Source organism: Vitis riparia, chromosome 13 (genome assembly GCF_004353265.1).
Source record: "Vitis riparia cultivar Riparia Gloire de Montpellier isolate 1030 chromosome 13, EGFV_Vit.rip_1.0, whole genome shotgun sequence".
Lineage (NCBI taxonomy): Eukaryota > Viridiplantae > Streptophyta > Magnoliopsida > Vitales > Vitaceae > Vitis > Vitis riparia.
Window position 1 is genome coordinate 18,445,573 of NC_048443.1, and position 72,089 is coordinate 18,517,661.

At 33.8% G+C, this 72,089-nt stretch overlaps 2 protein-coding genes and 1 pseudogene across 2 annotated transcripts; 2 read left to right on the plus strand and 1 right to left on the minus strand.

The window, feature by feature from the left end:
• The first annotated feature begins 6,837 nt into the window (after nucleotides 1–6,837).
• LOC117927485 (nifU-like protein 4, mitochondrial) lies at nucleotides 6,838–27,129 on the plus strand. Its single transcript, XM_034846999.1, has 6 exons — nucleotides 6,838–7,082; nucleotides 8,032–8,193; nucleotides 8,971–9,146; nucleotides 15,451–15,554; nucleotides 15,676–15,787; nucleotides 26,596–27,129. The coding sequence occupies exons 1-6, from the start codon at nucleotides 6,890–6,892 to the stop codon at nucleotides 26,662–26,664; spliced, it is 816 nt and encodes a 271-aa protein (XP_034702890.1). The 5' UTR covers nucleotides 6,838–6,889; the 3' UTR covers nucleotides 26,665–27,129.
• A 6,035-nt stretch (nucleotides 27,130–33,164) lies between these two features.
• On the plus strand, nucleotides 33,165–33,925 carry LOC117928384 (annotated as a pseudogene).
• Nucleotides 33,926–50,156: 16,231 nt separating this feature from the next.
• Nucleotides 50,157–57,192, minus strand: LOC117927968 (hippocampus abundant transcript-like protein 1). Its single transcript, XM_034847706.1, has 14 exons — nucleotides 56,842–57,192; nucleotides 54,319–54,430; nucleotides 53,737–53,849; nucleotides 53,535–53,657; nucleotides 53,264–53,436; nucleotides 53,032–53,107; nucleotides 52,381–52,467; nucleotides 52,038–52,118; nucleotides 51,900–51,932; nucleotides 51,491–51,544; nucleotides 51,309–51,350; nucleotides 50,723–50,801; nucleotides 50,565–50,635; nucleotides 50,157–50,479 (listed from the first exon to the last, which is right to left on the minus strand). Exons 1-14 carry the CDS (start codon nucleotides 57,001–57,003, stop codon nucleotides 50,378–50,380), a joined length of 1,308 nt encoding a protein of 435 aa, XP_034703597.1. The 5' UTR covers nucleotides 57,004–57,192; the 3' UTR covers nucleotides 50,157–50,377.
• Between the last annotated feature and the right edge of the window lie 14,897 nt (nucleotides 57,193–72,089).

The window sequence follows — 72,089 nt, forward strand, 5'->3', positions numbered from 1 at the left end:
CTAGTTCATACCTCTAACCAGCCACTTCATTAATAGTATCCCTCTTTCATACGTGTCAACAAGAGCATGGGATCTCATCATTATGGTTGCAGAGACTGGGCAGGCTTTTCTCAGGATGAAGGAAGAGGTTATCAAGAGTACAGTAGAGCGTTCACTTGGTGGCAAATCAATTGGTATTGGTATTGTAGTTGAGGACCAGAAAGATGAACTTAGTGTCCCTCCTAAACAAGTGGAGTATTCTTTGCTGCAAGACAAGGAAATTCAGAATGGCCTCTTGAAGAAAAACCCCACTATACAACAAGTGGAGATTCTTGATGAAATGGGTGGAAAGTTGCAGAGGGATTCAGGGGATGCCAGTGGGTTCATGCAGCTTTTCGCTGCCACTAATAGGGGCACAGAAGCTGTTCCTCCAGCTCCAATTCCTGATAGCTCTGCTCAAAATGCTACACCTAGAGGTTCTGTTTCAGCGAGTGAGAGAAAAATGTTAAACCAACCTGATAATCAGGAAAGGAATTTGCTTCAAGTCCCAACCATGCCTCAAGGTCCCAGTGGTGATGAATACAGAGGTTTTCCTCCACCTAGTCAGGTGCAAGGCAGGGGTTTTGTGCCCCTTCCTCATCCAGTGCCAATTTTGGATGGGGGGGAAGGCATCAGCCACCACCAATGCAATATGGTCCCACTGTCCAGTAAAGACCCGCAGCGTCTTCTAGCGGACAAGCAATGCCGCCTCCTGGTCTTGTACATAATGCACCAGTGCCAGGTCAACCTTCCACCCAATTGCAGCCTCGGGCCCTAGGACTCTTACCACATCCAGCACAACAGTCACATGGTTCTTCTCATCGAGAAATCCCTCCAGATGGTATCCTAGGTCCAGTTTCTGCAGCATCCTTTGGTAGAGGACTGAGTCATTTTGCTCATCCTCAAAGAAGCTTTGAACCGCCATCTGTTGTTTCTCAAGGACATTATAATCAAGGTCATGGTCTCTCTTCCCATGCTGGGCCCTCAAGAATCTCTCAAGGTGAACTTATTGGAAGACCTCCACTGGGCCCACTGCCAGCAGTGGCGCCGAAGTGCTCGCTGGCGTACTGGAGCTGGTATACGGGTTCGCGGCGATGGAGAAGAGCTATGAGTTGTTGGAGGGTGAGACAAGGATGGGGTGTTCACTGATCAATTCTCCACCTTCGTTCTAGGTGGTTTTGTCCATGTTCAGGCGGATGCCGACAGGAGACGCTTGAATCTGCTGCTACTGCTGGCTAGAGTCCATGGCACAGAAATGGGACATGGTTTAAAGATAGTTTCTGCAAGCGACTTTAACAAAGAAAGAAAAAAAAAGCCATGGTCTACATTTCCCTCCATCGGAATTATGAGGAGATATTTGAGAAGCCTAGACGGCTATATGAGAAAGAACTTTTGGGTGCAAATCTGAAGGCTGTCTTCGGGTGTGGATGAAGTTTCTTTGAGAAGGTGGTGAAAACAGCAACACAAAAGGAACCTTCAAGTCATCATGAGACTGCATGTTTTCTTTTCGTCCACTCAAGATGAGATATTTTATTTTACTGAAGATGGGCTATTGGTACAGTAGACGCAGTAACACTCTGGGAATCGCACCTGCATGGTCTTCCCTCATTATCTCTCCCATTGGTGAATCTTGGCATGGCCACTTTCTTGATAAGTCGTAATTAAGACACGTGCCCTACTCCTTCCTCATGCAAGCTTCCATGAAACCGATTTTCAAAAGTCCATTTTTAATTCTTCATTTCTATTCCTCTCTTGCTTTTAAATAAATCCATTTTTGGCAAATCAACTTTTGTTGTTTTTATCAAGGCAGCATACCCTTCATCCTGTTTATTTATTTATTCATCGTGTCATCTTCCCCTTTTTCTCCAATCCTCTTTGATTTTAGAAAAGATTTTCCCAAACTTCATTTTGTAAATAATACCCTAAATTCCGGTTTTTGTAAATAACCGCAAGTCTCCAAAGTTTTTCATCATTAGACTCATAGATATCAAAAATCCCATTTTTAATAAAATTTGCCGTCGTTTTCTTCCCGGCAAGCCTTTTTTTACATTTTATTTGATTTTCAAAATGTTTTAAAATAAGTGTGAATTTATTTTCTGTAATTCCGAATAATGGAATTTATGGAATTAATTCATACAAAAATAAACGGGCTTTGGGTGGGGGCCCCACATATGAGAATCCATGATTGATTGATTGTTTGATTAATTTACTTATCTTGCGTGTTTGATCTATTATGTTCCTTGATATGCGCTTAATTATATCTTGTTCATTGCTCGCTAACCCTGTTTCATGATAGCGCATTTGAGATTGCTGCCCAAGTACGCATTCACTCGTTCGGATAATTCATCTTATATATTCTGACTCTCATACGTGCACGATTGCTTCGAGTACTTATTGATTTCCTCATCATTGCCACATCAGCTTCATTTTATTAGTAGAGACCCGACTTTAGGGACTTAGAGGGGTGCTACGGTCTTTACCGTACCTTCCCGATAAGTAACCTGACCCCCGAACCCGATCCGGTTTTTCGCAGATCACCTTTTCCAAAATAAGGAGTCGCACTTAGGGTTTTTCTTTCTTATTTTGTTTACCCTTTAAAAAATAAAACAAAAATAAGTGGCGACTCCAAGTCATTTTCAAGCAACAAATAAAAATCAATTTTTCAAATAAATCGAGCTCGCCATCGAGTGGGAAACGCATTGAGCCGAAATGCGGGGTCCACAATGTTATATCCAAATTTTTACCCTGCGAATTGTTGTTAGGGATTATCAAATCTTTCCTTTAGGTAATTCGAACAATATATTACATAATAAAAAGTTATAAACAATGACACAAAGATTTTTATGTGAAAAACCCTTACATTAATTGTGGAGATGAAAAAACTACAAGGTCTAAAACCTACTAATCTAAATCCAATATACAAAATCAAGTTACATAGATTTACCTTACCATTTTACCCTAAAGACTTACTCTCTGGTAACTACAACTTGATTCACATTCGTGATGCCACAGTAGTCAATTGCTCTAATGGATCACTTTAGCCTTATTGAAGGGTTGAAAGTTTTGAACCTAAGATTCAATCTTTAAATCCTTGAAGTGAGAGATCAAGAATGGTGTGACACTTTAGGCTTTCTTCTTAATGAAAATCTCTCAAAAAGTTTTTGATATCTTTTCCAATCTTTGATTCTCAAGGGGTTATAATGAGGTATTTATAGGTAAAACACCTGAAGAGTTTCAATTTTGGAAGAGTTTAAAATTAAACTTGTGTGAAAAAATCTCAGCAATACAAGTATGACCACTTAAGCGAACTTACATCGCTTGAGCGGTCTAAGTTGCTTGAGCAGATTTATCGTTTGAATGATACTAATTGCTTGAGCTTTCCTTTTCTCTTTAAAAAATCAATAAAAATCATTTTAACTTGAGAAAAGATATTGATTCTCTTATACCTCGTAAGAGCCTAATATGCCACAAGCCAAACATTTTAGACATACTTGTGACTTCCTTATTGGATGAACTTTGATCTTCAATAGAGAGAAAGTCATTATCTAAAAAGACTTTTATGGTCAAAATTAAAAAGAATAAAATTGCCAACATATAAACAAGACTCTATGTCTAAACAAGTTTATTGTGGAAAGTCTTAGGCTTTTGAATTTGAATCCGATATATATATATATATATATATATATATATATATATATATAGCTTTAATTCTCTTTAATCACTCTCATTTTTACATTATTTGGTGATGATGAAGTTGAGAAATGGTTTGGAAAAAAAAATGACAATAAATGGTGTTATTGGAATTTTCGACATAGTAGGGTCAATGTCAATTTGATATAAATTTGGTCTATGACTTAAGCTCTATTTGGTTCATACTAGGTTTACAACATTGATTTGATGTCAATTTCTTAATTGATGTCGAATTTAGTGTTAGGAATGCAATATCAGTTTAGAAAACCCAACTATGAACCTCATTTATCAAATCAATGTTGGTTTCCTCAATCCTCTATTCATTGTTGATTCTAGTATCAAATTGATAATAGAACTCATCAATTTTCCTTTGAACTAATATTATTTTGGTTGTCATGCTTGTTATTATATTGATTTCATTGTCACTTTGAGATATCAATTCTAATATTGAATCCAACATCAGTTTGCACTGGTTATCAGATGTCGGACCAAAACCTTTTATCAGTTTTCCATATCTAGCCATTATCGGTTTGACACCACTTTTAGATTTGATATTGAAATCAATATTAGTTTTAAGTTGATATCATTTTGGATGGTAAATCCACAATTCATTTGCCTTAAAGCTCAATTATCAATTTACTATTCAATTGGACATCATAAAATTCGATACGACAACTTGTTGTATTGGTTTGAACTTTCCTTTGCTATTTGCCTATTGGTCTTTAACTATTTATTTTGATTCTCGAAATAAATTTTTGAACTAAGTTTTGTGGAAAGTCCTTTTGAAATTAGGGAGTTCCTCTTATGTCTTAATCTTGAATCTCATGCAATCCACCTATACGTTTCACGCATTTTGTTAAAGACTAGTGATGGTTTACTTATTCTTTATTGTATTGAGCATTATTCTATCTTTTTATTTGGCAATTAATCGATTAATTAATAAAATGTCAAAGGTTTTTTTTTTTTTTTTTTAAACTTATTTAGTAAAGATTGAATAAATTTCAAGCTCAATGGGTGTAACTTATTTAGAAGATGCCTAACACTTTCTTAGCGTGTAACTCGATTCCTAAACCCATTCTTAGTTCAAAAATTTGCTTTTCCATTTTTGGAGTCACTTATAAGTTTTTTTTTCTTATTTTATTTTCTCTTTAAAACTTAAATAAAATAAATGATAACTTGAACAATAAAAATCAATTTGCATAAATAAAAACCATTGGGTCCACTATTGTTATTAAGCAAAAAGTTAGAAACAAAGATTATAATCAAATTGAATAATTGTGGTGTAGAACAAAAAGTTGGAAGAAAAAGCTAGAAACACATATTATAGTTTTAAGTAAAGGGAAATTATATTTACATCTACCAAATTTATTTTTATATCCATCCAATTTACACATCCATTTAAAAATATTAACCTTATTAATCACCTACAAATTTTTAATACACTCAAAACACCCTTCCCATTCATCTCTTTCATACTCATATTTTTATTCTTCATTTTTTCTCTCAACTTTATTCTTCCCAACAACAAACTTTAAGAAAAAAAAAAATATCTTTTAGGTTTTATTCTTTATATAAATTTTGTTAAAAACTCATTATAAAATAATTGAAAAATAATTTTAAAAATTATAAATGATTTAGAAGTGAGTAATCATGAAAAAGTACAAGATATATAAAGGTCAGATATTATGCAAATATCCAAACTTGAAATATTGAACATCATGCAAAAGTCCTAATTTGGTATGTCAAACATTGAAAAAGGAACTAAACTTGGAAGGTCTGACACCATATAAATGTTCGGACTCAGTGTGTCAAACCGAGAGAGATAAATGTGTATTTCTCATGGTTTTAAAAATAGGACCGGAACGGCCGGTCTGACCGGCGATGGGTCACTATTCTGGTCTGGTCCGGCGTATTGGACCGGGAAGTGATCAAGCCGACGGTCAGACCAGCGACTGGGTGGTTCAATTGGCGAACCAGACGAACCGTCGGTTCAATTTTTTTTTTTCTTTCCTCTTAGCATTTGCGCGGCCTATTCCCGTTATCTTCGGCCACTAGAGCGTCGTCCCGGTGGCAGCCCCCCCTCCCTGAGCGATGAAAAGCCCTCCCCCCAAAACGCTCCAAAGCCCGTCGCCGGCCACTCTGTCGTCCCGCCAGGAGCAGCACCCCACAAAAGTAAAAAATTTAAAACAGAGAGAAACCTTTGGTGGAAGTGTGGGAGTGTGGTTCTTCGACTTTGCCATTTCCCTACAGCATTGAAAGTGGAGGAATTCAATGAGATGGGAGCAAAAAAGCTGTACCGAGGTGGAAGAAGAACGAAGCTGTCATAGCTATCAGGGTTAGGGTTAGGGTTTTGACTCAAAACACAGTGCCCTCTTGCTTTCCTTCCAGTTTTGTTTTTTAAAATTTAATTTTTATGTTTCATATTTAATATCTTAATATTTAATTTCTTAATTTTTTTGTTGATTATAATTGTAATGATAGGTTTAATATTTAAAATTTTTATTTTTACTTTTATTTATTACACACTAAAATTTTAATTTATTGAAATTATTGAAAATATTGAGTTAATTGATATTTATAAATAAAAAATTTTGTGAAAAAATCTAATAGATATATTTTAAAATTTAGATAGAGTTTATTATTTTTAATTATTAATTTCTAAATTTTAATAATAGATAAAAATATATATTTATGACGTGTTCGACCGTCGGTCTGACCAGTGAATCGGTAACTTTTTCGGTTCGATTTTGAAAATATTGGTATTTCTCTTAAAGAGTAAGTTAGTTATTTCATTAAGAGACATTAATTTTAACAAAATTTATTATTCAAATGAATGCAAAGAGAAATTGGGTGATGGGTGTGAATGTAATTTCCATTAATAAAAAAGATAAAATCACATTAAAATACTGAAAATATTATAGATGAGTGTTCTTTTTTAAAAAAAAAGAAAAAAAAAGAAAAAAAAGAAAAAGAAGACTAGAAAAAAAGTAAAAAAACCTAAATAAAACAACAAAAGAACTACCAAAACAACTACTTGTTGATTATTTGAGGAATCATCTAAATTTAATATTATTTCTCCCCTCAACCCGACCCGAAGGGTGCCGCTGTGGGGTAAAAGAACCCTCTTTGTAAGAAAAAGAGAGATACGTCTCGAAGCCTGAGTAACCCCAGAGAAACGGAGATGAAGGGCCTGGGAAGATTGATTGGGCGACGCCTTCTCTGCAAACGATTGGAGCCTTGGAGAAAGCCTCTCATGCCTCGTCGCCTCATTTTCTCCTCTTTCACAACGACCTCCTATTTGGAAAACCCCACCTCTTCTTCCCGTTTCACTTCCTTCAAATCTTCATCGCTTCCTAAATGGAGCCATTTCGGAGGTTTCTCTCTTTCTCTCTTATTCTTTTCTGTTTATTTCTGTTTGGCTGCCCAGACAACGGAGGCAAATGGTGGACAAGAAAAAGAAATTTTGGGATGTTTTTTAATTTTTCAAATGTTGATTTTGGTTTCCAGGGCATGAGTTGGTTATGCGAGCTAGACCAAGTAGGCGTATTAGGTTTACGCAAATATTGGAAATTCTAAGATTCATAATTTAGTTTTTCTTTTATTTTTCCTTTATTTCCGTGGCAGTCAAACGCACAATTAGAGTTTGTGGCTTTGATCAAGTATGAAATGGTGGAATCATAACCTTTGAAAATGTGGAATCTTATTTATCTCTGTGTATTTTTTCTGTTAGTTTCTTACATTTGTTTCCTAAACAAAACAGATTAGTATTTTTGGGGTTGCTTCTAGGAAAAATTTTAGTTGCTTTAGAGGAAATGGTGGTATCCCAGCTTGCATTTCTGAAGCTGTGGTATATATGTACAGAGAAAGAGAGAGTCACACTCACAGACACACTCCTGGTTAATTAACAGGAGAAATTTGTGTTATTTCAACGTTCTAAACTTCCTCTAGAGTTTATCTTAATGGAACAATATATGACATTTTTTGTGTAAGACAGTTGGGCACCTTTTTTTGCTCTCCAACTCACAATCTGCCTGCTTATGAGTCTATGATTCTTTGTTTTGTCAATGAGGTAGAGGAGTATAGTGGCCTTCTTGAATGCCCTTGAGAGACATTGTTTTATGAGCCTTTTTAGGCTTCGTCTTTTTTGGTATTGTATTGTGTCTTTCTTCTCCTTTTGCTCTTGTTGCTTTGAGGTATTTCTCATCTGATCTTTTTCATTGATAAAATTCTTTATTTCTTTCTTAAAAAAAAATTGAAACCCTTGATGGACTGGATGGAAGTGTAGATATTTGAATAGTTTTGTTATGATGCTGCTGTGCTCAGGGCAGAGGAGGACTATGTTCATCCAAACTCAATCCACACCTAATCCTGCATCTCTCATGTTCTATCCTGGAAAGCCAGTTATGGAGGTAGGGAGTGCAGACTTTCCGAATTCTCGTTCAGCTATGAGTTCTCCACTAGCAAAAAGTCTTTATGGAATTGATGGTAAGTTTGTACTTTTTTAGTGCTTGTGAGTGTTTATATATTTGGGTTAATATGTTGGCCAATTTGTTTTATGAGTATTTAATATGAATAACCTTAGCTTGAACTGTTTTCCAAGAAATATGAAAGGAATTTGAAGGTTTAAGATTGGAGTTGGTGGAAAAAATCTTCTTGCAAATTCTCTATTCATTGTACGACAAACATGGGTGTGGGTATGAGATCCTTGTTGAATGCTCCTATTTGCCTTTGGGTGGCACAGTTTGATTTTTAAATTGATATCCTTTTATTCTTTCAAGTTTCTTAGTAATAATTACATTAGAGAAAAAGAAGACTTCGCTGAAAAATGAACTTTTGTAAGAATATTTAGGGATAAGAGGAAAAAAGGAGTAAAGAGAAAAAAATGAGAGCTTTTAAAAGAATATCTTCCCTTCCAATTTATTTTTAATTGATCTTTCTTTTATTATGCTGTATCCCAATACTTGAGCTCCCTTTTTGGATCAATATTTGGCTGAGTCCCTATATCCTAACATTTGAGCTGTGAAGGATCAACACCTAAACACATACCCACATTTGACATTCATATCGGAACCCATGCAATATAATGCTCTATAAGAGAAAATTCATGCATAAAGATCTCCTCATTTCTTGTGTATCTTCCCTAAAGTCAATAAACCTCTGACCAGATGCAACTAAGTTCTCTTCAAGCTCAATTTTTTCAATATTTGTTTTGATTGTTGTTAGCAAGACTAACATTGTAGGCTCTCCTCTTCTGTCTTTCAGGAATTACTCGAGTTTTCTTCGGATCAGATTTTATAACTGTAACAAAGTCAGATGATGCTTCTTGGGATTTTATAAAACCTGAAATTTTTGCTGCAATCATGGACTTCTATTCATCTGGGAAGCCACTGTTCCTTGACTCCAATACTGCAGCAGCAATGGACACAGCTATTCATGAAGTATCTCCTTGAACTTTAATATTACGCATGTTTTCTTTATTTGTTTTTGACAGGAGTGCACTCTGAGTTCATTGAATGTTATTAATCAACAAAATACTAAGCACTGCAATTTTTTATTCTGCTGTTTTACTTATTTTCTCGTCCAAGTTTACCTTTTGAATATGGTATAGATTTCAAGGGCATGAGCATGTGCATTAATGTATTTGATTTCCAAACAACAGATGTGCGTGCAGCTAAAAAATTAGGGTCAAAACCTTAGAAAGTTTAGAGGGTTTTTATGTATCTGTTAGGAAGACATGTCACAGTGAGATATTTACATATAGTCCATGATTCTTCCCTTGAGGTTGCATCTTGTCTGAGATGTGCACTTCATTGTTTAACAAAAATAAGGCTCCATAGCTGATCTTGTAATTGAGATTTAGACTTTTCCATCTTCCTTAGGCTCTGTTTTATTTTACTTTGGATTTTAGAAATTTTAAGGGAAAGTAGAAAGGAAAGGGAATAGTGTGGAAAGTTGGGAGGAAAGAAAAAGTCAAGGAAATAAAAAATAGATTCAAATTTAATATAATTTTCTCATGTGTTTTTCCAAATTTATTTCTCATTTTTTTCTCCTATATAGAGTGAAAAACTTGAAAATGCAAGGTTCTCAATAATTTTCATCATGCTTAATTTTCCATGGTAAATAACGTAAGAGATTTTGGACTCCTTCCTACATTTTTTTTTCTTAGTACTTTCTGTGATCCAAAAATAGTGTTAATTTATTTTTTAACTTTAAATTCATAACTAGTATTATATAAAGCAAGAAACTCTAAGCCTGCTCAAAGGTTTTTTTCTTCCTTTTTTTTTTGCCCTAATAGTATGTTATAAAGATATCCTTTATTTTTTGATGGAAAAATTGCTTGGAAAAAAAATGCTATTTTCATAAATCCATAATTATCTAATCAATTGAATTTTATAATCGTACATTTAGTCAACTTAATAATTTCCTTAACAAACACTGAAACCATGCCAAACTGTGTGCCTCTGGCACTGCAACATATGGGCATTGCACATCATGATGTTTAACAGTCTAGACTACCACTTTATCCCACCTTCCACCTTCAGCATCTGATGACCACCTTCATAGTGACAATGTAATAGTTTTATGCTTTTTTTCCCCTTCAAAAAGGGAATATTACTTCTAATCTTAGCCTGGTTGCTGGAGCATTCATACTTTGGATAAATGCTAGGTAGATTAAAGTAATCACTTGCTTTCTAGGAAAGTTTTAACTTTTAGGTTGTGGTGCCCTGATTGGAAGTCTTTGTTTTCAACTGATGCATGACATTATTGTTTGGGCTGTTAGCTAGTAATCTAATATAACTCTTCAAACATAGAGGAGTAGCAATTTGTATTATTCTATTAGTCATTGCTCATTAAAGGGTTATCCTAACTACTTGGGTTTGACCATGTGATTTTCCTTTTCGTCATTTTACTCTATCAAGGATTATACCATTGGCTAAATCATAGGCTTTCCAGCCTTCTTTTGCAGCCATGAACTTCTTTTTCTTGGGGATGCTCATAGCACTTCTAAACTTAACCAAGTTACTCCTTAGTGGTAGTCATTATTCTCGGGTGCACATGAACAAGTTACCCCAACCCTCTCTCATCTTATTCAGTGCTATGCTTTGCTTCTCTAGATTACAATTTCTTTTCTCATTCTATCTTTCATTGCATTAGTGTTATCCACGTCTTCATTCTTATCTTAGCTACTTCTAGCTAAGGTGTTGGCTAACCAGCTCAAGAAGATGGTGGGCTAGATGTTTTTAGTGTTCCAACAAGCTTTTGTGGAGGGTAGGCAAATTTTGGAGCAACCTGTATTGCAAATGAGGCCTTAGATTCAAGGCCAAAGAGTAACATCAGTGGGGTCATTTGCAAGCTAGACATCAAAAGGCATAAGATCATGTGAGCTGGGATTTCTTATGAGCATTTCTAGAGATAATGAGCTTTGGTTAGAAATGGGTCAGATTGATCAAATGGTGCATTTTAATGACAAAATTCTCTATCCTAGTCAATGGGCTCCATTCGGTTTTTTCCAAAGCTTTAGGGGTTTGAGATAGAGAGGCCTTGTTTCCCCTTATCTCTTATTTTGGCCATGAAGGACCTTAGTAAGATTTTGAAAAGTGCTAAGGAAGGGGGCTTCTTCTTAGGTTTCAAAGTGTGAAGTAGAGGTGGGGTGGGGATGGAAATGTCTCATTTGTTGTTTGATGATAATACCCTAATATTCTAGGATGCTAACATGAAGCAATTGGAGTATCTAAGTTGGGCTTTGATGTGTTTCTAAGTGATTTTAGGATTAAGGATAAGTATGGAGAAAAGTGAGTGTTTTCCAGTAGAGGAAACCACATATTTGGAGGACCTTGCCTCTGTGTTTGATTATAGGGTTGGGAGCCTTCCTTCCACATATTTGGGCTTGCCTGTGGGTGCACCTTACAAATCAACAAGGGTATATGACACGATAGAGGAGAGATTTAGGAGAAAGTTAGCCTTGTGGAAGAGGATATCTTTCTTTCAAAAGGAGGGAGACTTATAGTGATAAAGTATACTATCATGTATGCTGATATACTTCATGTCTCTTTTCACCATTCTGAGGGGGGTGAGCTTAAGACTAGTGCATACCCAAAGGAACTTCCCTTGAGATGGAAGGGCTCATGAGAGAAAACCTCACTTGGTTAATTGGACCACTATGTGCCTAGACAAAAAGGATAAGGGGCTTAGCATTAGAAAGCACCATACTCTTAATAGGGCTCTTCTAGGCAAATGGAGCTAGAGATTTGTGTTTAAGAGAGAATTCCTTTAGAACTAGGTTATAGTTGGAAAGTATGGGTCATAAGAAAGGGGATGGTGCTCGAGGGTGACAAAGAATAGCTATGGGGTGGGGTTGTGGAGGGCCATAAAAAATGGTTGTGAAGTATTTAGAAGTAGAACTTGTGTCATTGTGGGTAATGGTGGATGAATAAAATTCTAGAAAGATGCTTAGTGTGGTGATATCTCTTTGGAAGAGGCTTTGCCAATGCTCTTTGCCATAGCCACTGGCGGAGACTCTTGAATAGCAAATTTGTGGTAGGAGGACAGGGAGGGAAGGTGAAGGAGCCCCCATTTCCACAGACAGCTCTATGATGGGGAATTAGGAGTGGAAGTCTTTTTTGGAAAATTGCATCCTTTCTCAATTAGAAGAGACGGGAAAGATGGTTTAAGTTGGAAGGAAATAAAGACTGGAAAGTTTTGCATCAAATCTTTCTATGCATCCTTAGCCTACGGAGGTAGTAAGCTTCCCTACAAGCATCATTTAGAATCCTTGGGTGCCAATGAAGACCAAAATATCACTAAACAATTTAATTTGCAAATCCATAAAAAAAGTGTTCTAAAATAGCAAGTTCTCTACCCATTTAATTTCTCTTTAGTTTTTTGCTTTGTCTACTTTGTTTTCTTTTACTTGAAGAGTAGCTCTTTGTTTTTCAGAAAAATTGTCTTTTTTTTTTTCCACATTTAATACCACCCATTAAAAATGTAACTTTAGTCTAGTAGCTTACACATCTCTAGTTGCTGCCAATGCCATTTGACTAGTCAACCTAGGCGTCTCCAAGTTACCCCCTGCTCACACCTGTTCTAGCCCTTTTCCAATTGCATCTTAAGATGACAAATGACACCTACAACAATTAAGTAAAACTAGAGAAAGTTGACTAAATTTTCAGTCACACAAGATAAAGCAGCAACTAACTAAGTTGCCAGCTTGCATAACTAATGGTATTGCAAAGAATTTCCACTATTGTTAACCACTTTTAATATACTTTTCTGTCAATTTAACATGCTTCTTACTCAACTAATCATTTTCCTTAATTGACTAACTAATCAATTCACTAATTGAGTCATTAATCCTCATTTAAAAAGACTAAACAACTTATATTAGCTTTTAATAATCTTCAAGTCATTGCTATAGCCATTGAAAAGATGAACTTTGGGCAGAAATGGATAGAATGTATTAAGTAGTGCATATCTTCTACAAAGTTTTCTATGATTGTCAATGGCCCAACTTCGGGTTTCTTTCAGAGTCCAGGGGTTTTAAGGTTTGGGGACCTTCTATCCCCTTAAGTATTTGTTGTAGTAATGGAGGCCCTTAGTTAGCACATGGCCAAGGCATACAAAGCTGCAGCTAGTGAAGTGGCTGGTTGTGTGCACAAAGAAAAGCAAGGGGGATTAGGCTTTAGATGCCTATCTTCGTTACGTAAGGCTCTATTATGCAAGTGGAGTTGGCGATATGCAAATGAAAAGGGAACTTTCTTGATACAGGTTATAGAAGAAAAATATGGGAAAGGAGGAGGGTGGTGGTCTTGCAAAGTGAGAAACAGGTATGGGATTGGGTTATGAAAAGCTATTAGAAAGAATGGGGACACTTCTTATGGTATAGCATCCTTCTCTTTCAAAAATGAAAGGAGGGTGAAGTTTTGGAAGGAAAAGTGGTGTGGGGATAAGCTTCTGTGTGTATCCTTTTCATCTTTGGATGCCTTGACCGTTTCAAAGGATGCTTGGGTGGCAACATTGGAATCTTTGTTTTTCTAGATCCTTGAATGATTAGGAGGTGGATATTGTTGAAGATTTCTTTGCTAGGTTGCAATGAACGTTGGTGAACAATGAGAGGAAGGACAAGGTGGTGTGGTTGGACCTAGGGAAGGATAAGTTTTCTGTCAAGACTTTATATGCCATCTTGGAATCAAGGGTGTTAATTCTTTTCCTAACCGGTATTATTTGAAATCCATGGGTTTTGTCTAAAGCAAACTTCTTCGTGTGGAAAGCTAGTTAGGGGAATATGTTGACCCTTGGCAAGCTTCAAAGGAGAGGGTGGTCTTTGGCTAATAGATGTTTTCTGTGTAAAGTTGAAGAATCCAGTGATTGTACTCTTCTTCACTGCTCCAAGACCAGGGTCTTTTGGCAGCTCCTCTTTGCTTTGTTTGGTGTTTATTAGGTCCAATCCTCCATAGTCAGAGACTCTCTTGTCTTGGCATGTATCCTTTGTGGGAAAAGAGATGTAAAAAGGCTTGGAGAGTGGCTCCCATGTGCATTTTTTTGACTGTATAGAGAGAATGAAGCCAAAGATGTTTTGATAATATGAAGCAAATGGATCATTCTCTGAATTTTTTTTTTCTTTTCAATCTTCTCTCATGGTGAAATTGTTTATAAAGGGAGGTTTTATGTCTTTAATCGACTTTGTAGATTGGTTGGGGTCTTGCTAAGGGAGTGGAGTTGTTTTTTGTGTCCTCTCTTTTTTTGGTTATGCCTTTTGGCGTCCATTGTACACAACCTGTATGCTTTTGTGTGCACTTTTTTTTTTGGTGCTTTTTACAAATTCTTTTCATTTGCCTAGAAAAAATAATATAGTTTTAGTAATATGAAAATTTAGTTTTAGTAATTATGAAAATGGATACATTAGATCAATTCACATAAAAGAATGTAATGATTGAGGATCTTTATTCCAGCACCATGGAAGCTTTTTGATTGTTGTATAATAAGATGTGATATCAAAGGAGATGAAAGAAGAGAAAAGATAGATCTTTCATGTTTGGCAATCATACCAAAGTTCCTATGCAATCACACCTAGAGTTCCCTAAGCAATCTCACTTGGGGAAGACAATTACCTCTTAAGAACTTAGATAGCTACTCATTTTTCAAAAAATTTTGTTAATAAAATTGAAAGACTACATTGGTTTATATAGATTCATGGAGTTCTTTTTCCTAACAAAAACTAAGACTTTATTTCCTAGCAAAAATATGACTCCTTTCCTAATCAAATTAGAAACTAAAACAAATAAAAATTTGAAGGAATAAACTACTAAACCAATTTCAATAATACTAAAAAAGACTCCTACTAAAATATGAAATGTTAAATCTCTAAACTATTTTTGCTGAATATTTTTCCTTTTTCTTTCATAAGTAGTTGGAAGGTGCTTAACATGTTGTTCACCTTTATATGGTATATCAAATATTGAAGTATTTAGGAGACTTGACTAACAACATGAGTCTTGTTTAGCCATTTTGCATGGTGCAAATCAGTTATGATTTTCAGCAGAATCTCATAGATCTAACATGCTGTTACATAAAAGCATATAGTCAAAATAGGGTCCAGAGGGTCCGAAGAGAGTTCAAGAAGACTGGACCCAACAACTGACACCTGGAACTCCAAAATGTTTAATTCCAAATATTTTCTGATTGTCTGCAGTTATTCCTGCATAAATCTCATGTATATAACCATTTCTTGTGTTGCCATGACAGGATGATTCTGAAACTGTAGCAATGATCAAAGAACTGTTGGAGACTCGTATTCGACCAGCAGTTCAAGATGATGGTGGGGACATCGAGTATCGGGGATTTGATCCGTGAGATTCCCTTCATCTAGTTAGAAGTAAAGTTGAATGTTGAGGTCACGACTGAAAGTATAAATTTCTTTTCCCTTATATGACATTGTTTTTATTGGATCATATGGGTTTACTTCCTCAGGGAGACAGGAATAGTTAAACTAAAAATGCAAGGAGCATGTAGTGGCTGCCCTAGCTCATCTGTTACACTGAAATCTGGCATTGAAAATATGCTGATGCACTATGTACCTGAGGTAACAATCATTAGTTTCTGCACTTATAGATTCATTGTGGTCTAACATGTATGCATCAATGTGCACCCATCAAATTGTGTGTATTGTGTATTTCAACCATCCATATGGATTTAGATGTTTATAAATGCCATGTTGTGCGTTGTGAAGCCTTATTGTTGAAAGTGGCATCATTTTTAATTTTTAGGTCATCCAAGAGGTCACAAGTCTCCAGTTCCCTGTACTGGTGGATGGAATGCTTAGGTAAAACTTCCATAATAGTGTCCTTCATTGTCTGAAATTTGTCCATTTATACCTGTAAGTCTGTAGAATGCATTATCCATGCCTTCATGCATTCGTAAGTTTTTGCACTTGAGGAATTTACTCCTAAAAAACAATTCCTCATGCACAAATGTGTTTATTGTATTTATAGGATAAGTTATTGTTAGTTCCATCAAGGCAAGTTAATGTTGACTAGTTTTAACATTAACATTCAATTCTAAAGTTGTGTCTAAGGTTACCTAAAGAATGTCCTAGGGGAAGGGCAGTATCATTCTTAATTTTTGGATCATCCAAGAGTAGGGTCACAGGTTCTCCAGTTCCCAATACTGGTGGATGGAGCACTTGGTAAAACTTCCATTGCAGTGCCCTCCATTACGTCCAAAATTTGTCCCTTGATACCTATGAGTCCATAGAATGCATTATCCACCCTTCATTTTTTTTTGATAGGCTAATGAGAAAATGTATTAAAAGCTCAACCAATTTAGAAAATCGGTGTTGGACTCCCATTCAATCTCAATTTGTTCTCGCCTTCCCTTTTAATTGAGAAGGATTGCAATTTCTGTAAGAGAATCTCCACTTCCTCAAGCTCGTAATCATTAAATTGCCTTGAAAAGCAGGGACTCCAACCACCCTTTCCCAGCCTACTCTGATGCCTCTGCTATCCATCCATCTTTGTTAGAAGCAAAAGAGAATAAGTTTGGGAAGGCTTCTTCCAAGGGTAAATCTTCACACCATTAGGCTTTCCAGAATTTAACCCTTCTCCCATTCCCAACTGAAAAGTGAGTCCTGCATTTTATACATTCCCACTCATTTCTGATGGCTTTCCACACCCCCACTCTATATCCTCCTCTTCCAAGAGTAAATCCACACCTTCATGCATTCACAATTTTTTAAACTAGCTGAATTTACTCCTAAAACATAATTCCTCATGCAATACTGTGTTTATTGTAGGTTACCTATGAATGTCCCAGGGGGAGAGTGAATAGGATTATCAAATTCTTTAACCAATTGTGATTTTATTTAATTTAAAGTACAAGCCAACTAACCAACTAATAATGATGTATATAATGAATTCTTTTGGAAAATTTTATGAACACCTCACAAGCAAGTATTCAACCAATATATAACCAAGGTGACTAAGATATGTATCATAAATAATAATTTTCAAATTATGAATATAGAGAAATTAAATTCACAAGGTGAATGATGAAGAGGCAAGAATTTATAGCTGTTTACCCTAAAGCCTACATCTCTTGGATAATATAGTTGTGTTTATCCTTCAATCAAACAAGTTTTACTTGGTTTACCTATATGTTATGACACACTTGTTTCAGGGGTTACGAAGAAACTAATCTAAAGATTTTCTTACAAGCTCAACTAAAGTAGGGCTTTTCAACTTGAATTTTTGAATCATTTCTAGTGAAACAATATTTTCCTTTCCAATGGTGTCAACCGATATTGTGCTTACTTTCATGCATAATGTACAAGGTTGTAGAAGTTGTCATTGAAGCCAATGATCATTAGTCAAGTTGTACAGTCACTTATATTCATCCACAACGCATTGTAATTCTTCTTGGTCCAGCCGTGCATTTATTGTGTCGGTTTCAATCTCTCCTCAACTATAGGCCATAATCATTGTGAGTTGAACTACAGGTCATTGGCATTGTGAGTTCACATATTTCATCTCTAGGCTGTTGATCCTTGTGGCACAAGATTAGTCCTCTTGGCTGCTTCCCAATTGATATGTTGCCATGCCCAAAGCTACTTTGATAATGCTTCAAGCATTGGATGTATTGGCCAAACTCAAGGTAGAGGTGGTGTATGTTTTGTCAGCATATGCATCCTTATGTTAGGCATGGCAATATTGACATTCTTTGGAAGGTGCCCTGCTTTCCTCACTATTCTTATAGTTTTATTTTCCTTTTTAAGTTGTGGCAAGGAGGTCCTGACTTCTTTGACAGACTTTCTTGTATAGGATACTGTATCAAATATCTTTGCTGAACCCCTTCAATCAATGTTGGAACTTTCTTGCTTATCTTGCAATGTTCATCTACCAACTCTGCATTTGAAGTGTATTGCATTTTGGTTCAGGTTGTGATGAAAACAGTTTTCTTTTGTTTTTCCTTAATATAATATATCTTGTCAAAAAATTCAAAGTTCAAAGTTGTTAAGAGACTAGAGAAAATTCTAAGTTCAATAGTAGGAATGGGGGAATTCAAAGCTGTTAGGGGAGGAAGAAGTCGGTTTGTGGTGGAGTTCAAATCGTTTGAGATTGTGCTTGAGGATTCGGGTGGAAAGCTGAAAGGATGTATATGGGAGAGAAGTAGGGGTTTTGCCCTTTTTGGATTAGATTTGGGGAGGTTAGTCTTCGTTGCTTATTGGAAGGTGTTGAAGCCTATTGCAGAGAGGTTGATGATCAAAGATGGGTTATTGAATGGATGGAGGGAAATAGAAAGTTTAGAATGGAGCGACGGTTGAATAAGGCAGGGAGGTTCATCCTATGCTCTGTTCGAGATATAGAAGCTAAAAGATATAACATTATTTTTCCTGAAGGGAAGGGTCACGCTAGTGGCTGGAACTCTTTGGCCGTGAGATTGAGAGGTCTTGGAGTGGTCCCGTCAGAAGGCTCAAAGTTTACCAATGTGCCAGAGGTTCCGTTGAAGTCGAAGGGAGTTTTGAAGGTTCAGTGGAAGGAAAAGGGGGTGGAGACGATGTCTTTTGTAGATGTTGTTAAGTCGTACCCAAGAAGGGAAGGTGTGTCAGTGTGGTTAGAGGTAGGGGAAAAAGAGGTGTGTGGAAGATTGGATCAGTTGAGAAATTGTCTGATAGGAAGGTGGGGTATTATCTCAGCCCCTTTACCTGAGTTGGAATACGTAAGGAACTGGACCTGCCAGAATTGGGAGGTTAAGGGGAAGATGAAGATTGCTGTGCTAGGCAGGGGTATCCTGATGTTTGATTTTGAGTTGTCTCAAGAGGCTGAGCGTGTTCTGGCCAGAGGCAAAAGAAGCATTGAGGAAAATTGTCTTATCTTGGACAGATGGAACCCAGAGGTGGGGTGTTCCTGCAAGAATTCCAATGTTGTAGAGGCATGGGTAGTGGTCGGGCTTCCACTCCATTTTTGGAGTCTTGAGGTGTTTAAAAGAATCGGAGATGGGTGCCGAGGATTTATTGCAGTGGATGAAGATACCAGATCCTTGGCTGAGTTGCAATGGGCTAGGATTCTGGTGAAGCGTGCGGAATGGGAGGTCCCTAACTCTGCTCATATAGTTTTGGGGTCGGGATGCTTTTCTCTCCAATTGTGGTGGGAATCTCCACCTTGGTTCTCGCAGGTGGTGCCGGTGGGAAGCTCCTCCAGGAAGGGCGAGCTAAGGGTAGGAGAAGAAGTTGATGGGTCTCTTCGTGTGGCTTGCTGCGGGAGTCAAAGGGGGAAGGTGGAGCAGTTGAGGATGCAGTCAGTGGTATAAGACGTGGCGCTCGCTGGAGGTAAACCACCCACGCTTTCTAGTGAGGCCTCTGCAGAAGAGACTGATGAGAGGGGATGGGTTGGTGGTTCAGCCGACCTAGTGGGAGGGGGTAGGGAGTCCTCTTCCAGCAGTATGGACGTCCTTGGATGTGGGCCTAGCTGTGGACCTTTAACTTTAAGTTTTGGGGAGGCCCAAGGCCTTTGTCTCGTGAGCTGGGTGGATTTGGGTCGGGATCCAAGGCCCATTCACTTAAATGGTCCTTTAAGTTGCAGCGAGGAGGTGTCGGGAGAGGGCCGTGGGCCTGTTCAAGCTGACGCAAAGGGAGAAGGGGCCTTTTATGGGGACGAGGCTCCAATCTCTCTTTCTAGGGCTCGAGTGGAGCAATCGCCTTCCAAAATTAGAGGTGCAAGTGGATGCACAAGCGGAGAAGCCGACCCCCTTGTCGGGTTGTTGAGGGAGTCGTTGATGCTAATGTCCTCTCAGATGATGGATTGAGGGCGCTTGACTGACGAAGCGCTTTGCGAAGAGGCATCCAGGTATGTCGATCCTTGTTCTTTTCCATTGGGGGGCCGGGATCTTTCTTCTTTTTCTCCTTCTGATTTCGGACAGGTTGCGTTGAATGAGGGGTCCTTGGGTGGTTTGGCTTTCGTGGTTAACAAAGAGGAGCAGACCCCGTTGAGCATCATTCTGGCTTATGGTAGCAATGGGGTGTTGGCCTCTAAGGGAGAGAAGTTAGTGGTTGGAGAAGGTACGGGAGGGGAGTTTGAGGGGTTGTTTCAGGACTTGGAAGGATGCCGTTGAGACGACAGCTGCCTGGAGGTATAGTAAAATTTTGGGCTTCTCCACGGATGGTTTTGAAGGCGAAATCCTGAATTTGCTCCTAAGGACCAAGAGAAGAAGAGAGCAAAATTTGAAGAAGGGCTTGTCAGGGTCCCCTAAGCTTGTTCGGGAATTGAAAAAATTAGAGTGGTCTATTAATTATAATGGAGCGAGAAAAGAGAATTCTCTGGTCAAAGAAGGTGGGGTCAAATTCTCGACCGTTAGATGAAGCTAAAGATTTTCTCCTAGAATGTCAGAGGGGTTAATGACAGAAATAAAAGGAAGGTAATTAAGGCCCTAATCAGGTCGCAAAAAGTAGAAGTGGTATGTTTGTAGGAGACTAAAATTCAAGACATGTCCCAGGGGGTTATTCACAGTCTTGGTATGGGAAGATTCTTAGGTTGGGGAGTTGTGAATGCAAGGGGGGCAGCTGGAGGAGTAGTGGTCTTCTGGGATAAGAGAGTTTTGGAGTTAGTAGGTCTAGAAGTGGGAATCTTCTCAATTTCGTGTCGTTTTAAGAATTGCGAGGATGGGTTCATGTGGTTCTTTACGGGGGTCTACGGACTGACTTTGAAAAGTTATAGAGAACCTTTTTGGGAAGAGTTAGGTGCCATTCGAGGGCTGTGGTTTGATACTTGGTGCATCAGTGGGGACTTCAACGTGATTAGATTTCCCAGTGAACGTAGTAGAGAAGGAAGATTGTCTGGTTCCATGAGAAGGTTTTCGGAGGTGTTAGATGAGTTGGCTTTAAGAGATTTGCCTCTTCAGGGGGGGCTTTATACGTGGAGTGGAGGGCTGAATGGTCAATTCAAGTCAAGACTGGATCGTTTTCTGATTTCGAAGGATTGAGAAAATCATTTTAGTGGGGTGTCTCAGTGCACTCTCCCAAGGCTTGTGTCTGATCACTTCCCAATTCTGTTAGATGGGGGTGGGGTGAGGAGAGGTCCAATTCCATTTCGTTTTGAGAATATGTGGTTGAAGGAGGAGAGCTTTAAGGAGCTTCTTAAGGGCTGGTGGCAAGGTTTCAATTACAGTAAGTCTTATAGTTTTGTCCTCTCAGAAAAACTAAAGGCTTTAAAAATTAAGTTGAAGAATTGGAATAAGGAAGTTTTTGGTAAAGTGGGGGTGAACTTAAGGATGGCCTTGGACAAAGTGTCCTTTTGGGATGATTAGGAGCGGCAGAGAGCTTTAAACGAGCAGGAGTTAGAGGCTAGAAAGGAGGCCAGGGAGGACTTTAAGAAGTGAGCGCTTATGGAGGAAATCTTGTGGAGGCAGAAATCAAGAGAAACATGGTTGAAGAAAGGTGATATGAACACGGGATTCTTTCATAAGATGACAAATTCTAACAGTAGGAGGAATTGTTTGAAAAAGATTAAAGTTAATGGTAACTGGCTTTCAGAAGATCAAGAAATTCAAAGGGGTGTGGTGAGGGCCTATCAGGATCTGTTATCGGATCCTGGTGGCTGGCACCCTAGTATGAACAGTATGGAGTTTGATAGAATTGGGAGTGAGGAGGCTGCCAGGCTGGAGGAGATGTTCTCTATGGAAGAGGTGATTCTGGCCCTCTCAGAGTTGAATGGGGACAAGGCTCCTAGTTTGGATGGTTTCCCCATTGCTTTCTGATAGTTTTGTTGGGATTTTGTCAAAGACGAACTAATGGGCTTCTTTAAGGATTTTTTTGAGAGGGGGAAATTTGTTAGAAGTCTGAACTCCACGTTCCTGGTTTTAGTCCCTAAGAAAGGTGGGGCTGATGATTTACGCGATTATAGACCCATCAGTTTAGTGGGAGGCCTGTACAAGCTTCTCGCCAAGGTCCTAGCTAATAGGTTGAAGAAGGTAGTGAGTAAGGTGGTGTCTCCTACCCAAAATGCCTTTGTTGAAAGAAGGCAAATCCTTGATGCTGCGTGAACTGCTAATGAGGCCATAGACTCACTGTTGAAAGGGGATGAAGCTGGTGTGTTATGCAAATTGGACCTAGAGAAGGCTTACGATCATATTAACTGGGATTTCCTGTTGACAGTGATGTAAAAAATGGGTTTTGGGGAGAAATGGGCTGGTTGGATTAGGTGGTGCATCTCCACTGCTTCTTTTTCAGTTTTGATTAACGGATCGCCTACGGGTTTTTTCCAGAGCACTCGAGGGTTAAGGCAAGGGGACCCCATTTCCCCTTACTTGTTTCTTTTAAGGATGGAGGCCTTAAGCTACCTCATTAATAGAGCAGTTAGGGGGGGTTTCCTGACCGGCTGCATGTTAAGGGGTAGGGGTGGCAGTGGGATTCAAGTGTCTCACCTGTTGTTCGCTGATGACACGTTGGTTTTTTGTGAGGATTCCCAAGAGCAAATGGCTATTCTAAGCTGGCTTTTAATGTGGTTTGAAGCCATTTCTGGTCTGAGCATCAATTGAACAAGAGTGAAATTCTGCCGGTGGGAAGAGTAGAGAACGTTGAGGTTTTGGCTTCGGAACTGGGATGCAAAGTGGGTTCTCTCCCCTCCACTTATTTGGGGCTCCCTCTAGGTGCTCCTCATAAGTCGGTGGTTGTGTGGGATGGTGTGGAAGAGGCTTGCTTTGTGGAAGAGGCAGTTCATTTCTAAGGGGGGGAGAATCACTCTCATTCGGAGCACTTTGGTTAGCATGCCGATCTATCTTATGTCCTTGCTGCGTATGCCAGGAGTTGTTAGATTGAGGCTTGATAAAATCCAAAGGGATTTCCTTTGGGGTGGGGGTGCATTGGAGAAGAGGCCCCATCTTGTAAAGTGGGATGTGGTTTGTTCTCATAAAAAGAAGGGCGGTTTGGGGATTAGAAAATTTTCTATTCTCAATAGGGCCCTGTTGTGTAAATGGAGTTGGCGCTTTGCGGTTTAAAGAGAGTCCTTTTGGAAGCTTATTATCAATGGGAAGTATAGGGAAGAAGGTGGAGGGTGGGTTTCTCATGAGGTTAGGGAGGGCTATGGGGTGGGGTTTTGGAAGGAAATTAGAAAGGAAGACTTTCTGATGTTTAAAAATGTTTCTTTCGCTGTAGGGGATGGTAGAAGGGTGAAATTCTGGAAGGACATTTAGTGCGGAAACATTCCCCTTTGTGAGGCTTTTCCTTCTTTGTTTGCCTTTGCGGTCTCTCAAGATGCGTGGGTAGCGGATTGTTGGGACTCTATGGGGGATGTGGGGGGATGGTCTCCTTGTTTCTCTAGACCCTTTAATGATTGAGAGATGGAGGCAGTGGTGAGTCTCCTTTCAATCCTTCAAGGAAAGAGGCTTTTTGTTGAGCTGGAGGATAGAGTGTTGTGGAATGCTTCTAAGAATGGGATTTTCTTCGTAAAATCCCTTTACAATACTCTTGATTCTAGTGGTGCAGTCCCGTTTCCTTGGAGAAACATTTGGAGCCCTTGTGTGCCTACAAAGGTGGGTTTTTTTTTGCTTGGGAAGCTTCTAACCCAAGATCAACTCAAAAGGAGGGGCTGGATTTTAGCAAACAGGTGCTTCTTGTGTTGTGATGAAGAGGAGACAATAAATCACATCCTTATTCATTGCCCCAAGGCGAGGGTATTGTAGAATCTTGTGTTTTCGTTGTTTGGTGTTAATTGTGTCCTTCCACTTATGGTTAGAGACACTCTCCTTGGTTGGTCCGCTTCCTTTGTGGACAAGAAGCGTGGAAAGACTTGGCGGGCAGCTCCTCTCTGTTTATTTTAGACGGTTTGGAAAGAAAGAAATAGGATAGTTTTTGATAATGAGGCTTTGTCGATCCAAAGATTGAAAAACTCCTTCGTTTGTAATCTTTTCTCTTGGTCTAAGTCTTGTTTAGATGGAGAACCCCGTTCCTTAATTAATTTTGTTGATTGGTTGGGTTCTAGGTGAGGGCTGGTGAGTGTTTGCTTTTTTGCGTTTTTTGTCTTGTGGTTACTCCCTGTATGCGTCGGGTTGCCTTCTTGCTCCCTTTTTCTAATAAATTTTCTGTGGTTTATCTATATAAAAAAAAATATATCTTGTCAAAAAAAAAAAAAAAAAAATCTGTAGGGCAACATTATTAGAAATAATTTCAATTGCAATAGACTGTTTAGAACAGCCTCGACTTTAGTTTCCATCAAATTGGGAACCCTAACCTTTGGAGTTATACTATGCAAATTTACTTGGGTTGTTTGATTGAAAGCATGATGTGTATTTAACTCTCATTGGTGCTCCATCATTTGGCCTACCTGATGTCATGTAGGCAGTTTGTTCAACTTGATTTGCTGGTTGAGCTATTAATATGTGAAGGAGCTATAAATATTTCTATAGTGTCTTTTGTTAGCTGTTAGAGGGTAAAAACAGTGTTCAAGCACTCCAGAAGACTTGAACCCAAGTTATAAGGCTTCCAGCAGGCTTTACCGGCACCAGACCTGTGACATCTTGATGACCACTTAATTTTATAAATGTGCAACTATCTCTTCCATAAACCTTGGATTCAATTTTAAAGCTTTCGGACTGTTTATGGTTCATCATACAACATAATAATGAACCTTAGTTTCAGTATGTTTGTCATTTTTAGACCTTAACTCTATTATTGATTTTGATATGTCATAATTTGCTAGATTCAAATCAATTCCTAATCACTCAAGTCAAGTTGTCTTAGTTCTATTTATTCTCAAGTTTCCTAATAATCAATTCAACTCAACTGAACAGAACCTTAACCGAGGTTCCTGAGTATTTGGGTTGATTTTTCAAATCGTCACCATTCTGCTCTGTGCTGAGTCATACTTGTCAAATTGTAGACCAGTCATTCCTTTTCACTTCCCCAAACCATGTTTTTTTGGCTTCATGTCCTATAGATCATTCCACCTTAATCATAAGACTCCATGGTGGTGCAATTATCTGTTAATTTTATAAATGTGCAACTATCTCTTCCATAAACCTTGGATTCAATTTTAAAGCTTTTGGACTGTTTATGGTTCATCATACAACATAATAATGAACCTTAGTTTCAGTATGTTTGTCATTTTTAGACCTTAACTCTATTATTGATTTTGATATGTCATAATTTGCTAGATTCAAATCAATTCCTAATCACTCAAGTCAAGTTGTCTTAGTTCTATTTATTCTCAAGTTTCCTAATAATCAATTCAACTCAACTGAACAGAACCTTAACCGAGGTTCCTGAGTATTTGGGTTGATTTTTCAAATTGTCACCATTCTGCTCTGTGCTGAGTCATACTTGTCAAATTGTAGACCAGTCATTCCTTTTCACTTCCCCAACCCATGTTTTTTTGGCTTCATGTCCTATAGATCATTCCACCTTAATCATAAGACTCCATGGTGGTGCAATTATCGGTCTTTAATCCACATGGCCTGGCTATCTCCAGTTTAGGACTAGTTACTCATTTTGAAGCAAAATTTGGGGTTTCTAAGTTTGGGTCAGATTTCGTTTAAGCCATGTAATTATTATTTGTCTATAGAATGAGGGAGGTTTTTTATTTTTTATTTTTTTTATTTTTATTATTACAATTTGTAAGCTGTTTTGGTACTGAATTCTTTTCCCTGAAGGCACTTATTATTAGTTTCTCTAGGTTTATGCCTAGTTAATGATCTTGATAGCATTGGATCAATGATTTAACTTGGAAGAATTAGAAGCCAACAACAAGAATCATGATTCTGTTCCCTAGGGATAGCCCACAAGGAGCTTTTAGAATCAGAAACCTATCCATTTTTGTTAGGCTTGAACCTATCATTTAACAGATATCATATCCAAGGGATGAAATCTTCAATGCTTTCAGACATCAGAATTGCTATGTTCTTCTTTGGCTTAATTCTGGAGCCAAAAACCATGCATATGATTCAGTCCACTGAAAATGAGTTGCAGCAAGTTTAATTGGGTTCACCGTCACTTCTGCATTAAGCCTTACTTGTTTTGTGCATGATTTTCTGTGATGTATCTAGGAAAATCCCTCTTTTCTCAATCTGCATTTAGGTTTGCTTTATGTGTTCAATTTTCTTCAATTATTCAGTTTCAGACTACACTTCCTTACTGGTTCTTACTATGCCTCCTTGAACACTTAATATATTGTATTTTTACATTATTAAGTTTGGCAAATTGTTTCCACATAACCAAAGTTGATTCTAATCCTTGTTGTGTGATACAAACATGGTCCCTGATATGCTTCCGGTTGGTCGAATGGTGGATTCATTGTTTATTTATTTGTTTGTTTATATTATGTTTATTTTTATTTATTTATTTATTTTGATTTTTAATTTTATTTTTAGTTTAGCCTCTATTTGACTGAACTTTCTGCATTTTTACAGGTCAAAGGTGTAGAGCAAGAATTAGATGCTGAAGATGAAGAAGTTGCACTATCTGGCCAGATGGATTAATTGAATTCACTCCTCAATAATTTGGAAACATAATCTTATAAATCATGAGCTCAGGGAGAATGCATTCACGGTTCCTGTATAGAAGCAAATAAAGTGAGTGGCCTTAGTTTCATCTAGTGCTGTGCTATAGTAGGATTGTGGAGCTGTATAACCACCTCTTTACTCACAAGAAAGGTAGTTTGTGCATTCTGCTGTATCTTTATCTTTGTCACTTTCTGCTACTCGCCAGCAAAAAGAAATTATATATATATATATACACACATAAAGATAAAATTTTGGACTTTCAGCAGATGGTTGTTTCTGCAATTTTTCCATGACTTTGTTGAGAGACAATGAGCTTGATCTTGTTTGTGACGAAAGAAGCTGGAATCTGTATGTATGTTTTGCTGAAGTTGACTAGTGCTCTTTTTGATTTGTGTTTGCTGATAGCATTGTTTTGAAGCAAACTCAATTCCTTATGCCAAAGTAAATCAGTGCATGCCATTTTTAATGAGAAACAACATTAATGAAGGGCAACTAAATATGGTGTAGTTGAATATGATAGGCTGTAATCAAATGTGCTGAAATAGTGCTTAATGAGTGAATAAGCTGCTTAGGTGCAATCACACAAGGAGACTACGGTAGGTTCACATGGAAAATCACACAGCCTCTCACCAAGCTAATCACTCTTGTTTGTGCCTCTTCTTCCTCCTTTGATCAGCCTGCCTTGAATTCATAACTACCTGAATGCTGTGCAAAACGCTCGAAGGGCATTTGAATGTCCATTAGTATGACGTTTGAACCTCCTCCTTTGTGGTATTTGAATGCCCATACTTGTTTTCGCAGGTTCGATTCCCTTTTTTTTTTCTTTTTCTTTTTGTTCTTTCCTAAATTCCAACTTATTTAAATTTAATAGCTGTTTCTCATCCTCTAATATATTCAATGCATATGTACCTTGAATTTCAATTGATTCTGATGTAGCTTAAAATCGTTTTTGATCGGCAAGATCTTCAAAATGCATGATACATCGGTTTTAGTGCAATAAAATTATCAAGTTCCCCATTCTATAATTTTGTGACAGAACATAAGATTACAACGAGTCCTAAACTAATGTTGTCTTAACTATCATGCACTTGAATATAACATTCCTTTTAATCGCCCGTCATTTGTTCATATTGAACGAACAAACTTGTCAAGAATTGGGATGACAATGGAACAAGTTTTTTCAGGCATCTATCTTGCCCTACTTTTTGAGATAAAGGTAAAATGGTTTGAGATGGATTTGAAAAGTTTTTAAAAATTCAAGTTGGATTCGGGTATGACTTTATCCTAATCTGTCCTACTTCAATTATATATAATTTTAAATAAAATTTTATTTTAGTTGATTTTTTTTTTCATTTTTCAACTTTTTAATATAAATAAAATGTTACTTTTTATAAAAATAAATTATAAATATTTATAATATTTTTTATCTATAAATCATATTTATTTTTAATAAAATTTAAAAATTTTAAAAAGTTAAAAAATGATTTTTTTTTTAGCGCGATAAGGTGGGATGGATATAAGAATTTCTTATACCTGTCTTGTCCTGTTTTTATTTTATTTTTTACTTTTACTTTTTAAAGCAAGGATGAGGATAGAAGTTAATAAATGGGACAGGGTGGGATGAGAGTGACCTCATCCAAACCCACCCTATTATCATTCTTAATCAAGAAAATAACATAAGCAAGAGAAATATCAATCCCTGGTCAAGAAAATAATATAAATAAGAGAAATATCTCAAATTAAAAAGCATATCAAATGTAGCATATTCCTACCCCCTTTATTTTTTCATAAAAAGGACGAAGTGTTTAAAATTTTAAAGCAAAAAACATTTAAAAAACATTAGGTAACTAGATTCATCATGATTCTAATGATAAAGTCAATCATTCGCGTCACCATGCAAAGGACCAAGTCAATTATATTTTTTAGGAAATAATAAATTTTTTATATCATAATAAATATAGCATATGTAATACATAAATCATAATCTTAATCGCCTAAACTCACTACTTATTTTCCTATATAAGTAAGAGACTAGCAATTCAGTAGATCATGTCAAGACTTGGACAAAGTAAACACATTCAATTTCCATTCAATTCTACTGGATTTTTTTTTTTTTTTATAATACGACATAACACTATCAGAGTTCTATACATGCCTTCTAATCCCCATAATTTGCCTTGTTATCTCTTTTTGAAGATTGTGGGGACCATTATTTCTTTTGATTGAAAATTTCATGAGGCAAAGGCTTTGTGTATGCTACTCTAACATGACTGATATGACCCAAAGGGAATACATTGGGAAAACAACTATGCCAAAGTTAAATGGAATGAGGGAGGATGAAAGACTATTTTGCTACACATTCTAGTTTAAGGTTCATCATCAACATTCTATGTTGCAACTAGGGTATTGCAATATGTTTGTGACCAGGACGGGTTGAAGCATGACTCTGAAATGTTTTTCTAGAGGGATCAAATGTGCTTGGTTAAAGATGTGACTAAATGAGTCTAGGCCGGGCATATTTAGCTTATTGTGGATTAAATATGCTAGTCTATATGAGATTTGATATAACACTCACATGATTCATTAGGTAGTATGTACCAAAGATATAAGAGAGTTGATTATTGTTTTGCCCATAATGGACGAGTGAGACATGATAAAGTTTGAGTCAAAAAGTGTCCAAAATGGGCAGACTCCCATGACATTGATCTCTTCTTATTTTTCTCTCTCATTCCAATTTTCTCGAATCAATGTTTTGATTGACTACAAATGAGGGAAGAAAGTTCGGTTCTTATTTTACCAGGTCCTCTCTTTGGGTGTTGTAAAAGAGAGTGCCCCTCTTTTCTAAAAGCTTACAACACTGGAAAATCTATGTATTAGAGGTGGATGGTTACAAACATACAAATCGTTGATTCTCTCTTTACCATTGCATCGATATTAAATAAGGCTTTTTGGATTGTGGATATTATAAGTGTATGCTCTTGTAGAATTCACTACCATGCAATCCTTTTTCACTATATTATTAGAGGAATAAGATCGAGTTCTACCTAGATATAAGTCTTACACTATCTGAAAAAAAAAAAAGTCACCAGCCGAGTCCCCTTAGGACCACTGGAAGCTTACCCAATCGTTAACTTTAGGGCCCCGTGGAATTAGTTGAGGTGCGCGTAAGCTGGCCCGGACATCCACGGTTATAAAAAAAAAAAAAGTCTTACACTATTTATTAGTGTGTGTTACTATCTTTATCATTATTATTACTATCAATAACAAAAAAGTATTCTTAAATCACACTTTTTGGTTTTCTAGGATTTGTATGTGTACTCTTCATACCATAAAACATCAAATTTTCATATTATTTCTTCAACACAAGTAATCTAACCAATATGCAAAACCTTTAAATCAAGAGCCATAGAAATGAAAAAATTTTTGGTTGCTTTAGAACTTGAACGCTCACACTCTAGATATGCATGCATAATGGTGACAAAATAAGGTCTATTTCAGTTCAGAATGAGAGATATATCCATCCAATCATATGAATTCAAAAATACGTTTTGAATTTAATCCAATCAACCATTGCATTTGTGTATACTTTTTCTTGTTTTATCTAGAATATAGCTTAAGCAAGCATCGTGACAAAATACATAACCAACATAAAGAAGTATTCCCAAGTTGGAATGAGAGACATATACAAAAATATAATGACAAGATTAATTTGCTGAAAAAAGAAAAAGTTTTTCAAAGTAATATGATAGGTTAAAATTTTATACATATTTATACTATATATTTTGATATTAAGAGAAAACTAGAAAAAAGAAAAAAAAAGGTAATATAAACAAATAAATAATATGACCACAATCTAGTTTTAGATGACACTCATTGATGGTACAGTTTAATATTATAGTAGTATATAAATAATAGCCCAATCTAGAGAACTTTTTAACCGATTCTTATTCAACCTCATGTAATTACCAGAATGCCCCTTATGCACAAAAGTGAACCTAGAGTTAATTCAACCTTAATAGATTATGCCATCAAGGTATATAAGCTCAAGCAAAGACCACTAGGACTGGTAGGAGTACTAGCTCGCTCAAAATTCAATTATAAAGTTAATTTAATATCCCACTACAAAGAATAAACCGCACTCCAATGCCCTACGTAAATAACAATGAGACATAGTTTGAATTCACGACCTACTATCCTTTGTATGTAGACTCTCCACGAATTGATGTTAGTAATTTAACAAGGTAATGCTATCACCTATCAAGATTACTGTTTCAATTCTTGAGTTACAAATCCCACTTATTATATGATTAATTGACATATTCTAACTCCAAGGAGCATATGTCAAATTTCCACTAAAGGAAATGTTATGACTATAGTTTTCTAGATTGTATGTCATGGTACTTCTATTAAGAATACCTATTACCATTAACCACTATCAATAATAACCTAATCCATAAGGATATGTAACCACCTTATGGTCTCACCCATAGGTCAAAACTTCCTATTGACTTTGACATGTAGTATATAGCTTGGTAAATCATGACAATCGATAGCCTTATGTTATGATTCACCATAAGTTTTTTCTGATGTGTAATCATACATACTAGTGCACTCACCATGGGAAACTCATCTCAACAACCAAGAGAAATCATCCCTCCAAATAGAAGGTAGTGCACTACAATCTCTATTGGATTTCCTAAATCTATGAACTGACTATGGACAACTCATCATCTTGCAAGTTATGTATACAAGTAATGTACAATGCAAGTAATATGGGTTGAATGCTCAAATCAATGTCAATACACGTAAGGGATAGCCTAAGGACAACGAAGTTTAACTTTGTTACATCATGTCTTACTTTTAGGGGCTTAATCCTAACAATAGTAGTATATAAATGAATTTACATTATACTTAAGAACATTTAATAGATGATAATATATATGATATGAAGATGTGTTATAATGCTAAGATACAACTTATCATCCTAATTAATTATATTTATAAATTAATTTCCTTCTATTAATTAATTAAAAATAAAATACAACTTATTTGCATATTGCAAACTTATTACATCACTCACAATCATGTTGTATGTGCATTACACATGCATTGCATGTGTATACAAAGAAGTTGCATATGCATAAACGTGCATTTATTATACTCTGAATGAATGTCATTCTCAAAAAAGCTAAAAATAGGAAATAAATCTATTATAATTTTGTTGAATTTTATATTTCCTATTTAATTTTTTGGTTTGTTTTTGTCTTGTTCACTTTTTTTACATTAAATGATTTCAAGTATACCCTTAGAATTAAAAAATATAAAACTAATAAGCTAAGTACTACAACAACTAATACTATAAATATAGGGTTTGTTAGCTTTTTAACCTTCTATGGAAAATGTATTTAATCTATAGCAAGACTTTGTTTATGTCAATCAAAATAAGAAGCAACATAAATGAAATTTGTGCATATAAAAAAAATATAACAATACAAATAATTTATTGATAAAAGAATAAAAGTTTTAAAAATAACATGATAGGTTAAAATTTTATACATATTTTAATTTACGGAACAAAATTATTTTAAAAAATTAATATATTAAAAATATATTAGCAAGAAATATGAACAAACTATATAACCACAACTTAATTTTAAATTATATTATATTTTAATACAATTAGTATGTAAATAATATATATGATATGAAGATAAATTATAATGCTAAGATATAACCTATTCCCAAAATTAATTAAAAATAAATTAAAGTCGTTTGTTTTTTGCAAACTTACTACATCACCCAACTCCATGTTGCACATGCATTGTATATGTGTTGCATGTGTATACATATACGTAGCATGTATATTCACATGCTTGTACTACACTTTGGATAAATCTTACCCTTAGAAAACCTATAGTTAGGAAATAAATTTACTTGAACTCCATTAAGTTCTATATTTCCCACTTGAATTTTTGCTTCATTTTCTTCTTTGCTTTCTACATTAAATGATTTCAAGCATAACCTTAGGAGAAAATAACATAAAAATAATAGGTTAATTACTATAATAATTAATATAACAAAAATAGTATTTATTTGTTGTAATATCCGAGTATTTTAGGTTATGTGGAAATTGTGAGTTCGCAAATTCTTTTAGTAAAATGATGGTTGAAAAGTCAAAAAGGAAAAATCAAGAACAAGTGTCTAATTTGGATTGGAAATTCAAAAAACTTTTGTGGTCAAGTAAATGAGTTGAGAAATAAGAAATTTAATTTAATGAATTAATAATCCAATAGTTGGAAACACAAGTATATGTATATATAATAAAATTTTAATTTTTGAGAAATTAAAATATATTTGGGATGATGTATAGATTATATGGGGAAGTTGTAAACAATAATAATAAGGGTTCATTACACTTTACCCTCCTAACTTATAGCGTGTTTTACACATTGCCCCATTGAATTCAAAATCAAGCAATGTACATTTCATGGTTTATAATTGCATGCAATGTGCATTTTTTTTATAGAAAAAATATTATTTTTTTTAATCGAAAGACATATGCTCTCTGCGTGATCGATGACAAAAGTGTATTTTTGTTATTAGTGAGGGCAAAAAGGTCATTGTTATTTTAAAACCCAAATTGAAGTCGTCCTCTTTCGCGTTGGCTATTCCTTCTCTAACCCACAAGACCTTACTTTGCTGTGAATAGTAACGGTCGTACCATCTTCCTTGATGAGAGCAAGTTCTACATCGCCAAGTTCGAAGAGGAACACCCGAATATAGAGGTGTAAAATGTGCAATACACCACCAAGGTCAGCAAATTATTGGAACTGATTTGATCGGTGAAGGAGAAGCTTCAGAATGAGTGTAGACTTGTGCAGAACCTCCTCTTCTCCCATTGTAAACTCGACATCAACAACCTCCCCAATCATCTTTACGAAGTAGATTGGGATGTGATCCTCATGGATGACTCTCATGGGTGCAAGGATGTCGATAATATTTACTATTAGAGTTTTGGCGAGAAGCAAGAAGCGTGACGTTACCAACCCATGTGCTTGTACATGACATGAATAGGGATGTGAATAAGATTTGCAGTAATGAGTTTCTGTGTAAAGAGAACTTGGTCAAGACCAAGGATTTGTTGGGGCATTTTATGGTGGAAACCCTGAAACCTAATAGCTTTTGCTTTTGTAGAAACCCCATAAAATCATTGTTACCATCATCTTCATCATTATAAGCCGATGATTGAGTGAAATTCATTTTTTGTGATTATTTTTAATATTTACATATTTTCCTTTTATTTTTTAAAATATAATGATCAATTTCATAGATTTAAATTTACCAAATTTTGTATTCTCAAAAAGTTCCCAGTTTGTGCATTGCATTTTCCTCATAGTTCTGTAAAAAAAATAATGATAAAATTTTATATGCAATGGAAAAAAAAATGGCGACAAAAAAAGGTCCCGAGAGAGGGATAATTAAGAAATAAGTGAGATCCCTAGTATGAATGACACAAAAAGTTACCTTGGAAGACTCTAAGTGGGAAGTGTATTTAGGTATAGACATCTTTCAATGAAGGTCGAAGAATAACAGTGTATTATATGATTGAGTATTAAATTTCCATTTGCATTTTCTTTTAATTACCAAGATGTGTATATGTTATATATTTGAATTAAAATAAATTTTTGGTTAATGTTTGGATGTCTTTTGTTGATGTATTTAGCCCTTAACTATTACCTACTAACCCTCTTAGGTGTAGTGCACCTTACTAAGTAACATGAAAATGCTCATTCCTTTCTCTTTTAAATTTTTTAGATGCAAATATTGTTCTTGAGGACCCATAGGTGGATTAGGGAGAGTTTCAAAATGCCATAGGATATTCAAGAGTTGTTTAAAAATATTAGAGTTCACTTGTGTTAAACTTTTGAATATGTATGCATTTTTGTGAATTTGAATATATGTAATTTGATTATACTTTGGTTGGTTGTGAATGAATGGAAGGAACATTTGATTTCGAAATGGTTGTAGGGACTTTGATGATTATCTTAGGTTGAACATTAATAACATTTATGAGCTAGTGAAGGCTAGTGGTAAGAAAAATTCATTTAATTGAATTTTTATTTTAGTTAATTATATATATATATATTAGCTTGGATTAGGAGAAACTCTTAGGTTTGACTTAGCGTCATGAGTTAAGTTTTGGATTACTTGGAATTTAGGTCGTGATAGTGTGGTATTAAAGCAAAGGTTGCAATAATATCTTAAGGATAGTTTTTGCATGTATTGTTCTTTTTATGCTTTTATTTATGTATTTATTTATTTAATAAGTTGTTTATATGTTCATTTATTTATTTGTTTTGACTTATGTTTGATAACTTGTCTATAGTAGTGTTTGTTGGTGGTAGTAAGATATGGTATCATAATGATTATGACAAAATAAACGTCTTATTGTTATATTAAAATTGTCATAGATACCAAAATTGTAGATTATTTTATATGAATATATTTTGCTCACCTTGGAGTGTGATTAGATTAGGTCTTATTTGGTATTTGAAATGGTAGGAAGGATAAGAAGAGAGAGAATTGAGATGCATGAGGAAATTGATTTAGTTAGAGAGGAACTGAGAGAAGTAAGAAAAGAACTATGGGAAACTACTCAATTTCTAAGGCACCCAAACCTAGGAGGATTATGATCATTCTTAGAGGAGAACTTGCTTAACTAGGGTAGTTACGAGTCAAATGGGGGCTATGAAGAGATTCATGGTGATGCAACCCCATCATTTAGTAGGAAATCAAATGCAAAGGTGACAGAAAATTGGTTAAGGTGCATAAAAAGAATATTAGAGGGTTTGGATATCCCAAAAGAAAGAAAGGTCAATTTGGCAACATATGTGTTGGTAGATAAAGTAGACTTTTGGTAAGAGATGATGAAGAAAATATATGACATAGATGTGATGACTTAGGTGCAATTTGAGAGGATTTTTTTTTTTGGGATAAGTATTTTAGAGAAGTGGCTAACTATGCTAAGAGAATGAAGTTTGAGCATCTCAACTAGGGGTCCATGACAATGTTAGAGTACGAGTTTCATTTTTCTAAATTGTCTAGATTTTCTTTGTGCATGATTAGTGAGGAAGAACAGAAGACAAGAGGGTTCCAATAGGGATTGTGGCTTACAATAAAAAAATAGGGTGATAACTATAAGGGACTACTTTAAGTTAATCAAAAGAGCCTTATTGATTGAACAAAATATAAAAGATGCCAACCAAATTCGGGAGTAGCGAGAGATAGGAAAGGGAAGTAAAAAATAAGAGAAATCTCCCATAGGAGGCCTCAAAATCAACAACAAAGCCAACAAAGCCAACAATATAAGCATCTACCATTTTATGTTGGAAGTGAACAAGGTGTTCAAAGGATAGTAACTAGTAAAGCATATGTTATTTATGGGGCAAAATATCATTTGTGGTGGGTTTGGCCATTGAGGAGTGCATCTCATACCTAGTTTTGACTTCAAGTAGGCACTCAAGAAAGACCAACCTTACCCTTTTAGCCTCCCTAAGTCTAGTTACCTTATTACCAAGCACCCCAGTTGCCCCAGCAAAGCAGGGGACCATGACAATTATCATAAGTAGTTAAGCTAGATTATCTCAAGGGTTAAGTTCTAGAGGTAAAGGGAGATAAGCTTTGGCTAGATTTTTAGCACTAACCCTAGCAAAACTAGGGGACAACATCATTTTGGTGGAAGGTATGATTTTAGTCTATAGTACTTAGGTGCATGTTTTGTTTGATATGGGTGCAACACATTCTTTTATCTCTACATCTTGTGCATATGTATTGGGGTTTAAAACAAAAATGATAGAAAACTTGTTATACATTAAGTCTCCTATGGGCATGAATTCTAAAGTTTATAAAATATGTAAAGGGTGTGTTATCACCTTAGAAAATAAAGAGTTTCATGTTGATTTGAGGGTTCTAGACATTATTAGATATGATGTTATCAAGGATGAAAATATCGGTAATCACGGATATATCGGTACTTCGATTTTACGGATATATCGGATATATCGGCGGATATTCTGGGAAAAAATATCGGTAGGCTTAAAATTGTTAAAAATTCATGGAAATGCAAGAAAAACCTCATAATAATATAATTAGAAGTATAATAGACATTTTAAAGTTGTTTTATTCAAAAATTTGATATACATATGATATAATTTGTGATATTAGATGTAATTATATCATGTCGATCTATAAGAAATGTTAATTTCGTAATTGTTCTCATTATAAAGTCACATAAAATACTTCATTTCATTAAATAACAATAATTTGTACACATTACATTGCAATGTCCCTTTAGTACCAAAATGAGGATCGATGTGGTTCAATGAGATTGATAGATGAAGGAACCCCGGCTTGCTGTTGGAGACAATATTGGTACCAACTTAATGAGCCTCGATAATATTGGTTATAAATTCTAACATGCCATGCATATATCTCTTGAGTCCTGCCTATTGCCTCTACATGGATAGGATACTCAAAGTTCACCCATGTGTTAACGCCAAATCCTTCTTCCATCTGATATGGAATTTGGTATGGTATTTGTTTGGAAGGGGAATAACGCGATATACCATGCTCTTCATCTGTTGAACTTGAAGGTTGACCATAACTCATCACATGAGGAGGGTAGACGTTAGCCTCATTCGAGGGGTCACTAAATTGAGTCCCTATACTCATAGATTCAAAACTCCCTGAAAGCAACTCCTCGTTATATGGTTCCATCATTCGTTCTCTTCCTTTATAAGGCTTCCCAATAGCTCCTATGCCTGGACCAACTCTTCTAGAGCCATGGTCTTCATCCTGTGTGCAGTGTGTGAAATCATTTTCACAAGTAAATTGGCTGATTGGATATTGACTATGTCGACGTTCATCAATATCTCCTCTCCCATTATCACCTCCATCATCAGTTCCACCTCTTGAACCATCGTAACCAGAACTAGAAGTACCTGCAGCACTAGGTCTACTACTATGGCTAGCACTTGTGGAGTCAATATCTTGGTGGGAATGCAATGCCGCATGAAGTGAATCATCAGTATCTTTGCTAAAACTTTCAGAGTGAACTTCTTCGGACAACACACGTTCAACATTAACTCCAAATTCTCGAGCATGAGCGGCAATTCGTGGATCAGGATTTCCAACTTCGTCATCCAAGTGTATAGGCCTAACCCACTGGAACAACTGATTATCTTCTTCTTCACCCACCTCGACTGAAATGTCAAGAAGATCAAGATAATATTTTTCAGCAACTCGATCATTTTCTACCTCCATATCGCGTAACTTTAGCCTCATATTATAGTAACAAAAAACTAATTGCTCCAATCGAGGGTAAGCCAAACGATTTCGTTGCTTTGTGTGGATGAGAGCAAACGTGCTCCAATTTCTCTCACATGCAGAAGATGACGCAGTTTGTCAGAGAACTTTGATGGCTAACTTTCTCAATGTAGGTGTTTGATTCCCATGCATAAACCACCATTTAGCTGCAATGAATTTGATAATCATATAAATACTTATGTGGTGAATTTACAATAATAATAATCAATTTTTTCCTATAAAGACTCACCGGGCACCATGGTTGACCTTGATGCAATTGTCGCTCGATCACTGAATCCTCTTTTTGCATCTCGAAAAAGTACAAGCTATGTATTCAACATTTAATTTGTTAGTAAATGTTCAAATAAATTGATGAATGAAATTATTGTTTTATTGACAAAAATAACAATTTTTTATTTACCTCATTTCCAAATTGACCAAGCGATTCAATAGTTGGATCTAATTTTGCAAAAACATCATGGACAGCTTGAAGTAGTTCCGGATAACTACCAACTCCACGCCTATATTGAAATCTTGGATTCAAGAAGTATGCTACAATAAAATTTAGTAGAGTTGGTATTTTTTAAAAAAAGAAACTTAAATACAAAGTAAAAACTTATAAAGATATATAGTACTTAAGTACTTGCTGCATGAAGTGGATGTTTTAGTGTTTTCTCCCAACGATCTTGTATTATTTTAAACATCCAATCTCCAGCTCCTTGACGAATAAGGTTCTCTTTCATCACGTGCATAAGCTCGTACACAAATAGCATTGTGGGAACAACTTCAGAATCCACAAATCGAAGCACCACATATAATGGCTCATATAATGAAACTATATTTGTCAATCTGTCCCAATACGTATGGTCAAATAATAATTGCTCCAATTCTCGTCCAAGTTTTGTTCGACTGAGTTTGTGTTGTGCCCATTCATCACTCATAAACATTTTTTTCAAATCAACCCTTTTTTTGAGAATACTGTCAAGAGCAATATAATTGGTAGCAAACCTTGTAGCTCCTGGTCAAACAATGTCTCCACCACAATACTTTCTCATTTGTGCTAGTAACCAACCATGATTGTAAATGAAGTTAGTTATCTTGCGAGCATTGTTTATCACCTCGATAACACTGGGTCTTTTACCGATGTCTTCAAAGATTAAGTCGATGCAGTGCGCTGCACACGGAGTCCAATATAAGTTATACTTCTTCATCAATTGTTTCCCTGCTTTCATGAATGTCGACCCATTATCTGTGACAATTTGGACCACATTTTCCCTACCAACTTCTTAATATAGTCTTCAAAAGCTCATATATATACTTGTGGTCTTTGATATAGTTCGATGCATCGACTGACTTAAGGAACACTGTGGTCCCTTTAGAGTAAACCATGAAATTAATAATACTTAATTTTGTGGGCCCTGTCCATCCATCTAACATTATTGTGCGCCCATATGTCTTCCATTTTTCCCTTTGTTGATTCACATAAGCTTCCATTTCTTTGTACTCCATTTCCAAGTATTTGTTCTTTATTTCATATGGAGATGGAGGTTCGATTCCCATTCCTGCACTTCATATGTAAAACATGTCATAAAATACTATACTTACTAAAAGTATAACACAATATAACATTTGATAAATTAGTAATTACTTGCTTGTTGTGCACCAATAATCATATTCTTGAAGTGATGAGACTTTGCTTTTGCGGGTGTGATACTCTCATAAATGAAGAATTTGTTGATTAAGAGTCCCATCGTTTCTTTAATTGCACCACCCTTGAATATGTCTTTGATATTTTTTTGTCTTGCTGCAGAAGACTTGTAAAGCGAAGGGGCAATAGGGGGTGAATGATGCGAATGTCGCATACTCTGTGATTTTCGCATCGTCGACGGTATACTAGTAGAAGACTCTCCCGATTTGCGTTTGCTTCCTACAATATTCTCATGTTGTTCACGTTCCTAATTAGATGCTTTCGAGGCACGAACTGCAGATCGATATGCATCTCGCTCATCTGGGTGCATATCTGTCGGATACATATACACTCTTCATCCCCAACATCTTCATCATCATCATCTTCATTTACCAAATGTGTATGATGCGTCCCCATTGTGCCACGTAATTGACTACGAATGTCTTCAATATCAGCATTTTTCTTTGTTTTTGTCTTTTGTTTGTCATGCACCAACAATCGTATCTCTTCTTTCACTTCGGGTGGCACTCTTGGACACTTTTTGGTGTTGTTATGCGGGTCCTGATGCGTTAAATGAGACTTGAATCGCATGATGCCTCCACTTTTCATTACCAACCCACAAAAATTACAAATTGTTCCATTTCGGTTACCCTCAATTGGTGAACAATACTTCCAAGCCGGATCTCGCCCTGGCACGGCAGAACCACCTTCACTAGCCATGCTAAATCTATTGCAAGAAAAATACACTTAAATTTAAATGTATGTTAATTAAACTAATTAAATAATTTAGCTAAGTTAATGTTTTAAATGTAAATATAATTCTATTCTATGATAAATTTACTAAATATAGAAATTAATCATAATTGAATATGAAAATAAATTGCGATAAAAAAAATTGAGCATATTTAATATTCCATATATAGTAGTTCATGTTAATTTAACTAATTAAATAAATTACCTAAGTTAATTTTTTAAATCTAAATGTAATTCTATGATAAATTTACTAAATATTGAAATTAATCATAATTGAATATGAAAATAATTCGCGATAAAAAAAATTGAGCATATTTAATATTCCATATATAATAGTTCATGTTAATTTAACTAATTAAATAATTTAGCTAAGTTAATTTTTTAAATCTAAATATAATTTTATGACAAATTTACTAAATATTGAAATTAATCATAATTGAATATGAAAATAAATCGTGATAATATAAAAAATTGAGCATATTTAATATTCCATATATAGTAGTTCATGTTAATTTAACTAATTAAATAATTTAGCTAAATTAATTTTTTAAATCTAAATGTAATTTCATGACAAATTTACTAAATGTTGAAATTAATCATAATTGAATATGAAAATAAATCGCACTAATATAAAAAATTGAGCATATTTAATATTCCATATATAGTAGTTCATGTTAATTTAACTAATTAAATAATTTAACTAAGTTAATTTTTTAAATCTAAATATAATTTTATGACAAATTTACTAAATGTTGAAATTAATCATAATTGAATATGAAAATAAATCGCGATAATATAAAAAATTGAGCATATTTAATATTCCATATATAGTAGTTCATGTTAATTTAACTAATTAAATAATTTAGCTAAGTTAATTTTTTAAATCTAAATGTAATTTTATGATAAATTTACTAAATATTGAAATTAATCATAATTAAATATGAAAATAAATCGCGATAATATAAAAAATTGAGCATATTTAATATTCCATATATAGTAGTTCATGTTAATTTAACTAATTAAATAATTTAGTTAAGTTAATTTTTTAAATCTAAATGTAATTTTATGACAAATTTACTAAATATTGAAATTAATCATAATTGAATATGAAAATAAATCGCGATAATATAAAAAATTGAGTATATTTAATATTTCATATACAGTAGTTCATGTTAATTTAACTAATTAAATAATTTAGCTAAGTTAATTTTTTAAATCTAAATGTAATTCTATGACAAATTTACTAAATATTGAAATTAATCATAATTGAATATGAAAATAAATCGCGATAAAAAAAATTGAGCATATTTAATATTCCATAATTAATCATGTTAATTAAGTTAATTACATAATTTACTATGTTAATTAAATTAATTAAATAATTTAGCTAAGTTAACTAGTTTCATGTAATTCTAAATGTGAATCTAAATCACAAATAATCGTCTAAAATAAATATATCATAACCTAAATTAATTCAATAAAAATATACAAATTAATTACAATTGAATGTAAACATACTAATTAATTAAAAATACATGAATTAATTATTGCAAACAAAATTAATTATAATTTCAAACAAACATACCTTAAAATGATTGAATAATTGAGCAACCTTGGAAAAAATTGGAGTAATAAGAGAGCAAATGAAGAATCAAAGCAAAAATGGATGAAATTGATGCAAAATGGTCTATTTATAGACGAAAATTGGGCCAAAATAGCCGTTGGAACCTTAAGTTACCATTCAAAATTAATTTTGGCCATTGGATCTCTTTGTTAACGTTGGGATTCAAATCTTGCCATCGGATTACAATTTGGAAGCAATCTGGCCGTTGGATCTCTTTGTTAACGTTGGGATTCAAATCTGGGCGTTGGATCAACACGGGCGTGATCTGGGCCATTAGATCACGCTGGAGAGAGAGGGGCGATTTTTCGCCAAAAATCACCAAAAAATCAACGATATATCACCGATAAATTGACGATAAAAGGGATTCTCAGGCGATTTTTTTAATAAATCGCCGATTTATCACCACTCGCCAATATATCGGCGACATATCGTCGATTTTTTGGCGATTTTTGGCGAAAAATCGCCCCGCCAACTTATCTCCTCCAAATGTCGTTTCGTTCCCCGCCAACACGCGATATTTCGTCGATATTTTCCGACTTTTTCCTCCTTGGATGTTATCTTGGGTATGGATGTGTTGGCAGTATATAAAATATTTATTGATTGTCGTTGTTATAGGATAATATTCTGTTTGCTAGATGGATTCAAGATTTGTTTTGTTAAGGGGAAGTGTGTTAGCTTTTCATTTACAATGTCTGATTTGTGCTATTAACATGTGTTGAGAGAATGATCAATAAGTTTTTCTAGCATGTTTCTGTAATAAGGAAAATACCCAAAAAGACATTACCATAATTCTAATGGTGAGAAAGTTTCATGATGTATTTCCAGATGAACTACCAAGTTTGCCATCACATAGAGAGTTTGATTTTTCTTTCGAGGTATATCTAGGAATAGATCCTATTTTAGTGGCACCTTATACGATGACCCTTCTTGAGTTGAAAGAATTGAAAACTCAGTTAGAAAAATTGTTGAATAAAAGTTTTATTCAACCAAGTACGTCAACATCGGGAGCCTTAGTGTTGTTTGTGGAAAAGAAAAATGGCACCTTGATGTTATGTATTGATTATAGGAAGTTGAATAGAGTTATTTTGAAAAATAAGTACTTTCCTCTAAGAATAGATGATTTGTTTAATTAATTAAAGGGAGAAAAATATTTTGATAAGATTGATTTGACAACTAGGTATCATCAATCAGGGTTAGCAAGGAACATGTCTCTTAAATGAAATTTAGAAAAAGACATGGGCATTATGAATTCTTAGTCATACCTTTTGGACTAATAAATGCCCCCGTTGCCTTCATAAATTTAATGAATGGAATATTCTATGCTTACTTGGATTAGTTTATGATTGTCTTTATGAGTGTCATTCTAATTTTCTCAAGGAGTTTGGAGGAACATAAGCAACATTTGGTGATCACTCTTAGAACCTTGAGAAGATTCCAATTGTATGGGACACTAGACAAAAGTGAGTTATGGCTTATTGAAGTGAATTTTCTAAGTCATGTAGTTTCTAAAACGGGGCTAGCAATAAACAATTCCAAGGTAGAGGCTATGCAAAATTGGCAAAGACCTATTAATGTATTTAAAGTTAGGAGTTTCTTAAGTCTGACTAGATATTGAAGGAGGTTTGTGTAGAAATTCTCAAGGATTGCAAACACTAATGACTTGGTTGACTAAAATTGGGGTAAAATTTGAATGGAATGAGGAGTATGAGAATGCTATTAGGGTTTGAAGGGAAAATTGGCCATTGTTTCCATTGATAAAACTATTGGTAATCACGGACATATCGATACTCTGATTTTACGAATATATTGAAGATATATCAATAGACATTTTGGAAAAAAAAATTGGTAGGGCAAAAATTGATCAAAACTCATGGAAATGTAAGAAAAATTTTATAGTAATGTAATTAGAAGTATAGTGGATATTTTAAAGTTGTTTTGTTGAAGAATTTGATATATGTATGATATAATTTATCATATCTGATAATAATATCATATGCGTTGATAAAAAAATATGAATTTTATAAGTGTACATTTATTATTAAATTACATCAAATATTATTCCACAATAATTTTGTGATATTTAATTATAATATGTCTAATTTTAAAATATATTTAATGTTAAAATTATGATTCATTTAATTCAATTGTATTAAATGATATAAAATAAATGATAATATATGTATAATTTTTTTAATATTTACATTTCTTATATTTAATTAATATATAAATAATATTAAAAAAAGTTAAAGAAAATTATCACCATAACTTTGATATTTTTGGTGTTAAATTAAATTAAATTTAAAAATAAAATAATTAGAATTAATTTGTTTATTAAAATATTTTGTTTTTATCACGGTGTTAGTATATATTAATTATAGTGCATGCCATATTATGAATGGCAAAGTAGCCCAATGGTGAGTGGGGCTTTCTAAAGGTTTGTTTGGGTAGCAAGGTTTGGGTTCAATTCCTGTGTTCTTCAATTCAAAATTTGAATTTTCTTCATTTTAATTTTGACCAATCGAAGTGGATATGGATCATCAGATCAACGTGGGAATGCGGGAAATCTCAAAGTCGTTGAATCAATGAAGCAGGGAAATAGGGAGAGGGCATCGATTTTTTTTTCAAAAAATTGCTGAATTTTTGGTGATTTTGTGCAATTGTCGACAATTTTTGAGAATTTCTCCAGTTAATTGGCCCTAGCCGATATTTTGGTGATTTTTTTCAATATTTCTCCATGCCGATTTTTCACCCTTTTTTTGTATCGTTCCGAAACACGAAATTTCAGAGATCTTTTCTGAAATTTTCATCCATGACTGCTCCAATGTTAACCACCCTTATTATTGGAGAGTTATTTACAAATTATTGTGAAGCTTCTACAATTGGTCTTGAGTGTGTATTAATACAATAAGACTGTGTGTATTAACACTATAAGGCAATGTGTATTAACACATTAAGGCAAAGTGAGAGTTTATGTCTTAAGGCAATTAAAGCCTCATGAATGAATCTATCTATCCAACACATGACTTAGAGCTTCCAACAATGGTTTTTTGCCCTCAAGACTTGGAGACAGTATTTGTATGGAGAGAAATTTGAGGTGTACTTTGAGCATAAGAGTTTAAAATACATCTTTACTAAAAAATATTTGAACTCTAAGCAACATAGATGGATGGAGACATTAAAAAATTATGATTTAGCTCTTTACTATCATCTAGGAAAGGTAAATGTTATGGAAAATGCCCTTAGTAGAAAGAACTATAGACATTTATCTAGCTTGTGGTTGAGAGAGTTCAAGATGTATATAATTATTAAGGATTTTAAGTTATGTCTTGGTTAGGAAGGACGAGGCCCATGCTTGTATTGTATGTCGACTAGACCAAGGATTATCTAAAGAGTAGTGGAAATCTAAGTTCATTATGAGATTTTAGAGAAAGTTAAAGCTCAATTGGTAGAAGGTGGGGTATTCAAGAATTGGTCCATGCATGTAGATGGGAGTATGAAATTTAAGGGAAGACTTTGTGTTTCAATGGATTAAGAATTGAGAAATGAAATTTTAGCAAACGCTTATAGAGGAAAGTATGAAGAGAGACATCGCTTAATATGTAGTCAATTGTCCATATTTGTTAGCAAGTGAAAGCTGAGCATCAGAAACTTGCAAGGTTGTTATGTATACCTTAGTGGAAATGAGATCACATTACTATGGACTTTGTGATAGGGTTTACAAGAACCAAAAGCAAAAAAATAATAATAATAAAAAAAAAAAGAAAAAAAAGAAAAAAAAAAAAAAAAGAAGTATGGGTTATTGTGGATTGCCCTAAGGAGGAAACAAGACAACACCATCCACAACTCTTCTATAATATTTGAAGTCAATTCATATAAAATTTGAGAAGAATTTTCTTTTTGGTGAGTAGGATGTAATATCCTGGTATTTTAGGTCACGTGGAAATTGTGAGTTTGAAAATTTCTAGCAAAGTGGAGGTTGAAAAGTAAAAAAGGAAAGTTAAGAACATGTGTTGAATTTGCATTGGAAAATTCGAAGAACTTTAGTGGTTAAATTGAATTTGTGCCATGTCACCTTTACTACAAAGAATTTCTTAGGAAGTTAGATAAGTTTTACCTATCATTAGAATTAATAATTTTGATTTTGGAGAATTAATTATGTTGATAAAAAAAATATAAGTCTATGATTTGGTATTGTTATAAGTTATATTTTATTGAGAAATAAGAAATTTAATTTATGTAAAAAAAATACACTATTTAGAAATGTAAGTATATGTATATATAATAAAAAGGGTTTAATATACTTTGCCCCTTCAACCTATCACGTGTTTTGCACATTACTCCTTCAGGTTTAAAATCAAACAAATTTCCCTATAAGTTTCTTGAATACTAGGGGTTGGACGATGTTAGTTTGAATGGATGGAAATGTTAAGTGTTGTGCACATGACTTAATAAGGGTAGATTTGTAAATTGAATCACCAAAATGAAGCTCTCCTTTTTTCTTCTTCTTCGTTCTTCCTTTAAAACCCTAAATCCTCAAACACCCATAATATCTGCAAAACAATTAAAAGAAAACTAAAAGTTCAAGAACATTAACTACAAAAATAAATATCAAATCATAGGACCAAAGAAATTTTACCTGAACTAAACATCTTTCTTCCTTCTTATTCTCTTCATCACATATGATATGCCAGAATTAAACCTAGTCATAACAGAAAAATTATGAGCTTGTACCAATGAATCTCAACAAGAGCCTACGGGCAAAGGAAGCCATTGTCACATATTAATGAATATCTCCATCAGTTGGACAATTTCTTTGCTTTGATTGATTTTCTTTATTCTTTAATGCCAACTAGATTTTTGAACAACTTCGTCTCATATAATTCTAGATAAACCAGAAACCTATGAACCCAATTGTATTTTACCATGAAGATTTATAACTGGTCACATGGTTAATAGAGAATGCTTAGAAAAAGGATGTAAAGGACAAATAACAGGGTTTCATTTATCCCTTTTCTTTTCTTGTAGCTTCCCAGCAACCAAACAAAGCAGAAGGGCATAAAAACGAAAATCCCTTTTGCCCAAAAAACAAAACCTAATCAACAAGATAGAAAAAGGGTACCACAACAACGAGTAGAAATAAATAAATTACTGAGAATTACATTGAAAGAAATGAAAAGCAAAAGAAACCTAGGCTTGCTTGAAAGAAGCTATGGCTTAGGGACTAAGAATAGCTTAAGGGGAAGGAGTGGGAATGATGAAAGTAGCATCGTTGGTGAGAGTGCTTATGAAAGCACCAATGGCGGCACCTGGTGGCAGTGACGATGACAACTTCAACAGGTAAGGACTGCTTAGCTAACCACACCTTGCTTAGAGTTTCAGAAGAAGAACAAAGAAGAAGAAAGAGGAAGAACTCTATTTTGGTGATTCAATTCACAAATATACCCTTACTTATTAAGTCATGTGTACAACACATGACATTTTTTTCCATTCAAACTAATACCGTCCAACAAAAAAGACACAATGCTGATATTTAAGAAGTTTGGAGGGCAATTTGTTTACTTTTAAACCTAAAAGGGACAATGTGCAAAACACGCGATAGGTTGAGGGGATAAAGTGTATTAAACCCTAATAAAAATTAAATTTTTGAGAAATTAAAATATATTTGGGGATGATGTATATGAATTAATATGGCAAAATTGTAAATAATAATAATAATAATAGATAGTAGTACAATATATATATATATATATAATAAAAGAAGAAGAAGAAGTTGTAAGTGGCATGAAATTTGTCACCGAAAAACAAATGAAATAAAAGAACAAGAAAAAAATGAAGGTCGCATGAAACTATGGAAGCCACTATAAGGGAGATAAAAAAAAAAGAAAAAGAAAAAAAGAATGGTTAACATCAAAAAGAGGAAAAGGAGTTGACGACAGTAGAGAGGGGAGAAGAACATAAAATAAAAATAAAAATAAAAAAAAAAAAGATGGAGAGAAAAAAAAAAGAGCTCATACAACATTTGATAACTAAACGTAATCCGTTCCATGAGAAATTCTAGGACAATGTTCTATTTTATGTGGGAAACATCATTGTGGAATTTGATTTCAAAGTTAATGGTTAGATTATTGGTTTTTGGTAGGGTGGCTCATCCCTAAAAAATTTTATTTGATATATTTTGAAAGAAAAAAAAGGTAGATATTGTTGTTATGAGATAGATCTGTTTATACTTGTGATTCTTGCTTGTGATTTGGTATATGATTGTTGTTTAAATTTTATTTCTTGATGATTTATGAATTTTTGGTTAATGAAAATAATGAAATGGTCATTTGTTGATAATTTAACTTATGAGAATTGAAGAAATATTATTTGCGTTGAATTTTGAGAAAATTAGATGAAAGGTTATATGAAATGGAAAAAAAAGGGTGAAGAGGGAAGACCTCGAGAAAGAGTGAATTAAGAAATGAGTGAAATCCTTAGTGTGAAAGACATAAAAATATACCTTGAAAAACTCTGAATGGGGAGTGTATTCAAGTACAAACACATATCCTTTGGTGAAAAATTGAGAACAATAGTGAAAGGCTTCGAGAAAGAGTGAACTAAGAAGGAAGTGAGATCTCTAGTGTGAAAGACACAAAAATATACCTTAAAAAACTCCGAATGGGGAGTGTATTTTGGTGCAAATACATATCTTTTGATGAAAACCCAAGAATAACAATACATTATATGATTGAGTATTACATCTCCATTTTCATTTTCTTTTTATTATTAAGATGTGTACATGTTATATATTTGAATTAAAATAAAATTTTGGTTAATGTTTGAATGTTTATTTTTATGTTTGTTTACCATCTTTGGTGTATGTCACTTCCTTGAGCAAAGTGAAAATGCTTACTCCTTTCTACTTAAAAATTTTTAGATGTAAAAATTGTTTCTAAGGACCCATAGGTGGATTAGGGAGGGCTTTAGAATGTCCCAAGAAGTTTAAGAGCTGTTTAAAAATTTTAATGTTTCACTTGTGTTCAACTTTGGAGATGTATTCATTTTGTAAATTTGACTACATATAATTTGATTATACTTTGGTTGGTCGTGAATGAATGGAATGAATATTTGATTTAGAAATGCTTGTAGAGACTTTGATAGTTTCTTATGTTGAACATTAATAACATTTATGAGCTAGTGAAGGCTAGTGGTAAGAAAAAATCATTTAATTGAATTTTTAGCTTAGTGAATTTCATTAAAATTAAATTGTGATTGATTTTAAGATTTAAAAAAAAAAAAAAAATTAGGGTCTACTGGTGTCAACTTGGATTAGGAGTAACCCTTAGATTTGACCTGAGATCATGGATCGAGTTCTTACCAAAGTTTAGGTTATGACATTTACTTTTTGACATTCCATTGAAAATGTATTTGACCTTTAACAAGCATTCAAACATGTCCTCAAAATAAGAATTCAAATGAATAGCATGCATATACATACATACATACATATATTTTTAAAAGGAATATGATAATTTAAAAATTTTATACATATTTATATTATATATTTTAATATTAAGACAAAACTAAAAAAGAAACGAAAAAGAAGTAATATGTTAAAAATGATATGAACAAAACAACTGTGAGATAATAACCCAATTTTAGGTGACAAATTGATGGTATGGTTTGATATTGTAATAGTATATGAATAAACTTACATTGTACTTGAATTCATTTAGTATATAAATAATATAGATAGATAATTTTTGAACAAAATTAGCCAGACAACATTACAGCTGTTATTGAGCTTAACAAAAGTTCTTGACTACTCAAAAGTTATCCAAACATGGGCCAAGTATGGTTAGGCATGTCTTCCATGTGGTCCTATGACTTCTATCATTAGTCATGCCAAAGAATAATTAGGTTCCGAAATTTACTATTCATTTCAAATTACTTTTTCCATTTTTAGGGTAAGTGCAAATCCATTTTTAAATTTTTTATTTTTGACACGAGCTTGTAATTTGTAACTTCCTGATCCCAACCCATTTTCACCTTGAATCAATATTAGACTAGAACTTGAGCAAAAATAATATTGGATGATTATGCAAAACTACTATTTACATTCCATGATTTACAACAGCAACACAAGGAATACCAGGATTGCATGTATTTTCCTTTGTTGGACTTTTGAGCCAGGAGGTAGGCTTGGATCCCCTGGAATATGCACACATTGGCAGCCTTAGAGTCCTGCTTTGAGCTTACTACTATCCTGCTATCTTCAACAATTATGATAGAAGAGCCGCTTCCACGTCATCAATATTGTTGTTCGACTCATCATTTGCAGGTTCTTCTTGTTTCAGGAAAACAGCATAACATAAAGCAATCATCTGGGGAAAATTGAAAATGTTCGGAGTTAAAGAGATGGGGAGATGAATAAAGAAAATCAGAGAAAGAGAGAGAGTTTGGGATTACCATGCATAACGATGCACAAACGATACTGAAACCTTTGCACTTGAAAGGGGCATTGCTAGACAGGAACCATGCTGGAGAAACATCAACATAATGATTCAGCAGTACAATCGAAATGATTCTGAAATTCACTTATCAAAAGATGTCAACAGTTAGCTTACATGTCAGTGGACTCATTGCAAGCGGTGATAACAAACTTGCAACGGACTGGATTCCAGCAATGAATCCTTGTGCTTTTCCCTTCATAACAATTGAAAATCTAAGGTAATTGGAGGATGAAAAAGATGGTAATAGATGAAAATTGTAAGCATTCAGGGTGTTTTTTCATCAACATCTTTCTCAATAAGGGACCCTAAACAAGCAAAGGAATATGGTGAATTCAACAGTTGATGTCTGGGGGTCCTGCATTTTGAAAATCAGTAAATACAGCTATGGACAAGTTCTCAGAACTGCTTAAGGATTGAATAAATACCAACCTGATTTGAAATTTTATACAATAAACTCGACTAAAGTAGAATAGTTTGCTAGATTTTGTAGAACCTAGCACTGCAAACTTTAGCTCATTCGAGTTCTAAATTTAACTTGATGATGTTGATTTCTACTGAATAGAGTTTCACACATCCAGCTTTCTAATGATTTTGATTTGGAAGATTAACTAGACTTGATGAGGCATTCAAATCAAGTTGTTACACATGATACAATGGTATGATCATTACCAACACTGGGATGGTAGATATCCTTACATACCTGATTGGATGAGCTTGATGCTTTTGAAATAATAGCATAAGTCTGTCAAGTAAAAAGAAAGAACCCACAGGAAAAGAGGAAAAAATATTTTTAAAAAAATTGAATATAAAGTGAATAACCATAATTGAATGTCATTACAGAATTCTAGGAAAGAAAACAGATTCAATAGAAATAGTACTTACAGAAGGTTTCACAAGGACATACACGACTCCAAATGAGGCACTGAGGTATGGTACCTGTGATGAAGCAGGGCCTCCCCATTAGTAAAGGTAAGTTCATGTGTCATGAAACTTCAAATTAGTTTAATAATGAGACTACAAATTCTCAGTGTTGACACTTATCAATCAACACAAACAATTAGATTGATTCTTAAGAGAGGAGAAGGGGGATTGCAGATTGTAAGAGAGCCAATATTTTTATTTTTTTTGAAATCCGATAAGATATATACCATTAAGATATATGAAGAGGTAGGAAAGCATTGCATTAGAAACCTTAGTTGCAAAACTATCCCTTGTTTCTGTAAGTCAACAAGACTTTTCCTTTGAGACAGAATTAAAAGTAAACATTCATCAAGTAGGTAAGAGTACAAACCCATGATGCCCATGCCAACCCATAGAACAATGCCTGCACAGGAAAGGCACATTGATGAAATTTCCTTACTTGAAATATGCCTTATTAAATGAGCAAAATAGAAGGGACATTGAAATAAGTGAATCAAGAGAAACTTACATAAGCTATTGAAGCTAACAATGCAGTGCAAAGTATTAGTTTTTCACCAACTAATGGATTTATTAGTGGAAGGATCAACATCTACAATCAAACCCCAAAGTGAGAATTGGATGGAGAATTCAGAGGAATTGAAAAACATTCCATGAAAGAAAGAACACATCCTACATTAGGTGACAGCAAAAACTTTCATTATGGGGTCAGCAGGCCACAAAAGATCAACAACATATGCATGAGTTTGTCTATACCATGCCTTCTATGATCACTAAACTGGGCTTAATATGAATATATCTCATTATCTTCCCCTGAAATAAAGACAGGAAAATACAATTTACAAGGTAGATACCTGAGAGAAAATTGAACCAATTCCCACCATCATCAAAATTTCTGATAATTGATTTTTGTTGAAACCAAAGGCTGCCTTCAGATAATACTGCACATACAATTTATATGAGTGTCTATTGAATTACTATTTACAATCCCAGATAGATGCCATCAATAACAGTAACAATCATAGCTATTACTACTATTATATACCTTGTTTGGTAGGATATTCATTTATCACAACCTTGTAAATCAAAGAAGTATGTGTTTCTTGAAAAAGATGAAGGAAATGTGGATTTTGATCCATGAAGAAATTAAATATATATTTTGTTCCTGTAACTGATGTCAGTCATGCGACAAAGTGAAGCTTATTTCTCAAAACACGGAAAAAAAGTATTATTTCCCCATATAACACAACAAACTGTGCAAGCCAAAAAAATCTACTACCATTTCACATGAATGCAGCCAATAGGCAAACCATGTTTAGATAAATGGCACAGAACTGTTACACAAAAACAATACAGCTTCATGTATCCTACTCTGTTTATGCAGAGGGGTCAGATTTGAGGTTTAGCACCCTAAAAACACCAGAATTGTCAAAACCATGACCCATAATAATGATTATAATCATACAAGTAAGCAGCTTTGGATTTTTTGGATTAAGGAATATTACCAGCAAGACCCCACTGATGCCAGACATACCCAACTCATAGAAGAAGGAAATAATATATATTCCCTTGAGTGTTGGACTGAGGAGTAAAACAGAGCTCTTTAGCAAGATAAATTCAACATAATGTTAGTGTGAAGAAAAATTAGCGAAGAAAAAAAAGAGAAAAGTATGTTGAGTTCCCTTAAAATACCAGATTAACAAGATTCAGAAACAACAATGTAATTAACATATATACCTGCTAAGAACCAGAGTTGCTGCATGTTTCATAGAGAGGCATCTTTCCTGCAAAACCTTGAAAATCTTTGTGCAGCCAGTTGAATGTTGATCCTGCCTAGGAGCCCGTCTAACTGTCTCAACCAAAAACAGTTGCATGTAAACTGGACCAAAGATTAAGAGGGCTATTGACACCTGAAACACAAAAGGCTTCATTAGTAGGAGGATATGACAAAATTAATGAAGTACAGAATCAGTTTAAAGCTAATTATAGAGTTACAGCACTGATATACCTCAAAAATGTACTTTTCAGGAAGAAAACGTGCTAGAACATTTCCTAAGACATGTGAAGCAGAAAAAATTCCAGTAATCCAGCTAAATGCAGCAGCCCTCTTACTGTCCTCAACCACATCAGCCTACTAGTGGAAAGGAAAATGTGATTCTTTTTAACCCAATCCACGATTTTAATCAATAACAATAACGAAAATTTCTTACCACATAAGCAACCGCTATGCAGAAAATACTCCCTTGACTTAGAATATATGAAACCGTACGAAGCACATAATAAGCATATACAAATCCTTTTGACTTATTCCAAGCAAGTACAGCTGAAACAGGAACATGGGCAATGAAAACATAAGGAACCTTGTGAATATTCATGTCCCACCTCAGAGTACAATGCAGCAACATCTTGAAACCATTATGTATTTACTGAGAAATATACTGGGGTGCTATATATAAGTATATCATCACTTGCATAAAAGAGCCCAGGATTTGTATCAGAAATCATGTTGCAGATATTCATTGTCTATTTGATTTGCAGGTCACTAAGTTCTGTAACTCTTTACAAGCTCATGATCGATATGCACATGTTGTCCATTAATCATAGACTTCCAAAGTACAAATTCTAGCAGAGACACTGGGCAACATATATTTTTTAAGAACTATATATGTTAATTGGTTCAGAAAGAATTCCTCATTGCATAAAATATCTGGCTTTAGGGAAACCTCTGATGTTTACTCAAAACACATACGCAGAATTATTGTACAAAATGTAGATGTTCAGAAAAAATATACCAAAAGGGAATATAGATGTGGATACAGTGACCATTAGCAGTGGTTTCCGGCCATACTCATCTGCAAGCTGACCTAATACTGGAAGCACCACCATCTTGAAAATTCCAACAACCTACAAGGAAAGAAGATATACCTGATTGTTATGGTAAAAAAAAAAAAATCAGTGCAAAGGAAAATTCAGAATCACAGCTTATGAACATTATAACTTCCACATAATAATTATTTGGACTCATCATCAAAAACACTATTCTGCTAAACCTTCTAAGTATGGGTTCCAAGTCTCATCTCACAACCTAAATGCACATCTTGCTTGGCCCTCCAAATACACTTTGATCCTTCAACTACTGCCCACTATTTGTAAAATGTATTCTAAATATTTAATCTGCTCTTCAGTTTGCTATCATCAATTCCACATATGAATAAGGAAAATTTAGAAGCACAATTTACCAACACCATCACCTCCATATATCAAATAATATATAGTCATATATAGGATTTTTTCTTTTAGTGTGTATCATCTTCCAGAAAATGAGTGTTATAAAATCTTCTAACAACCTTAGCCCAAATCCCTTTTTTCCAATCTCTTGGTGCCTTCACCCAAAACCAAAGCAGTGTGCAGCTCTTTTCTGGCAGCAAGAATGAAGCAAGCTACTTGATCTTGGCACAATTAGAGGTTTGTTCAAGTTCATCATAAGATTACTGAGCCAAACTCAATCCTATTTTGGAGTTTTTTAGCCTGTGCATTGAGCACAAGCAGCCCAGTACTGAGCTTGGATCAGCTCAAGAGCACTCTAAAATCAGCTAGATTGGAGTCTTGGTTGAGGTACTTGTGAAATAAACAATGTGAGGTATTTTAACCTCATTAATTTTGCAATCAAAGCTAGAGCAGCTACTGTTCCACTCTTCATTTTTTCATTGACCATATCCAGAGTTAACCTACTAGCTTGCCCAAAAAATGCTTATTTCATAGACTATCCTTTCCATCTTTGTGAAATTTTCTCATACTCCCTAGTGTCAACACCCTGGCTTTGCTACAGCCACTGCGGCTATACACTTATAGACTAAATTTAGTGCCAACTTGCATGGGTTAAAAGAAAATAATGGTATAGTACTAAAACAACAAGCCAAGATGACATGAGAGCTTAGTACTCCAGTAGGAAAAAAACCATGTGAATAGCACGTGCTTACTGGAAATTTTGAGTGTAAATTCTCCAAATCATAAATCAACTATTTGAAAACCACCACCAAAGGAGATGGTAATAGAAGAGAAAGCCGGCCTGGACGCTCTTAGCCATAAATATGCACTAATTCATGCTGCCCCACAATTGACAAGTTAACATGGCCCACTATAATGATGAAAGTGATGTACCACTAATTCCAATATAAGGTATCTAGCAAACTGAAATATCAGAAAAATGCTACAGTTTAAACAAATAAATGACATATCATACTAAAAAGAATCAGTGGACCACAATGGCGTCTAAAATGTCACAGTACTTCCAAGAAACAACCATCTATATTGGCCGTGTTCACTCAGTTTATCATTATCATATATGCCACAATACTAGAATCCCTAGTTTGATAGTCAACCCTCGAAATTTTTTGGAACATCTCCATTGAGCCCCTGACCTGAAGCATGGTTCCTTGGTAGCACAACAGCATGATACCTTAGGTCTATACTATCCCATTACTGGGTCTTTATTTAATGGGCACCCCAACTATAACCAGAGTAATTTCAAGTGATCCAGAATCATGAGATAATCTCAAACCCTTGATCATGTAAATCTATTAGGTGGGTGCTGCTAAACCATTGATGGGATCCTGATTCTTTTTACACAGGGCATGCTGAAAGACATGAGAGCAGTTGGGATGGAGATTTTATTGGAGAAGGGTATACAATATTAAACAACTTTTGTCTTGAAAGCAACAGTTGACTTACTTATGCGATGACTAATTAAAAAAATAAAATAAAAAAAGATGAATACCAAAAAATTGACCATTTCCTTACACCTCTTTGAGCTCATCAAAGTTTAAACAACATATCCATGAATACACCTGCCAGTCAGAAAACAAATATTGACAGAAAAATGAAAAAGGACAAATTAATATTATATGGACGTGCCAAAACAGTAGCTGTCTCAGCATTAGCTTCCAAAAGGAAAATTGATATTGGAGTTGAAAGCGAGGAGTTCTAGCTTCCTTTTCCCAATCAACGCTATCTTTCAGTGAGGTCATGCTAACCTTTGAAAACTAAAATTTCAGCATAAATTTTCAAATTGATGAATGAAATGTTTATTTGTACAAATTAATTCTATAATCTCAGTCAAGAATAAGAAAATAAGAGAAAGTTATGATCAAAGATGAGCCCAGTCCAGAACAATGAGAGAAAATTTATTTGGCTCCGAAGAAAATATGGGAAAAACAAAGAAATTAAAATTTTAATCATTTGACCAAATTTTTGTTTTTCATTGACAGAAAACCAAAACAACAGTGAGAACGACGGAGAAGAAAAGAGTGAATTACCGTCTGCTGAAGACCATTAATGTAAATGACCTCAGCACAGGTGGAGGCGCCGGAGCAAAGAGCGGCGGTGGTAACGTCGACGAGGACGGAGACGGTCATCTCCTCGGCGATCCAGTGGAAGCAGAGGGGGCAAAGGAGATGGAGCAGAGGGCGGAGGGCCATGGATGAAAAGCCGTCGTTTTGGGAAGGAGGAGGAAGAGGAGCGTTAGGTGTGGTTTGTTGAGATATTGGCCAGTAGTTAACTGCTGTGGAGTGAGGAAATTTAAAGGCACAAAAAATGTGGGATACATGGCAAAGTGGGACGTAAGTCACATAACCACGCTCCGGCACTCGCTCGTCGTGTGCCTCTGCTTGTTTTCTTGTGCCGCTCCCTGCTCTTGCCTGTTCAGTTACCTGATGCTTGCGCAGTAAACAGGAAGGTCATGATTGGCACGGGCGTAATAGGAATAAATTTGATTATGCATGTGAGTTCGGCGTAATTATTTGTTACCATTTCAATGTTTCATCACGATACGAAATCATCACGATACGAATATAAATTCATGATAACAAATTTATAAATAATTTTTTATTTTAATTTTAAAAGACATCCATTAAAGGTTTTCTTTTGGAATAAATAATAAAATTTTAAAAATAATATTTACTTATAAACAAAAAATTAATCACATTGATCAAAATACCTTTTAAGATATAGAAAGTTTTTTTTGTTATAAAATATGAGAATTTATCAAACTTGTGGATGACCATCGATATTGATGTATATCTCTTTGTGGTTCCCTATAAAAGAGAAATACCTCTAATGAAAATTCACTATGTTCTCTTCTTATATTTTAATTTCTCTTTTTCGTTTTCTTCCCCTTCCACTTTATTATTTTATAACAATCAGCACGAATAGTCTCTACAAAAAAATAGAAATATTTTACTCTATTCAAAGAAATAGAAAGACATTTTTCTCTTTAGAGAAATAAAAAGACTTTTCTCTCTTCTTTCTCATAAAAAGTTTTTAGATAATGTCAAACCTTACAAAGCTTGAATTTGTTGCCCTCGATATTTTGGACAAAAACTACTTATCTTGGGTTCTGGATGCTAAAATTCATCTAGATGTCATGAATCTTGGAAATACCATTAATGAAGGAAATGATGCATCCCTGTAGGATCGCTTAGAGCTTTGATATTCCTTCGCCATCACATTGATGAAGGATTAAAATGTGAATACCTTACGATCAAAGATCATTTCATCCTTTGGAATAATCTAAATGAACGATATGACCACCAAAAGACTGTAATCATTCCAAAGGCATGCTATGATTGGATGTACTTGAAATTACAAGATTTCAAGTCTGTTAGTGACTACAACTCGGCCTTTTCAAAATTAGCTCACAATAAAAATTGTGTAGACAAAAAGGTCACTAAAAAAGATATGCTTGAAAAAACATTTATGACTTTTCATGTCTCGAATGTGCTCCTATAGCAGCAATATCGAGAGCGTCATTTCACTAAATATTCAGATTTGATCTCATGTCTTCTTGTGGCTAAACAAAATAATGAGCTTTTATTGAAAAACCATCAATCTTGTCCTACTGGGTCTGTGTCATTGTTTGAAGCCAATGCCACATTTATTCAAACTCTTGGACATGGACAAGGACGTGGATATGGATGAGGCCGAGATAGAGTACGTGGTTGCGATTGAGGTCGTATTAAACATAATTCTTCTCATCGTAGTGGTTCTCGAAGTAAAAAGAATAACTCAAACCACCAAAAGTTGAATAATTTAGAGGCACAACTTGAAAAGATGATAGAACCATAAAGTGAACATGCTTGTGAGAATAAATGTCATAGATGTGGTATGAAAGGACATTGGTCTCGTACTTGTCATACTTCAAAGCATTTTGTTAACCTTTATCAAGCCTTAATAAAAACAAAAGGAAGGGGAGTTGAAATGAACTCCATTGATAGTGATAACCCAGTGAATCTAACCCATTTAGATATCTTAGATTTCTTTAAGAATCCTAATGAGAAAATTAACCATCTAATTGGTGATGGAAATGTTTATTATGATTAAATGTTATGTTTTTATTTAGTTCTTTGAAAATATGTTTATTTTGTTATCATCTTTGAACATGCTTGTGATAATATGTTTGCATTCCAAGTGGCTATGAACATAATGAGAAATGATGAATATCAAGAAGCAAAAAATGTGGATGAATGTAAAAAAAGGAATGATTGGCCAAAATGGAAAGAAGCAATCCAAACAGAGCTAAACTTGTTAACAAAACAAAAGGTATTTGGACTTATAGTTCAAACACCTGGAAACATAAAACCTGTTGGATATAAATGGGTCTTTGTGAAAAAATGAAATGAGAATGATGAAATCATAAGATATAAAGCATGATTTATTGCTCAAGGTTTCTCTCAAAGACTTGGTATAGACTATGAGAAAACTTATTTTCCTGTAATGGACACAATCACATTCCGATACTTGCTAAGTTTAACAGTCTCTGAAAGACTAGATATGCGTTCCATGGATGTTGTTACAACATATTTATATGGGTCTATAGATACTAACATATATATGAAAATCCCTAAAGGATTTAATTGCCTAAAACAACCAATTGGAAACCTCGAAACATGTACTCAATCAAACTACAAAGATCTCTATACAGATTAAAGCAATCCGGATGCATGTGGTATAATTGTTTACGTAAGTATTTGTTAAAAGAAGGATATGTGAATAATTCAATTTGCCCATGCCTTTTTATCAAGAAATCGAAAACTGGGCTTACAATAATTGCAGTATATATGGATAATTTGAACCTTATAGGAACTCCTGAAGAGCTCACAAAAGCAACCAATTATTTAAAGAAGGAATTTGAAATGAAAGACTTGGGGAAAACAAGATATTGTCTCAGCCTACAGATTGAGCATTGTTCAAATGGTATATTAATTCATTAATTGACATATATAGAGAAAGTATTAAAACAATTTTATATGGACAAATCACATCCAGTCAATTCCCCCATGGTTGTTCGTTCACTTGAAGTGAACAAAGACCCATTTCATTCAAAGAAGAAGATGAAGAATTTCTTGGTCCAGAAGTACCATATTTCTATGCAATAGGTGCACTAATGTATCTTGCAAATTGTACTAGTCCAGACATAACATTCTCTATCAACTTGCTAGCAAGATATAGTTCTACCATAACTAAAAGGCATTAGAATGAGGTTAAACATATATTGCAATACCTTCGTAGAATAAGTGACATGGGCTTATATTATTCAAAAGAATCAAAACCACAATTGATTGGGTATACAAATGTATGATATCTTTCAAATCCTCATAAAGCTCAATCTTAAATGGGATATGTCTTTACTTACGGTGGAACGACAATATCTTGGAGATCAGTCAAGCAAACAATGGTAGCCACATCTTCAATTCATGAAGCAAGTCGTGAATGTGTATGGCTAAAGTCAATGATTCAACATATTCAAGAAACATGTGGACTACCTTCCATCAGAGGCAATGCAACCAAGTTATATGAAGATAATGCTACTTGTATTGCACAAATTAAAGAAGGATTCATAAAAGATGACAAAACTAAGCATATCTCCCCTAAATTCTTCTATACTCATGAGCTTCAAAAGAAAGATGAGATTGATGTTCAACAGATTCGGTCATGCAACAATCTAGCAGATCTATTCACAAAGACGTTACCTTCGACCACATTGAAAAAGTTAAGGTATGACATTGGAATGTGAAGATTGAGAGATCAACCAATTGAAATGTTGAAAAAATCATAATCACTGTTTACATGAGGGGGAGAATGCTATGATGGATATACTGCATTATTTTTCATTTGTCTAGGTTTTGTCTCATTAGGTTTTATTGGCAAAGTTTTTAATGAGGTAGTTACCATATTCTTATGATCATCCAAGAGGGATTGTTATAAAATATGAGAATTTATTGGATTATGGGAACTTGTGGATGATCATTCATATTGATGTATATCTCTTTATAATTCCTTATAAAAGGAAGATACCTCTGATGAAAATTTATTATATTCTCTTTCTACATTCTAATTTCTCTTTTCGTTTTTTTTCTCATTCCACTTTATTATTTTACAATAATTTTCATTTTTATGAAATTATTTTTTTATTTTATTCTTATTGTCATTGAGTTATCCAAATATAGGAATGCATGAAAAAAGAAATGAAATATGTACCAAATTCATTTATCAATTTTAAAATTACTTCTTATATGCAACATTCTATTTTTAAAAAATTGAAAAAAAAATAAGAAAATGTATTTAACAATAAAAAAATAAAAAATAACTTTTATTCTTAAAAATAAAAAAAATGATATTTTTGAAAATATATTTTAATTATATTTTAGGATTATTTTAAAAAATTATGGGATAAATATGAAGAATAATTAAAAAATAAAATATTAAATATAATTTTTTTTTAAAATATTTGAAAACATAACTTACAAAAAATTAAAAATTATTTTTAAAAATTGTTTTAAAAAATTGTTTTTTAAAAATAGTTTTTAAAAGCGTTCAAAACAAAGCCTAAACCCACTATTTTTATTATATTATGTTGCTACGTGGATCATCACATTTATATTACTTTTTCTTCACCATTTTTGTTTTGGGCCAGCCCAGTTCCAGTTAAAGAAATCATGACCAGAGTGGCGGTCACCGACGGCCTTGAAGGTCAATGGCTCCTCTATGATCAAGTTTGTGATGGGGAAAGCAACCTCGTTTAATTTTATTTTTTTATTTTATTTCTCAATTTATTTACACTTAAGAGTGAAGGAAACGTAGGACTCTTCAGATTTGGTATCTCCAGGTGGCAAGGGTTGCGTGATAACACCCACTTGAGAGTTTGGGGCGGCTAACCTTCAGCGAGGGGTTTGGAAAACAGGTTTTTTATTCTCCAAAAACATAGAAAAATATATTTGATAATTAAAAGATTATTTTTTATTTTCTATTTTTAACAATAGAAAATAAGATATTTTTAAAGAATATATTCTAATTATTTTTACTTATTGTTTTAGGATTATTTAAAAAAAATAATTATACAAAGATATAAAATAATTAAGAACTCATTTGGTAATGTTTTTTAAAACTGTTTCTAACCCTAAAAATACTTAAAAGGTTTTTAAAAATAAAAAATAGATATTTAATAATATTTTAAAAATTTAGAAAAACACTGGAAGTGTTTTTTTTTTAGAAAAGCTCTTAGCTGTGTTTCTTTAAAAAACCACATCAATTTTTTTTATATATATATTTCTAAAATACAATTTCTCGCTATCCTCCTTTTATTTTCACTCTCCTCTTCCTTCTTAGTCTCCTCTTCTTCTTTCACTTTCCTTTCATAAAAATAATTTTTTCAGTATTTTTCAATAATATAAATGTTTATATATATTTTTGTAATAAAATTTTTCAGTTTATTATAATATATTTTTTTTGTAATAAATGTCATATTTATAATTTATTATTATTAAAAACGTTTTTATATTTATGTGATATATTATTGAAAATATTTTTATAATCACTTTTTCAAATTCTCCTAAAAGTATTTTTCACAGAAGTGTTGTAGAAGAAAACATTTATAATAAGAATACTTCGAGTATGTTTGATAGTAATTTTAAGAAGTGCTTCTAATATTTATAATACTTAAATTATTTATTTATTTATCAAGTATTCAAAAGACTAGAAACACTTCTTAAAATTACTATCAATTACTGTTAAACATAGAGTGCATTTGATAGTGATTTTATAAAATGTTTATAGTATTTCTAATATTTAAAATTTTTTTATTAAATATTAAAAATATTAGAAACACTTTTTAAAATTATTGTCAAACAAATTTATACTCGTCTTTTAGAAGCAGTAACGGGCTTTAAAAATGAAATACTAGATATAAACAATATTTTTAAAATATATTAAAAAATATTGAAAATAAGTTAAAAATATTTTAAGTTCGAAAGAGAATTTGTTTTATGAAACATCGAAGAATGATTTTAAAAAACTATTCATAAAAACAATTTTAGAAAATAGTTATCGATGAAGTATTTGTAATTTTTTTTGAAATCATTTTTAAAAAATAAAAAAATTTATTTGACTTTATTACGAAAGTTTTTCTAAAACACGACTCTTTTATTAAACAATATATTATTAAAACTCTTTCATTTATTTATATCCAAATATGGAGGTTGTTTGATTTTCAAGAAAACCTTAATAAGACCATCTTTCTTTGTTTGACTAATTTTGTGAAAAAAATACTTGTAATTTAACAAGAAAATATTATTTATTCTTGAAACTTTGTTTCACTCTATATATATAAAAAAAAACTTTTATATTAAATAAAAATTTTATAATATCAATATCATTCTATCTAAAATCACTCCAAAAGGATTTTAAATGAATGGATGGGTACATGATGCATCTATAATTTAAACTAGTATATGCCAGGTACGTATTGCATTGACTAGAGGGGGCAGACCAGCTCAGCTTGGGTAAGGGTTTGGTAAGTAATGTGCTCAGACCCTAACTCAACAGTCTTCTTCATGCCTCTACAAGTCACCTTGTCGCTTTGCTATTCTCCAAATTTGACCTTTACACCATCACATGGCTCGCCTGTGTTTAGCCCTTATTTTTTTCTCCTGTTTCTTGCCCATGGAAGTATTTAGGTGAGAAAATTGAAATTTGGGCCACTAAATTGAGTGGGTATGCTTCGAAAGTTTTGATTGAAAGTGACGTCCATTAAAATATATATTTGGGGCCTATTTTGAAATTTGGTGACGTCCACTAAATTTAGTATCAATTTAGATTTGAAACCATGGTTTCAAATTTTTATAAAAGTCACATTTTCAAACTATAGTTTAAAATTAATTTAAAGAAAAAAAACTAACTTTAAATAACAGTTGTAAAACATGGTGTAGACCCCCTTTGGTGGTGAGGACCCGGGGGTTGATTTTTTTTCTTCTTGAATTTTCATGATATTGTTAGAAGGGGAAGGGCCCAGCTGAGGTTGGACGCTGTCTGCATGAGACGTGCAACAGCAGGGAAAGTGGTTGCAAGCCCATGCTTGCTGATGTGATGAACAGGAAAGGGAAGGTTGGCTTGCTGACGAAAGGAAAACAGAGAAATAGAAGGAGGGTAAGTGGAGAAAAAGAAAGGAAAAAAAAAAAGGGAAGCTGAGGGGAGGTAGCGGCTGGGAGAAAAACAGGGAGGGCAGCGCCACCTTGAGCTTGGTAAGCATTCATTTTCTAAGACCCTACTTCACCATTTGCCAATTTATATATATTGTTTTGTTGTTTGCTGTGTACTTCAAGGGCCATAGGTTTGCCTGGGTGTAGCATGATTATTGTGGGTAACATGCTTTGTTTTCTTTTCATTGTTGGTTCTTCCTAATACTCCATGCTCTTCTCCATAAGTGACTGCATTTTCTTGGATTGGATTGGATGTTTGATGATTAAATCATGGGATCCTAACTTGCCCCATCAATTGGCAGCCCGTTCATCACTCCTTGGACGTGGTTTTGCCATATAGTTCTCTAAATCTCTCATCCTTGCTCTGTTTTTATTTTTATTTCTTTTTTTAGCTATTTCATCCCCATGCACACGGCCACTTCCATCCTTCCATTCTTCTCACGCCAATGCACCTATCATGCGTCAACTCTCTATTCTCTACCACTCATAACCACCCCCCATGCCCTCTACCTTTAGCTCATTCCTAGGACTGGCAGCCACCTCCATCACCCCCGCTAAACCATCTCTCATCATCGGGCTGCTGGAAGCTATCAAAGTTGCCGTCGCAATGCGCCGAGCGTGCCCCCATGCACTTTCTGGAGGATGCAGATGATCCCTTGCCAGAGACTCCGGCATCATCGCCGCCGTTCGAGACGACGCCGGGGCGAGTTCTAGTATGCCTCGTGAGGAGGCTTCAGTCAAGCACAGCCGGCTCGCGCTTTGGTGCCGCTATGCCAACGACGAGCTCACTTACCACGCCATGGAAGCATCTGAAGGCCGTCTTACCACCAGCCCCGTCCTCCATTTTTCATGGCCTGCAACTTCTCCTTCCATTGACTAAGCTGGCAGCAATCACACCCCGAGACCGCTAGCAACTTCTTCTCTGACGCAGGCATGGTGCGTCTTGACCCGCTCCGGCCAAGTGGACAGTCGCGCCAGTCATCAGCGACGGCAGCAACGTCTCTTGGATGCTGCCGGGTTGCCGCTATTGCTTCCTTCTCCTTCGTGTTGCCGGGGTGGAGGAAAGGAGGCTCTGGGCTCGCCCATTGATGATGGATTTGAGCATGAGTTGGAGCCCAGGCCCACTTGTATGGGTGGAGAGCCTCATGCCAGCTAGCTTCCCAACCCAAGTCCACCTCAAGTGAGCCCATTGGGCTTGCCCATGGTGACGGGTTTGGGCTTGAATTGGAGCCTAGCCCAAACATTGTTGATGGAGAGCCTCATGCCAGCCACCCTCATGGCCCAAGTCCATGTTGGGTTAGCCCATTTGGCTGCCTCATTTCTAAAAAAAAGAAAGAAATCTCTAAACCCCTAATCTTCATAAGTCTATTAAGTTATTATTTAACTTTATTTACATCTTATTATATTTTTACCTACCTTCTTTAATTCGACTTAAGCATAATTAAAAGACAAATCATTAAGGTTGAATATTGTTTTTAAAAAAACTTAAAATAATTTATATTTTATCTTCATTGCTTTAGTTATGTCTAATCATCATGTATGAAAATTTTTATATAATTGATTTATGTTGATCTCAATGAATTTTCCACATTCTGAATTTTAAGTCTCATATTCAAAACCTACGTCTTTTAAAACCATTCTTCAAAAATCCGACTTCCTAAATTAATTTTCAATTTCAAATATTCGACTGTTTAGAAATTATTCTTGGAATTATTATTATTAGTCCGTATTCATGTATTTGATTCTTTTAAAAATTCCAATCACTAAAATTCATTTCTTCAAAAATTCGACTTCCTAAATTAATTTTCAATTTCAAATATCCGACTATTTACTTTCATCCGTTTAAATATTATTCTTGTTACTATTATTATTGGTCCATACTTATGTATTTAATTCTTCTAAAAACTCCAATAATTAAAATTCAATTCTTCAAAAACTTGACTTCTTAAATTAATTTTCAATCTCGAAATTTCCACTATTCAATTTCACTCACTTAAATGTTACGTTTGTTAATTATTATTATTACTTCATATATATTTATTCATCCTCTTCTAAGATTCGCACTCATTAAAGTCCAATTCCTTCAAAAATCTCATATCCTAATTTAATTTCCAACCCTAAAAATTCCACCATTCCTCTTTATTCATTTAAATGTTATTTTCCTTAAGCAGAATTATTATCCTATATTCACCTATCTATCCATGCCAATCCTTAAAAAATACTATGTTTTAAATTTAATTCTTCAAATACTTGTTTAAATCATATTTTCATAAATCGAATCATTATCCCGTATTTATTATTTATTCAAGGTCTAATCTATCAAAAAAAAAAAAAATCACATGTCTTAATTTAATTCTTCAAATACTCTTTTAAATCTTATGTTCACCAACTAAAATTATTATCCTATATTCACCTATCTATCCATGCCAATCCTTCAAAAATCCTAAGTTTTAATTTAATACTTCAAATACTTGTTTAAATCATATTTTCATAAATCAAATCATCACCCCGTATTTATTATTTATTCAAAGTCCAATCTATCAAAAAAATCACGAGTCTTAATTTAATTCTTCAAATACTCGTTTAAATCTCATGTTTATCAACTAGAATTATTATCCTATATTCTCCTATCTATCTATGCCAATCCTTCAAAAATCCTAAGTTTTAATTTAATTCTTCAAATACTTGTTTAAATCATATTTTCACAAATCGAATCATTATCCTGTATTTATTAGTTATTCAAAGTCTAATTCACCAAAAAAATCCAACGCCCTAGTTCAAATTTTCAATTAGAAAAATTCCACTATTCTTTTTTTTATTATTCGTTTAAACATTATTTTTATTAATTAGTATCGTTATTCCATATTTATTTGTTCATTATTTCAATCATTAAAATTCAATTTTTCAAAACCGGATTTCCAAATTTAACCTTTAGACTCAAAAATTCCACCATTCACTTTTATTCATTTAAATATCATCTTTGTCATCGTTATTATAAATTCCACGTCTACCTATTTCTTTCTTCTAAAAATTCCAATAATTAGAGTTCAATTATTCAGAGATCCGACTTTCAAACTTAAACTTTCAAAATCTCACTATTCATTCTCATCCATCCAAATATCGTTTTGATTAATTAGTAACGTTATTCTATATTTATCTATTTGTCTCTTTAAAAAATCTCAATCTTTCAAAACTTGATTTCTAATCTCGCAAATCTCACTATTCATTTTCATCCATCCAAATATCGTTTTTGATTAATTAGTAACATTATTATGCATTTATCCTATATTTCTTTTAAAAAATCTCAATCTTTCAAAACTTAATTTTTAATCTCATAAATCTCATTATCCACTTTCATCCGTTCCAACATCGTTTTGATCAATTAGTAGTATTATTCCACACTTACCATTTATTCCCCTTAAAAATCTCAATCATTAAAGTCTAATTCTTCAAAATTCCGATTTTTAATTTTAACTATCTGAAATTCCAATTGTCCTATCTCCTAACTTAATTTTCAGTTTACTATGCTCCAATTCTCGTATCTATCCCGCTACTTATTATTATCATTATCACTATTATTTATTTCATTATTTCTATAAATTCTACCTGCGAATGATTTTTAAGATTTCCAATTTTTCATAAATCAACTTTCATAATTTCTACTTCTTAAATAACTTACGATTCTGATCCCTTTCAAAATTTAACTCCCATAATCCCAATTTTCGTAACTTAATTTTCCTGAAAATCTCGAACTTTCAAATAATTCTTCAAAATCCCAATTTCCTTTCAAATTTAATTTCTAAAATTCTCATTCCGTCATTTAATTCTTAAGAGTCCAATTTTCAAATAATCTCTAAGATTCCGATTCTCGAATGAATTTCAAAAATCCAGTTTTCCTTTGAACGATGTTAATTCTTGTTTTGTGATACACGTGATATGTTTCGTGCTCTATGTTGTGCACTGACTCCATTTTTATGATAGTGCATTGTTCGTTCGCAGTCCAGGTACGCATCCACTCTCTTTTTCCGACCACTCTCTATGCGTGTTTTGATTCTCATATGTGCATGATCGATCTGAGTATCCATTGATTTCCTTATCAATTGCCACGTTAACTTCATTTTATTAGTAGAGACCCGACTATTAGGGACTTAAAGGGGTGCTATGGTCTTTACCGTACCTTCCCGATAAGCAATCTGACCCTCGAGCCTGATCCGTTTTTTCGTAGATCACCTTTTCTAAAACAAGGAGTCGCACTTAGGGTTTTTCTTTCTTATTTTGTTTACCCTTTTAAAAATCAAACAAAAATAAGTGGCGACTCCAAGTCATTTTCTTAAATGTGGGGTCCACACATGGCTATAAGTTATATTTTGTTTTGTTAGAAGACCAATATTACCCAAAATTCAGGTTTCGGGCATTTGGATTTTAATTTATTAATCGTAATGAGTTTTAATTAAATAATTAGCTCAACTTATAAAAGCCCAAAATAAATTATTGTAAGTTCCTATGCAATCTAATACTTTTACCAAAATGCCCTTATCACACTATTAAAACTTCAATTTCTCTCAAAACTTTATGCTAAAAAAGAATAAGTTTGAGTAGAGACCATTAAGACTTGTAAGAAAATATTGATTCCATTAAAATCGAATTCTAAAGTTAACACAAAACTTTACTAAAGAAAATCAAATACACTTTAATACCTTATAAAATATATTATGATGGAAATTTGATTTAATCAATGTATTAATTTGTTGTGAAAAACTACGACAAACAAATAAGAATAAGAGGATGATCAGAACAAAAACATGCAGTACATAAAAATTTATGTGGTTCAGTTTAAAGCCTACAAGCAAAGTCGGAGAAGAATTTTCACTATTGCTGAAGGGGATTACAACCTTAGAGCTTTGAAATCCCTGAGTCCCAATTATACCCAAAAGGAGACTCCCACTTTTTTTATCAAAATTTCTTCCTATATTTCTTTTTTCTAATTGCATAGGAAGATTCAACACATGAAATTAATTCTATAATTGTCAAAGATGTCTATTCTTGAAAGAAGATCATGATATTTCCTTTATAATAATAGGAACTCTTTTACAAGAATATTTTCTATATATTAGTTATAATACTACTAATGACTCAAAAATAGATTTGAGACACTTTTCAAAAAGGTTTATGATCTACTATGTGTTGCATGCAAACTCCTGTAAGATAAAAAGTATTAGCCTCTCAAAATTATCTTTTATCATTTTTAAGTTTTAAATTCTTCTATTTTATAATCAATTGGGATACTTTAATCTTTTTTTTTTTTTTTAAAAAAAAACATATGTCAAACTCCCGTAGGATCACTTTAACATCACCGCCTTCATCTCTTTCCAATGGCCACCCGGCAACAACCCCACCAAATCCTCACTTATCGACCTTTCTTAACCACACAGTATCACTATCGGCCACGTCTTCTTCCCCTTCTCCACCACTTCACTACCCACAGCCTCCACCCATAGATCCATCACCACCACGTAAATTCTTACCATCTCCACAGTACACCATTACCCATACTCTCTCCTTTTTTTCATTGCCATGCAATGCCATGACAACCCCACACCGTAGCACCCTTCATATCCTTTGGGAAGTAGTTAATTTTCTCATTAATTTATATATTTATTTGTCTATTTTTCTATTTTTGGAGTCAAATAATCTTGCCATTGTTAGCCTGAAATATTGAATGGGGTTTTGGGATCGTTAACATGTCGATATTATTGGGTGAATTTATTTAAATTGGATATTTATTTTAATTGTGGAAGTTGTTTGAATGGAAAACATAATTTTTAGCTGAAGCAAAAGGAAGAAAAACATTTCGTAGATAATTTTTCTTCAATAAGTGAAACAAGATAATTTTCTTAATAAAATAATTATTATCTAGAAATTTGTTTTAATTCTTTGGAACAAAGTAAAATAATATACCAACTTTAATTTTGATAGAAAGTAATTTGAATAATTGTTGAGAATAATTTTGTGAATAACAATATCTAATTTAAACCAAACTAACAATTTTAACCAACTTAATTAAAAATGATGGATTTTCTATTTCAATATGTAAATTTACATAAATAAAGAAAAGAGGGAAAGAAGTTAATTTTTCCAATGAGTTTAATTTGTAAGATAAATTAGATTTGCAAGTTTAAAACAAAAGGAGTAGACATCTCAATAAACATCCAATTTTGATTAAAAAGAAAAAGAAAAAGAACATGGAGACAAGATGATAATTGTAACAAGAGTTCAATATATTTTACCCTCTCAATCTTTAACGTATTCTATATTGTCCCTCACATTTAAAACTGGATATTTTGTCCAAGTTCTAAACATATTAAATATCAATATTTTGCCCCTAATTATAAACTCTTCATAAAATTATAATATATATATATATATATATATATATATATATATATTTCATACTTTGGTCCGAACACTAATATCAAAATTGGGTAAAACTATGAATTAATAGTTTTGAAGTGAAATTTCATAAATGCTTTCAAAATTTAATAGTTATTAGTTTTGATTTTTTATTTAAAAAAAATGTTTGCATGACTATTCATGATTTTCACATGTAACTACGAAATGTAACGACTTTGAACTTAAATAATAGATGTTTTTCTTAGCATTTAAGCTATTTTTCTCTACATTTTAGTACTGCTTTTTTTTTTTTTTTTTTACGTAACAAACTATGTACTGACTTTTTAATAAGTTTTGGAAGTAAAATATTGCATTTTAACTATTTATTACCTTTTTAGTAAGTTTAGGGAACAAAATATTGTATTTTAACAAATCTAAAGAGTATATAAAGTGTTGAGTTTCGAATTTGAGAAGACAAAATGCAAAACACGCAAAAGATTTAGGGGGTAAAATATATTTAGCCCTTGTAATAATAATAACAACAAATTTGGTTAGTGAAAATAATTTTAAATTTGTAAATTTATTTTAAAACAAAAGGAGAGAGATGATTTTATCCCTTGAATCAATTGATAAAGTAATTTGTAAATTGGTTTTGGCCTTGGAGGGAAATTATAAAGAATAATTTCGTTTGCCAAATTAGTACCTTTTGATCAGAAAACTCACTTTAATAGAAATGGTCACAATTTTTATAGTTAATTTATTAGGTTCATTTAATAAATAAATAAATAAATAATAATCCTTTTTAATGCAAATTAATGTTGATGTGGACATTTAATAATTAATTTTGATCATTTTGATGAGAGAAAGATTCAAAAGGGAAATTATTGTGCTTGTTGGATTACCATCAAGCAACATAAGAATTTTACCAGAGTAAAATAATTTCAAAGTGGACTGAAATTTGTTTGGATTAATCAATTGCTGGGTGTATAATTTTCGACCAATTCAATTTGATAAAACTTTCTCCCCATGATTAACCAATTTCTTTGTGTTTATTTACTTGCTTCTTCATTCATTTATTTCCCACTATTTTAATAAATGTCATATAAAGTGGGATTAATTACCACAACCATTAGGCCTAAATTGCCCATCCCTTCACTCATTTTTTCATTGTATTTTGTTTACTTGTTCATGGCTGTTCATTTTTGTGCTTATTTATTTTACCCACCATGCTGAGTGGAATGAAAGAAAAGTCCCCCAATTGGAAATTCTATACCAACACAGTGTGATCAATGATTGATACTCAATGCAAGCATTAGACTCTGATACTGTAACTCCTAACTTCTCTAGTGCTGCACCAGTTGGGACATGTTCTACAACATTAAACATCCCAAAAGAAAGAATAGAAGGCCCTAAAATCCAAAATTAAAATACGTCTGATATTAACAAAAAAAAAAAAAAGAACAAAATAAAGTAAAAAGGTATTGACTAAACATTTTAAAAAACGAAAAATAAAACAAGAAGTTTTGGGCTATCATTTTGGTTGAGAGTCATGATTGTGTTGGAAACAGGCCAAACCAAAGGTTTCCAAGTGTTGGGCCATAAGTGTGGTGGTCAAGGTTGTTGTCTTCTAGGATCAATTTAAT

Excerpts from the sequence above, each read along its gene's own strand:
- LOC117927968 (XM_034847706.1), bottom strand. The coding sequence starts at position 57,003 with ATGGCCCTCCGCCCTCTGCTCCATCTCCTTTGCCCCCTCTGCTTCCAC. Across the intron at positions 53,850-54,318 it reads CACATCTATATTCCCTTTTG|CTGTACTTGCTTGGAATAAG; the intron begins GTATATTTTTTC and ends TTCCTGTTTCAG. Across the intron at positions 52,119-52,380 it reads TTGGTTCAATTTTCTCTCAG|ATGTTGATCCTTCCACTAAT; the intron begins GTATCTACCTTG and ends GTTTGATTGTAG.
- LOC117927485 (XM_034846999.1), top strand. The coding sequence starts at position 6,890 with ATGAAGGGCCTGGGAAGATTGATTGGGCGACGCCTTCTCTGCAAACGA. Across the intron at positions 7,083-8,031 it reads TAAATGGAGCCATTTCGGAG|GGCAGAGGAGGACTATGTTC; the intron begins GTTTCTCTCTTT and ends TGCTGTGCTCAG. Across the intron at positions 9,147-15,450 it reads TGGACACAGCTATTCATGAA|GATGATTCTGAAACTGTAGC; the intron begins GTATCTCCTTGA and ends TTGCCATGACAG.